At 35.3% G+C, this 72,089-nt stretch overlaps 1 protein-coding gene and 1 pseudogene across 1 annotated transcript; one reads left to right on the top strand and one right to left on the bottom strand.

Moving 5' to 3' along the window:
- Positions 1 to 8,135: 8,135 nt before the first annotated feature.
- LOC107810706 (uncharacterized) lies at positions 8,136 to 42,003 on the top strand. The gene is made up of 21 exons (XM_075222974.1): positions 8,136 to 8,337; positions 8,416 to 8,488; positions 8,765 to 8,887; positions 9,625 to 9,794; positions 13,009 to 13,158; positions 14,669 to 14,818; positions 15,871 to 15,928; positions 19,480 to 19,799; positions 24,355 to 24,486; positions 28,260 to 28,406; positions 28,716 to 28,802; positions 29,907 to 30,029; positions 30,163 to 30,280; positions 30,386 to 30,511; positions 36,301 to 36,435; positions 38,764 to 38,912; positions 39,018 to 39,158; positions 39,512 to 39,835; positions 40,582 to 40,699; positions 41,166 to 41,263; positions 41,498 to 42,003. The coding sequence occupies exons 1-19, from the start codon at positions 8,284 to 8,286 to the stop codon at positions 40,678 to 40,680; spliced, it is 2,679 nt and encodes an 892-aa protein (XP_075079075.1). The 5' UTR covers positions 8,136 to 8,283; the 3' UTR covers positions 40,681 to 40,699; positions 41,166 to 41,263; positions 41,498 to 42,003.
- LOC142164822 (ethylene-responsive transcription factor RAP2-7-like) lies at positions 31,100 to 31,947 on the bottom strand (annotated as a pseudogene).
- Positions 42,004 to 72,089: the final 30,086 nt, after the last annotated feature.

Here is a 72,089-nt window from a genome sequence, read left to right on the forward strand (position 1 = left end):
CCGCAGACCAAGGAGTCCCTTTCTATTCTTGCCTTTAGTATTTAGCCCTTCTGTACTATTCTGTTCTTTATTAGAAATTGCGGAGTTAGAGTTATGTAGTATTTCTTTTCTTAGCTTGTGATTCATGGGTTTCCGGGTCTTGGATTTATGTTTGGTATTGAGAGTTAAACATGGTGTATGCCGAGCGACATATTTAAACACTATTATTACTTTATTTCCATTTTAAATTGTGTATCTCCGTAAATTTTGGTTTTTCTTCCGCAAATTCGGCTTACCTAGTCGCCGTCACGATGGTTCACGGAGGGCGAACCGGGGTCGTGACAAAAGGCAAGAAATTTGAAGAGTTGGCTGACTTAGAAAATATGCCTCGATTTCCAATTCTGAGAGCACGAAGTTTGAACCAGTGGAAATGATTGAAGATATGAAGAGTTGATTTATTCTAGGATATGCCCCAGTTTCCAATTCCGAGGAGACAGTATTTTAAAACAACAGGATGACCGAGTCCTTAAGTAGGATTGCCTATGTATCTTGTTGGAACGAGAACCAGGTCAGACGTAGTTCGAAACTGAGACTGATAAAATTGTAAGAGTGTAGAGGTTTGTATGATTATTTTGATCTGATAGTTCTGTTGAAACTAAATAACTAGGCAAAAATATCAACATGAAATGAGGTTGAGTTTGTTATCCTATAAGGTGGGTGGGTGGAGACTGGTAGTATTTGATTAATTGATATGTAAAGTTTTGGATGAGATTGGTAGCGAAGCGCATGAATGTGTCTTAAATGTGTGTAGCAAGCTCTAACGGTGGAAAGTTGTGACTACATTTTGTGAAACATGAAGGTGATGGTTCTTACAAGTTAATCATTAGATTTGAAAAAAAAAATATTTGTTTTGTTAAGAAAAAGAGAAAACGAGTCAATATGAGATAATAACAAGATATAATAATGCAAAATTGGATAAGTAAACGTCAAACAAAATTATGTATAAATAAAGTCATGTAGCAAGTAAAGTCAACAAATTGCGCGTCCTAATATGCAAGTGACCTCTTTGTGCCAGAGGTAGGCCTAGCGTGTTTTTAAAGAGTAAATATGTCATAATATGTCATTCTATTGCTCTAGATTAATTGAAATAATCTTTTTCCCAAAAATAATGGTAGTGTAAAAATCATTACATGTCAAATGAAGAAAGTAAGATGCAATGTACTTCATAGTTTAAAATAATAATTTTTTTTCTTTTGTCGTTGATTTCTAGTAAATAGTTGATCCAAGATTGAAACTTTTATATTTGTCATAGTAAAAGATAGTCCTACCCTTTTTCCTAAAGTTTAATAAATTAGAGCGAATAATCCATATTTAAGCACAATTATCCTTCAAATATGCACATAGATCATGATAAAGTGTCAATTGGGGTTGTGGACCCACTTAGACATTAAGGTAAAGTCAACTAATTCACTTAATACACCAAGGGTATTAAGCCTTCTAAGTCAATGAAATGATGAATGTTCTTAAAAGAGGGTATTGGTTTCGCTCTATCTTAGGTAGACTAGAGTTGGCTTTCTAAGACATAAGGCTCCCTCAAGCGGACAACTTGAGAGTGGAAAGTCTGTGGCTGTCGACTGCACCGCTGATCGACTAAATCCACAAGATCATTCCGACTAAAGGGTGTTTTAGTAGTGCACCGCCACAAACCACGTAACCGCTTAAGTGTGTGAATTGTGTGAATTTTCCAGGAGTGGAAGAAGTGAAATGGAATGACAGTTTATATTAAAACAGTAACACATAGACAGTCTATATCAAGCAAAGCAATTATGGCATGTAAATAATTTAAAGTCAAATAAAGTAACCATACAAGCCTTAATTAATCTATGTCTGTTATGGTTGGAACCTAGTCCCAAGCAAAGTCGTCAAGCTGTTATACCCCATTTTAAACTGGTTAAAGTAAGGTACAACATATAGGCGGTTCCGAGTATGATTAAAGTTAAAGAATCGCCACCTAATTATTTCTAAGGTGAATTAGGACACCTAAATTGATTAAAGTAAATTAATAAAGTATAACTCTTTTAATGGTCTACTTAACCTAAAGGTTCTAGGTAAAGGCTCAATTAATCTAAAGGGAAGGTTTTTAAGGCACCCTTTAAGATCCATATTAAAATGGTTAACCGACCGAACTAAAGTAATTAAGGCTAAATGTTAAGTGTAGAAAGTTGTATAAAGGAGAAAAAAAAATAGATCAGCTAACTAAACTCCAAAAAAAATCATTGAGATTTGTTTGTGCACTTGAAAGAAAGATCAATTTGAACTTGTATTGTTTATTTGAAAATGCGGTTCGATCTAAATGGGCAAGACTCAAAAAGAAAAAAAACGTGACTTAGAAACTCGTTCGAATTCATATAGGTACCTGATAGAAAAACCCATTCGTGTTAGAAATTTTATAAAATAAAATGTGTAGCAAAAGATTGACTAATTTCAAAGGGAAGGTTTGACTCTAAGCCCTCTAAATAATATATTAGTTCTCTTTCTGTTCTGGAATTAATAATCTCTAAATCTATCCAAGATAATTAAATACCATAAGTGCTCTTAAATTAAATGCCCACACAAGACAAGCAAAAGAGTTAAAGTAATAGGTTAGTAGTTAAACACATAAGGTATAATACAAGGTTAATCAACAAGACATGGAGGGAAATATCCTCTATTCCCTCTCGGCATTCTTTGATTTCTTAGTTCGGTTGTGCTTCAGGAAGCGAGCAAAATGGATGAAGAGGAGATGCGATTTCTAATTCCAACGGCGATGTCAAGTCGCATTGAGTCCCTCATTTGGGACTCTTTGGCACTCCGTCGATCATGCAAAACAAGAGAAAGAGAAAAGGAATTAGAGAGTGAAACCCGATCTTGAATAAAAGAGGAAAGTTAGCAAAGAAGCTAGAGCAGAAAAATATTAGCTCGTAAAAAATTATACAAAAGAAAACGTCCTATTTTATTCAGCAAAGTCAGATGATATTTACACCTTAATATTACCATGCTTTATTGTTGTTTTATAGTCAAATTGATAACAAAATGCTCTAAATGGTGTTCTTTTGTTTCGCAGGGAATATTCTAAGTGAAGAAGCACTGCGGAGTATTTTGGAGTCAATAATATGAAGAAAACGTCCACTCAAGAAGTACCCGAGCACAAAGAAGCAAAAAGATGGACTGAGCAAGATCCACCGCGACCGCGGTGGAACCGCGGCAGATCAAGCGTCGAGGCAGAATGCTCAGCGTTCACCGCGGTCGAGCCGCGGTCTTGCCGCAACCGCGGTGCACTGTTCACGTGTCAGGAAAATTGGAGACCAAAGTGTAAATTCGGGAAACCTTGTTACAAACCCTTGTAAGCTGTAGAAACTCACCCAAGATTGGGTTAAGCTTGTTTTTAGACTACTTGGGAGGCAAGAACAAGTGTGAGAAGATCAACCAACCATTAGAGTTTTTCTATCTCCTTTTATTTTCTTGCAATTACCCATTATGAATAATTTCGTAGTTTTATCCTGTTTTGTCATGAGTAGCTATTTTCCTAGTCTAGGGTTTTGATGGAACCTATTGAAGGATGAATTTCTTGTTATGTTAATATAGTTTGCCCAGTTTAAATCTCTATTTGTTCAACTACGTTCTTGTTGTAGTTAATTGATAGGATCCTCAATTAGCTGTGCCTAGTGTGCATAACTCAGGAGAGGGTGCATATTTAGGTAATTGTGAACAACACCACTCCCAAAGTATAAGAGGGATCAATAACTGAGGGTTTAAAGGCAGGATTAGGGATAACGAAGCATTGGGTGTAGTCTAAAGTGAGCTATAATAAATATAGTCAGTTAGCGTATCTCGGGAGAGTGCGTCTAGTAAATTATCGTGATTACTCGGGAGAGATTTACGGTAATAAGAGTGCTTATGATTGATAGAGATTATTGGCTGAATCTAGGTGAAACATAACCCGAAGGGATTCCATCAATAGGGGAAATTAAAACCTTAGAATCTTCTCTTAGTTGTTTACAACTTAATCATAGTTAGTTTTCAGCTACTTATTTACATTCGTTCTTAGTTAGTAGAAATACCTCCAATTGTTATTTACAACGTTTGGGAAGTTGATTCTGTGGAATTTAGTAAGTCTAACAAAAGTAATTGATAGGTTAATTTCTTGTGGGTTCGACTCTGGGCCTTTTTACAAAGCATAGTTGGGCGTGATCATAAACTAATTCATGCGATCATTCTGGACGTAGTCATTTGTTTAATTCTCAAAGAGAGTGATTTGCAAGCTATAGTAGTATCCTAACAGCATGCAATATTCAACAGAGAAATAGAAGTCTTAGATCAAATCTCAATTCGTCAAATGACCACATATTAACAGAGATTAAAAGGACCTAAGTATCCTTGTAGCCATACCCTTTACAATACAAAGGAAATAAAGACATTGAAGCGATGTTTAAGACACGGGAAGGAAAGCTATAGTCAGATTCATGTATGCAGATGATTTTGAACCTCTAGTCATGGTATCTAGTTTTGTCAGTAACCTCGTTACATATCTACTTTACATTTTGAAAGTAAACGCAAATAGCAGATAACCTATGTTATTTTATTTTTTCTAGCTACCGGTTTACACATATACTCTTTAAAGTTCATAAATTATTCAGTCCAAAGCAAGAGCATGTACAAAAGAATGAAAGTCAGAAGACATCGGTGCGTCAATACGAACAAGAAAGACGCACATTCACATTAGCATTTCAGACAAATTCAGATCATGACCTTAAACAAATACATTACTAAAAAAGATTTCTAGCTTTTTATTAACATGGAGTATGCACTTCAAGTTTCGATGTCTGAAACATGAAAACAGATTAACAATGGGAACTACAGAAGCTTCTAGCATTAAAACTCTAAAAGATTTCATATTTCTTTAAAGAAATCTGTTCATAATTCTTAGACTCCATTTGTCATTTTATTAGCTATACTAAACATACAAAAACAGGAAACTTAAACATGAATTCCTAAACAGAACAAATTTTGAAAAGGTAATAGATGAAAATACAAGAAAGGAGTCGAATCTACCGTTTGTGGGGCAGTGAACTGGGGCGTCGAACCTCGAACCTACTCTATATTGACACGAACAGATCCGAACTTCGAGCCGAACGAGTTCGAGTATCTCTGTTATGGCCAAAGTAAGCCGAGACAGAAAGAATAAGTTCTAAAAGAAATTCTTAGAGTTTTTTAGAGGTGATATCAGCAGCGAGAGTAAAAAATGATAGTATTCGAGCGGAGCACAATTTGTGTGATGTAGGCTGTGCCTAAGATTGTTCTCTCTGAGATTGGCCAGGGAGCTAGAGATGTATTTATAGACGGAATTGAAATCGTAGAGTTTCATTTAGGCGGGCAAATCTCAAAATCGTTCAAGAGTCACGTGTAAGGGCTTGATTTCAAAATACAACCGTTGAATCAGAGAAGAAAACAAACATGTAATTGAAAAGAGCCGTTGATAGCTCAAAATAGGTGGATTCCTCAGTCATGTGTCTCTATACTCACTGGAATGATGAAAGAAAAAGAAGAGAGAGGGGAACGTCTGATAATTTAGAAGAGAGACAAGTCTTGCGTGAAAATGGAGGCAGCAATGTCTGGTTTGGAGATTATAGGAGCTTGGAAGTTTTTCTAGAAATGGCGAAGATGACAAGGAAATGGATAGAGGTACTGCTGTATTTTTACTAGGGTTAAAATTAGGGGAGTGAAATATTTTAAGGGGGAGTTGGGCCGATTGGGTTGGAGCTAACTGATTGAGAAGACAACATTTGGGCTTTTTGTTTGGACGAAAATGGAAAAATCCCTTCTTCTTCTTCTTCTTGTATTCTTTCAAGCTTCTAAGTTGGGTCATACTTAGTCTTTTAAACACATTGTACAATACTATTAAATGAACAATAGTAATAATAATATTAGTAATTAATAACAATAATAATAATAATATATTGTTTAGTATTAGTAGTAGTAGTAATAATAATAATAATAATAATAATAGTCTAATACTAATAATAATAATAATATAAATAGTAATACTTATACAAATATTAATACTAATGACAATGGTAACAAAAATAAGGTATTCGGTTTATTATAACTTAGAAGCTCAAGAAAATTAATTAGAAGAAAGGAGGGACAAAATTGGATGTCAACAAAAACCCTAGATAACAAATTAGCTATTCATAATAGTATGCATAACTGCAATACTAGAATTCATAACCAATAATGAAAATAGGAAAAAGGAAGGGAAAAACTCGTAGAAGAATTCTCCGCTTTGCTCCTAGTATATTCTTGCCTCCTTAGGTCGAATCCCCGATCTCCTTAGCCTCCTTAGGTCTAAATTATGTCAAAAGTATGCCCCCCCTCAAAATAGCGTTTTTACATGTATTTCTACCAAGCAAGGTCGGGCCCAGACAAAAATACCTTCTCCCACGCGAAATAGGACAATCACTCCATAAAATTTGCACTACCGTACCGCATGGGGTGACGTACTATGCGGGTGGCAGTGAGAAAGTTCAGATTGCTAATTCTGACAGGCTTCAGGAAATTTCCACAAGCGCGGCGCACCCCGCGCCGCTCCATGCGTTGTGATAGTGGGAATTCGTGAAAATACAAAACATTAAAGTTGTAGCCCTTTCAAATAGCTTTCCAATGATATATTGTGGAGCCCAAATGGAGTTTTGAACGACAAGTTATGTGCATTTTACTAGACAATACGTCGTATGCCCACTCGATTCTCCGTTTCGTTCTTAACTATCATCCGTTGATCCCCGAACACGATCTCAGCTTAATTCTTTGGGCTTTTACTCAGACTGCGAAGCTCCAAATCACTTGAATTCATTTCATAATATCTACATAGCTTGGAATCACTCCTACAAGGCATAAAATACACAATTAGTGCAAAACAATAGCGATTAAAGCTCACACTCAATTAAATTGCAGTACATTAGAGTGTAATAAGCGACTAAAATACACAATTATAGCCTATCATCAAATTACAAGATTGCTTTTTAATTTCTTTTATTTTTGTTTTTATTTTAATTTATTTTCTTTATAACTTTTTATTTCAACTATTTTAATTTCTTTTTATTTTTTTTTATTTTATTTAATTTATTTCTTATTTAATTTTAAAAAATATTTTCTTCCTACATTATTTATCTTTACTTCTCTACCTTTACTTCTTGTAATTCTATGTAATTACTTGTATATTTTATTTCTTATTTATTTTATTTTCTTCATTTAGTGTACGTGCGTTATTATTCTAGTTTTTGAAACTACACCCCATAATATTAGAAATAATGAGTCATTAACAAACTTGGCATATAATGAGTAATGTCATTAAAGTAGAATTTTATTATTGAATGAAGTTATAAACTTATTATGTTTTCTAATCTTAAGTTGTATTGGAACTTATTTTTTATTATGTTGGAATTTGACATAATTTTTTTTTGTTTTTGAATTTTGAAATTGTGTTATGTTTATGGTTCCAATTTACTTGTTTTAGTAGTATTGACTTGCTATTTCACATTACATATTGTTCATTTTTTAGTTAAAATGGATAGATTACTTTTGTCAATCATTTGAATAATGTCATGATATTATATTTATAAATGTTAATTTATTTTATCAAACATACATTTTGTTCTTACAAAAACGTATGTTTTTATTTTTTATAATTAATTAAAGCAAAACAATATTAGTTATAAATACATGACTACTAATTAATGTATATTCAAGAAATATGCATCTTAAATACCAATTCTACTATCATTTATACTTATATTTTTTTTAAATTTTTGATAATTACTTCATCTAAAATTTAATCTAACTGTGTAAGTTATCGTAATTACTATGTTTTATAATTATTAAGTTGTGTAATTATTATCATAATAATTATACCAATTCTAACTACCAAACAGAGCCTAGAGGATTTTACGGGCTAACACTGGAGTGAAAACACACGTTTGGCCGGTCAATGGGAGGTATTCACGAGACAATTTTGGCAAGAAAATGTCTATTTGATCATAGCAAAATTAAAGTGTCTATTTAACATTTGGTAGTATCAACTTGTATTCAAATTATGCCTATCAGTGATCTTTTAATAAAATTATAAAAGGGCTTTATATGCAATTAATATGCTCTCTTTTCTTCCTCCTTCCAAGGTCAGTACGCGCCACTGCAAAACCTTAGCTCAAAAACCCTACCTACTTCAAACTCCTGATAACACACCCACCACCTTCATCGTGCTTCCAAACAATGGTCAACAAGTCTAAAGCTCAGAAGAAGCAAAAGCGTGGTGTTGATTTCAAAGTAAAAATTCCATTCAATAATTTTTCAATCAATTTCTGTTTCTTTTTTCTTTTAACATGCTTAAGAATTGATCTGCAGAAAATAAAAAGGAAAATTGGAAGAAAATTGCCTCCGGCCCAGAATGCTACTAACACTGAAATCAAATCCAAAGGTAAAGAAAAATGGTGATCTTGGTTAGTTATATTTTGCCTATGTGTGTATATACGATTTCTATTCTTGTAACAAGGTAAAAAGTGGTAAATAGATGACTCCTTTTTTTTGGACCGTAACAGCCATTTTTTTGTATTAAGTTAATGCCTTGAACCATTTTGGTTTCCATTTAGTGATGTAAATTTTGATCAAAATGGTGTAATATAAAGGTGTCTATGCAGTTGAGGAAGATTGACGGATTAAAGTATGTTTTTATTAATGACTTAATCAACTGCAGCAATTATTCTACCTGAGCAAAGTGTAGCTTCAGAGAAGGCTGGTTTAGCTGTGAGCAAGAAAGGTTTAACGTTGAAAGAGCTTCTTCAGCAGACAGGTCATCACAATGCTAAAGTTCGTAAAGGTACTAACTTGTAAACATTATTGCGGTAAAGGGCAAAAAGTTTTTAAAAAATAAAAAATAAAACATAAACTGCATCATGTAATGTTATATCTATTTGCTACATATATGTTTTGTATACATTTGGCACTTGCATTCTCTATATTTTCTTCTTTTTGCTTTTTCTCTTTTCGTTTTTTTGGGGTTTCTATTAGAAAAGAAACTTTCAAGTGGCAGTGTTTTTTTTTTTTTTTTAATCAATAAAAGAGTAACATTTATATAAGAAACCAGCAACTGGAAGATGGTGGGAAAGTCAAGGTGCATATAAGCTAGCCTAGATACCATAGTAAAATAATTAAAATAAGAAGATGCCGGGAATTTACAGGTCATGTAATGAGCTAACAACATCCAACAAGGCGCTAGGGTAAGAAGTATTTACATCAGCCATGTTTCACCAAAAATGAAGCAAAAGAACACAAGTGACAGTGTTATGATTATAGAAGATGAAATTATGTCATTTGTTAGAGCTAGTGTTTCACTAGTTTAAGTTTACTTTGTGTTTCTTCTTTAATTCATTTTGTTCCTTTGATTAAAAAAAAGATTAGGTTTCTTACAAAACATCCTATATTGAGTAGGGCAAGTGTTTTGAGATTGCAAAGCATTTGCTATCCTATTCTATTGCGTTTCGGCCTTATTTCTCATCTTTATAGTCAATGGCATAATGTGGTAGTTAACCATGCTCAATTTCTTTTGACTTCCAGATGCTTTAATTGGAATTAGAGATGTTCTTCTTAAATTCCCTGCTGAATTGAAACTGCATAAGCTTGCTGTTATTGAGAAACTACGTGAACGTATCAGTGACGATGATAAATTGGTCCGTGAAACACTCTATCAGCTTCTCAAGTCAGTTATTTTTCCTGGCTGTAAAGAGGTAGTTTCTAAACCATTTTCTTCCAGTCCTCTCTTTAGCACCTGACATGGTTTCTATGGGTAAAAGTGCATTTGCTATCTATACTACAATACTTCCCAGAGCACGTATTCATCACCTGAAGTAGTTGCCAACTTGCCGTGCGCTATAATCGACTTAAGTGACTGCTGTTTTTCTTGCTGCACTTATTTTACTTATTTTAAGTGGTTTTTTTAGTGACACTAACAACTAGTTTCCCCAACCCCGAACCTTTTTAACTCTAAGTGGAAGAAACATGCTTCAATGATCTGGTCAGATCGTCAAATTGACAAATCATAGCTGGTGTACGTCAAATGGTCATCTATCGAGAACTCATGTACCCCATTTCTCAAGACTCAGGTTCTCATATACATCGAGTTTCCTCTAACTATTTTGTTCCTCTTATAAATTATCTATGTTGCGCGGACTCTCCAAAATGTAAACGCACCCGTGTCGGATCCTTCAAAAATGCACTACTTTTGGAGGATCCGACACATATCCGGCCACATTTTCGGAGAGTCCGAGCAACATAGTAAATCATAGGCATGCTTGTAGTGCTTAGCATTTCGTAACACAATTTTTGCTTGTTTCAAGAGCTATCCTTTACTGTAGTTCTCTATAATTTCGTCAATGGAATAAGGGCAACGAGTGTATGATGCTTTTTTCATACTACCTGGCCTTCACGTATAACTTCCTAGACAGTTTTCTTCTTATCTTAAATGGAAAAAGGAGAAGGGGGGTTGAGGCTTACCACATAAAGATTCAATATGTGAGAAGTCCCTACAGGAATTTGGTCATCTATGTACGAAGACCTTAGCAAAATGTCGTTCGTCTTTTTTTACCCTTTTAAAATAAAGTTCACACTAGACAAAATAGTCATTTGATTATTCTCCTAGATAATATTTAGGAGTCTGAAATTAAATTAGGTTTAATACTTATTAAATCTTTCCTTATTTGAATTAAGTAAGAAGTCCTTATATTTAGGACTTTAAAATTATTAAATTTTTCCTTATATAAATTTTACAATTGAAGTATGATTAAATAATATCAAATCCTTATGCGTATGAATTTTTACAGTTGAACCTTTTTTAGCTCAAAAGAGGTTATATAATTGTGCTAAATTTTAGGTGAACAATTATAATGTAAACAAAATAAAATAAAGAAAAGATTGAAGAAACTGGAAGCATTTTGCTTCGTTCTTTATGCAAGTCAGTAATTAACCTATAAATGTTGTGAGTAGTCTATGTGTGATTGGTCCACTGAGTATTAATTTTATTCTTTGATCAATAATTTGCTTAGATATGAATATTAATATAGATTTTAAAATACAATTAGAAAAAATAATTATGAAAATATTTAATAATAGCAAGAGAAAAAAAGCAAAAAGTAATTTACAAAAGTCATTTACTAACAGTACGACAAACATAAAATGCAAAAGTTCAATTTTATCATTTGATAAAAGAGTTTTTGTGGATCAAAATATAGTTATAATTAAATATTTAATATATGATATGAGCTAATATTAATAATTTGAATCATTAAAAAATAGATTATTTTCTTTAGTGATTAAAAAGATAATTAAGTATTTGAATTATTTTTTTCCCGGAGTTGAATTAACTAACTAGCGAAATAATTCAATTTTATTCCTTTCCAAATTTGTCGAATTGGTAAAATTATTTTTCAAGTTTACACAAATCTTAGAGTACATAATTTCTTTTTCATAAAAAGACCATCAGCGATAAAAGAAATATGAATATAAAACAAAATCAGTTATACTATTAAGAATTAAATTTGTTAAAATGCAAACTTTAAGAAAAAAAGGACAAAATAGTAGAAGACAAAATGTATTCATAAAGAGATTTCAAGTGAGACACAATTTAACATATTTGTATATCATATTATAAGATGTGTATAACTACGAAATAATGTATAACTAATTTAACTAAATTCATCATCTATGCATATTTAGAAGATATTTAATACAATTACTATTTTAGTGTGATAAAAAATATTTTTATCGTTTAAACAAATATTATTTTTTATTTTAACGCCAATATATATTTTTAATCGATAGACACTACATACACGTGCAACACACGTATCCTAAAACTAGTTGGAAGAATAATAGTTACGTTCTATTTGGTTGTTTGGGTACTCAGTACTCTTACAAAGTCTGATAAGGCGAGGTTACCTCTTGTTTGTTGTTTGGTCACTAGGTTACTTTCAATGAAGCAATGCAAAATGTATATTTCCTCTGCTGGTGATTTGTTATCCACGAGTGAACAACAACAACAACAACTATCCCAGAAGTGGGGTCTGGGGAGGGTAGTGTGTACGCAGACCTTACCCCTATCTATGAAGGTAGAGAGGCTATTTCCGAAAGACCCTCGGCTCAAGAACGTAAAAAGATGGAGCAATAGAGAAACAATAGCAACAATAATGTAATAAGACAGTGTAAGCAAATAATACAATGAATAATGACAGAGATCCATGGATATGAAACTACAAGAATAGTGCCAATCCTACTGCTAATATTGACATACCGTATAGAAACAAGGGACTAGGAATAGGAAGGTACCCGACTAGTACTAGTACTACTAGTAGTAAGACAAGGCAAAACTCTAGACTGTCTATCAACCCACCACCCTAATTTTTGACTTCCACACCTTTGTATTGAGGGTCATGTCCTCGGTAAGTTGGAGCAGAGCCATGTCCTGCCTAATCACCTCACCCCAGTTCTTCTTAGGCCTCCCTCTACCCCTCCTCTGACTCGCCATGGGCAATCTCTCACACCTCCTAACCGCGGCATTAGCGTCTCTCTTCTTCACATGACCAAACCATCTCAGCCTTGATTCCCTCAACTTCTCTTCCATAGGAGTCACACCCACTTTGTCCCTAATATATTCTTTCCTAAGAAAAGATAGAGTTTGTTTCAATTGCCTTCGGATTTTACTGTTAGTTCCGTTCCTGCTTGTTAGTCTTGCGTTGTCAGATCAAGTTAAACCTTCCTTTGCATGCCTTGTTCCTGCTTGTGATTTTGCTATATCGTCTTATATTCTCTTAATATTTGGGGAGCAGATGGCTTTATTCTTCTATTCTTCTGTCTGTGATTATAATGTTGGTTGTTCAAATTCTGCAGGACTTTGTACTATGTTTCACCTATAAAAGAGGGGGCTAACACTATTCGTTTGTGTTGCAGGATAATAAGGGACCAATTAATTCCTTGATGATGACATATATACTTAATGCAATGACAAACATGGCTATTGAAGTGCGGTTGATGGCTTTCAAATTTTTTGACCTCTTGATCCAGTATTTTCCATCATCCTTTTTATTGTACGCTGAAAAGGTAAATAAATAGATTTTTACATGTGGAAAGTTTTTACATTGCTGCAGGTTTTAACTTGATTTTTAATTTGGCATTGTTTTAAGTTGTTGACGGTAATTCTCTAACTATATTTTGATTTATCAGAAAGAACAATGTTGAATTGTGTGACTATCTCATCTAAAAGCTTAAGCTGTCAGAGAGAGCATACTTTTATTTACTTAATTATGTCTTCAACACGCCCCCTCACGTACGGGCTTGATTCTTTTTGATGAGCCAAGCATGTGGAAATTCTTTTTGATATTGGGTGGCGGTGAGACTCGAACCCAGGACCTCTGCTTGCTCTGATACCATGTTTAATTGTGCGACCATCTCATCTAAAAGTTTAAGCTATTAGAGAGAGCACACTTTTATTTACTTAATTATGTCTTCAACAAACAAAAAAAGAAACTTTATCTATATTTTCATTGACCGATACATTCTAGAAAATGCAAGTCCAGTATATTGCTCGGATTTGGGTGCTGGTATCCGATCCGGATGGGAATCTAGAGGTCAGATCCTTCATAATCTAAATTTTAAGATTCTGGGGTACAGATCCATGTACGGGTACGGGTGGGGATTCGGCTAAAAGTAATTCAGCAACAACAACAACAACAACAACAACCACCCAGTGTAATCCCACAAGGCTAAAAGTAATTCAAAATTCTAAAAATAGATCTATGCAAATATCCAAAGTTATGAGAGATATTATGTGGTAAACTTATAGGTAATGAAGTGCAACCAATAATTCAATCCTTTTTGAGAATTTCTCAAGCTATAGGCTCTAGTAGGCAGCAACTAAAATTCAATCTTTCGTTTTTTCATTTTTCGTCAAATTTTCCATGGATAGTGGTTAAAGTACTCGGTCTCGATTGACCACACCCTGTACGAATCCCATACCCTTACCCGTACCAGCATCGTGTCGACAAGGGTGCGGCAACTAAAATGAAGAGTCCGGACAACATAGTGTGGAATGTCAACTTTGAGAATGTGCTTAATAGAATTATACTTAGAATGTATCAGTCAAGGAAGATATTGTTAGAATGTATTTACATCACAAGCTGCACTATTACGAACCTTGGTACTGTGTTTTAACCCACATATTATAAGCTGTTCTCTTACTAGGGCTCGGTCATGGGCTCATTATCCACTGAGTTTAGACCGTGCACCATTGGCACTCGGCGATTCCTGGGTTATCAAAAAATAAATAAATTATATTTAGGTCACTTATCAGATTGATAATAAATGAATTATATTTAGGTTACTTATCAGAGAAGAAGAGTTTTCCTTGTGTTTTTCTCAACCCATTGCCTTCAAAATGATGAAATTGCTATTGCTGTGTAGTGCTGTTTTATTTTCTTCTTGCACCATTTTATCTGATGTAAGATTTTTATGTATCAGTGTATTGTATTTCATTTCTGTTCATTCTGTTATGGTTTATTGTCTTCGATGTCGTGATGGAGTTTTTTCTAAAAAAGCCTCTTGTTTTGTACAGATTCTCCAGAACTATGAGGACATTCTGCAGAAGAACAAATTTTACTTGCAAGACAAGGGCAGGCTAAAGAATGCTCTTGCTGGGTTGGTTCGCTGCTTGTCACTGTTACCGTGCAGTAATCAGAAAGAAGGCGACTCCTTAAGTGACAATGTACTATCTTGTTAATTATGCCATCAGCATGCTCGAGTGTATACTTTTCTGAAGTTTTATGGTTCTATGTTAATTGCAGGAAATTATTTTTTTGTATGTTAATCATAGGAAATAATTTGTTTTGGTAGTCAAGAATGTCTGCAATATATAAATTTGCAATAACTTAGCAGAATTGACATGTCTGTCTCTAATGGCGCTATAATACATACTTATGTCTTATATCCTATTCAGTTTCTGTTAGATTTTATTTTCTTTGATAAACAAATGCATGTTTTGTACTTTTCTAAGAACCCATGAGTAGGTTCTATGGAGGATTTAGCTAGCTGTCCAAGTCAGTAACTTGACCTTCCTTTAAATAATCACTGGGATGATGCTTGAAAACAGAGAAGAGGGAAGAACTTACCGTCTTTGTTCTGTTTTATAGGTGAAAATATGTAGTGGGCACCAAGGTGTTGCCTCCTTGTACAGTAATGTCCGAACACTTTGTGTACAGTATAACTCCTAACCGCCATAATCTCATTGAAAAGCTTAGCCAGTATAAGATGCTACAACATGACTTCTTGTTTAGCCTCCAAATTAAATTATACTAAAATGGGGGACCTGATGTAGAATAAATTGGAATACAGCTGTGCGATGACCCTAATAAATCGGAAAGAATACTGTAACATTTGGAATGGATGTTCTTACTTGCCATCATGGTATACAATATAAGATTGATGAGTGGCCTATCCTTGTATTTGTACTCCTGCAGATTCAGAAAAAACCCTCTGCCTATGGAGTAAGTTTTCCTGTTCCAAATATCATGCAAAAGTGGACCCTTGTAGTTACCTTCCTTTGGCGTGCATGTTACATTTTTCCTCGGTATTTCCTTCTTTATTTTTCGTCGGTATTTCCTTCTTTTTTAGGGGTGGGATGGCTAGATTGTTCTGTCAACTTGTTGTTGATATACTGCAATTTGCCCTTAATTACTGCTAAACTTGTTCTGTACTGTGCTTCCAGTTACTTTCCTTGTAAGCTTCTTCCATTCGGCGCTTACTCTTTCATTTGTATAGGATGCAGCTCGGGCTAGCTTGCATGCTTTTGACCTTGATGTCTCCAATAAATCTACTGGTAAGAATTTGCCTTGAATTGAACTTCCAGATCTGCTGCTTTCATTTCAAAGATCAGGGCTGCTTATGATAAATCCTTGCATTGGATATAAATATACTTCTTGTGTACTTAATTGCAACTTATACTTTGATGAACCTTTAAGTATTCCTACCAACCATTAGGCTATTGGTAACAACTTTATCTTCTAGATGCACAATCACATAATACCTGGTCCATGAAAGCTTCGATGATCTCCTCGATTGTGTTAAACATCTACTAAACATGGTATCAATTGTGGGGGTTATTGTTCCCCACATTTACCTAAACAAGCAAAGCATGCTCCAAATATTAACTCCATTCCCTAGTCCCAAGGGCTTTGGTCTAGTTGTAAGAGTGCAATGCCTGTTTTGTGAATTAGACACATGTCATGAGTTTGAATCCCGCAATAGACAAAAGCTTGATATTTAAGTCGAGAAGGGTAGAGTAGTAGATCCATATCCACTGAGTTTCGAACTTTGTGCTACCTGGTACTCGAAGATTTCTCAGTATCAAAAGAATAAAAATAAAAATATTAACTCTCCTCCCTATGGTATAAGCAAAAAATAACTCACCATGGAGATGTTGAAAAGCTTAACTTCCCCAAGATTAATGGACTTGGCAACTACATGTACAAATTTTTTCTGAAAAGCTGGAAATCCTTCTTAGGAGAAACATTAAAAAGGGAACTAATTTTTGTTAGGTCTCCCATGATTTAGCAATCCTAAGGAATTGATGATAGACAGTCATTTAAAGAAGTTCTAAATATTATTATAAGGCAATTGTTATCGTTTTAGTAATGCTTGGATGTTGTTCCTGAGTCCTGAGTTCTAGCGTTCTAGTTTAATGATTTTCTAGGCCCATAGACTCTTATATTAGAACGATCTTATTGGTATAGTAGCAATGTGTGATCAAAGCACTCAACATATGCTATGTTTTTGGATGTAATGAATATGGTAAAAACTAGTAGTGTCAGCTGGACCGTAGGTAACTGTGGTTGCTATTAAGATACTTTGCTTCTGGACAAGAGTCGTTTAAACTTTTTTTGCGGCACAGATTTTTGCAGCATAAATAAATCTGCAGATTTCCCTGGCAGTAACATCAGGAAAGGATTCCAGAATAGATCTGGTTCTGTAAATTTTTCTTTTTCTTTTAAATGTAAGCAAAAGGTTTCATTTGTACTTGAATCAACCAGTTGCTCTATTTACTGCATAAATTCCAGTCTCCCTTTTACGAGTCTGCAGGTAAAGGAGCTGATAAGTTCTTTAGTATCCTCTTCATCATTCAATAGATCCTATTTACGCAGAAAAGCTAAAATATTTCAAACAATTGGCTCTCAGAAAATGTAATGGAGTGGCCCTTCCTTCAAAGCGTCTCTGATCTTTCTCTCCCGATGCTCCAGCAAATGCACCATGGTGTAGTGATCCAAACTTTCTTGAACTTCTTTATCTTCACTGCTTTCCACCTCATTACTGCTTCCTTCATATTGCCTGGTACGATCCGCTAGACCCCCATAAGGGAATTTTTTTTTACAAACTCATGAGTCTTCCATATCTGCATAGTACACATAGCATATGCGACATATAGTAGTTCCTTTCCTGATCTTGCATCAGGCTTGATTATCATGTAGGGCTATGCAGCCAAAACAACATATTTTTATTGGTTATCTACAAGACAGTTTTATTGGTTAGTAACCTTTGCAAACAGATAAGCAAGGCTTTTCTGCTTTCAGTTTCTTGCTGGCTCCTTGTTCTGAAGAGATTGTATCCACTTGATGGACAACTTTCTGTGCAGTTGCTCCTCCAGATTAGTTAATCTTCCTTTGCTTCTTTCCACTCCACTCAATTCCAGCATTCCTAGCAGTTTGCCACATCATCTATCTCCCAGTCCCGACATTGGCCAAATTTGAGATTCAAATCAACTGTCTTCCTATACTGTGCAACAGTAACATCTTGTTGAGTAGCAATTCTGTTTAAGTTTAGAACTATTCTATTAAAGGCCATGCCCAACCATGAATTCTCCCAAAATATCAGCTTTTTCCCATCACCCAAGTCAAAGTTGAAATACTGCTTACCTTCTAACTGCCTTCCATACTCCTGTGCTAGTTGAACTAATTGCAACTACGAAGTCATAAGCTCTTTCTCAGTGCCTGACTTGTATAGGGAGAGCAAAGTGATAAAACCTTGAGCATAAGCTGGTATCGGCCTACTACCAACTTAAAGGACAATTGTTGGGAGCTCTGATGCTAGGTCAGGAACAGTTTGAAACTCTTAAGGGTCGTTTAGTTACGGGATTAGGTCCCGGTATTGAATTTCAGATTGCATCTACCCACCGTTTGGTTATTGGTATTAGTTAATACTGGTATAAACTTTATATCAAAATCATGGTATTATCTATCCTATATAGAAGGTGGGATTATAATCCTGGTTATAATCCCAGAATTATAATCCTGGGATAACCTTATTTCGAACAAAACGGCCCCTTACTTGACTAGATGCTACACATTGTATAAGTAGAATATTTTAACACAACTAAACCAACACACATTGCTTATCTTGTCTGAACTGCCTTTTTTAGCTACATCATGTACTTTGTGAATCAATTACCAGGGCTATTCTTTTGGGAGGTGGGAGGCAAAAGAATATGGAGTTAACTCTATGCTTTATATGATGGGGTATAGTAGTCACATGACTCGGCAGTCAGTCTGGTTAAGCATGTTTGTCCTTTTAAAAGCAATGGTAAGAGATTAAAGAGATTGACTTGTGAGTTCCAAATTTAGCAATGCCTTTCACCTTTGATAAACAGCTTGAGACAAGAAATGCAGTTAGGGAAAAGATTCAGTATATCTAAACCAGTGTTATTAAAAGCCATCGTTTCGTCGCTTGCACAGCGAGGGTTATTGCTTCATATATGAAGTCATGCACTATAGAGAAGTGTGCACTTTAAACAATGGCTGTAAAGTGATCCAAACAAAAAGTGATCAGCTCTTTGAATCTTAACTTCGAAGAGTTGGATTGACATTGGCATTATTGTATATTGGATGTCGCAATGAGTTACTTTAATTGCAATTTGATTATCATAGTAATAAATTCACATATGTTTGGTATTTTTTGATTTTCTGTAAATAGTGTGCTTCACATCTAGTCCTTCATTTCATGCCCCAAGGACCTTGTCCCTTTTTTGTGTATATCGCTATTAAACACACTGATCTGATCCCTGAGCATTGGAGGTCCAGAACGTATAGATTATAGAAGACCTTGGTTGAGAATTGGATTCTTAATGAATGATAATTTTGGTTCTCTCTTGCTTTCATTTCCCTTTCTCTTCTGTTAAGGGCTCACTTTCTGTTCCCTTTTCGCTTCTTTTTGGTGAAGTTACTCTTTTTCTTAGAAAAGATAAAAGATGACCGCTATTTCATCAAATTGTTCTGTGAGGATGAAGGAGGGCTGTTAACATCTGCATTCATTATGACTTTATTTGGCTTTGTTTTTGTCGAGAATTGCTAAATCTGAATCCTGATGTCATTTGTTTTGTAGGTCTTTCTGGTGTTGTCAACAAGTTGACAGATCTCTTACCCATTCTAGTTAGCTGCTTCCAGGACTTTAGTCCACTGATCCACTCCACAGCCCAGATAGATGCACAATCCTTCGATTGTATGTTGTCTTTACTTCAAAGCATTGATCTTGTGGTGAGGTTCTTTGTTCATGCGTCTGGCAAATATCAACAAGACTCCCAAAATCTGCCACCTCACCATAAAAACAACCTTAGCATATGTGACCAAAGTATTTCAGTAGTGAATTTAAAGAAGTTATGGGATGAGTTCCCCTTGAGTCCGGTTCATTGCTTGTCAGAGAAGGTACAGTTTCCTTCAATTATTTTTCTTCATCCATGCCGCTCTCTGTTTATTTTTTGTGTTTTTTATTTTATTAGCTTCTCCCCCCCCCCCCCCCGGAAATAAAAAAGAAAGATAATGGAAGGGAGATGTACACTTTCCTTCCCTTGTAAGTTTTCAAGAGAAAGAAGAAAAAGGAAGGGAAGAGCCTCTGTTATTGTGGGACCCACAAATTTTTTTCCCCTCTTTTTCTCTTCTATTTTCCTTGTACTTTTCCCTTACCTTCTCTAGTTGCCAATCGTAGGGTTCATTTTTACCCTTGAATTGTCACAGGCATTGGCTGGGCTGTGTTTGTATTTCTTTTCCTACTGCTTTTAGCTAGACTAATATTACAAGTGTCCAGGTAATAGCGGCTGACGGAAAATAAAGAGTGTAATAGTGGCTCTAGCCTGAACATTCATGTAGAAAGGCGAAGCATTGTGAATGCTTCTTTTCTGATTGAAAACATTATCTGACTCCGTACTTCATTAAAAAAACACTATCTGACTCCATTAGAAATTTTCAAATGTTATAATGCTCTGTTAGGTTAGCCAGAATGGTTACTCCTCCTATACTCTTTTCTTCAACACAAAATGAGAAAAATCACAAGTCTATTTGGAAATTAAAAACAGAGCAGAATGCTAATGATCTTACTCAACACATAAATTGAAGGGATGGTTATTGTTTGCAAAACAATGTCTATGCATCTCATTGTTCAGCGTTAGTTGCTAGTGGTATTGCTGTTTGTTATTAGAGTAGCAAGCTACAGTGGCACACACTGTATACAAAGAAATCACTTTTTTTGTTAAGTAAATAAGATTTGTATTGGTTAGTTGCACTAAGATGCTGCATAACAGGGTAAGTCAGTAGCCTTACAGCGACCAAGCCCCTTGCTGGTCTTATCAGTGAGCTGACGGAGGAATTCCAATAAACTATCTACATCATGTTCATTTTGAAACTTACACGAAAAGGCCAGAAAAAAAAGACTACTGTACTTTAGCTTGTCGATATTTTCCTTTCTGCCCTCAAACTTCTATGATATCTTCCTTCCAAATTGACCACCATATACATATAGGAATAGTTCTCCAAAACTTCTTCTTGCCTTCGCTAGTTCCTTTCCCAGTCCAGCAAAAAGGAGTTCTTTAGTTGTTCTTGGCATAACCAATTTGACTCCAAAAATAGTGAGGTGCATCTGCCATAGCTTTGTTGCAACTGCAACAGTGTAGAAATAGGTGATTCACATCTTCTGTGTCTCTTTCACACCCGAAGCATCTATTGCTCAGGGTTAAACCTCTGTGCTAGAGGTTTGATTGAGTGAATACAGCTTCATGTGCCATCGTGCAACCGACGTAAGAGACCTTGTAAGGTGCTTTACTTCCATATTTTCTTCATTCACCACCTCTAAAATTTTCTATTGAGCTGGGATAAAGTCTTGTAGCAGGTACTTGCTGTGAAGATGCCATCCTTCTGATGTGTTCAGTGCAAAAGATCCATCATGATGTATTGCATTTGATAGCTGTTCAGTGCTTGTAGGAGTTGAGTTAGTCTCTCTATTTCGATTCATCTAAAACAAAACTCATGCACCGAGCCACTGTGGTTAGTGGGTCTTGAGCAGAGCTCTACAGATCATAGAGTTCTTCCTCCAAAGGTGATTGTCCTATCCATGTATCCTGTCAGTGCCAGAAAGAAGTGTTCCTGCCATCTCCAACTGTTATCATGATGTTGTTGGCAAAAAGACTATAGATCTCTGATATGCCTCCTGGATCCATTGCCATGTGGTCTGCTCACTTCCTTAGTACACTAGTTCTGTTGCTGTCCATACTTTTCAGTAACAGTGTCTTCCAAAGAGCATCTCTGGGGAGGTTGTATCTCCAATGCAATTTGAGGAGCAAACTCTTGTTGTGTAGCTTTATATTTATGACTCCCATGCGTCTATTTACCTTGCTTTTAATAACTGTTTCCTATTTTTCGAAATGAAAAGCTTTCCTTTCCTGTTGCCTCCTTCCCTCAAAGAGAGTCCCTTTTGATTTTGTCTAGCTTCTACATCACTGGTGATGGAATTGTGAAGAGTCACGGTGTATGTTTGAAGGACATCTCGAATACTGTTGATTGACACCATTATTTCCTGAGAGATATGAACTGTTTCTTCCAATTTGACAACTTTCTTTCATGTGTGTCCAAAATGCCTTGCCATGTCTCTGTAGCTTCGAATCTGGTTTCAATAGGGCATCTAAGATACATGATCGGTAGAGTTCCTATCTTGCAACCAAGAGTGTCTGCTAATATTGTCAGAGAATGAATAGAATTTGCTCCAGTATGTTACTTTTCCCTAGGTTTATGTGTAAAAGCTTCAAAAGGTACTAATGAAAGCATTAACTACACCTGCCTTCCATAAGTTCACAGACAATTTTCTGAAACCATGTTGCTAGATAACCGCATATCCAAAATTATGACTAAGGTGGTGACAACTGATTTGCTTTTACAGAAAAGTAATGAAGCATTAACTATGTTACTGTTTGAACCAAAACAACTAAACTTTCTGCCTTCCCTAAGTTCAGAGACACTTACTATTACTATATATGCAAAATTATGACTAAGGTGGTAACAACTGATTTGCTTTTCCAAAAGCCGTATTCATTTGGCTCGGCACTTCCATAGGGACAAAGAAATGGACAACTGAATGTACTCGATCCTTATAATCTTTCTGATTCACTTAGGTGAATAACAAGTTATCTTCGAAAGAAGTTCTCTTATAAAATACTCCATAAATAGGGACTGATAAAGATAGAAAGGCACACAAACACTCATAGGCATATAAACCTCCAACAGAAAATTGGAAAGCTAAACAGAATATACCTGAAAATTGCGTTAATGTAACTTCTCTTTTTTACCTTCTGTTACATCGGTTCAAGTTCCTCAAATGGTCTCGTTTTCTTGATGTCAATGATTGAGGGAGTTGCCTGAGGCCTGATGACTGTTTAAAATCCACTAATCCAGTTCAAGTGTTTTGCCTTTAGCATTGCGCCTTATCCTTCCTTAAACAATAATGAATAAGAAAGGCGATCAAGGGTCCCCTTGCTCCAATCCTCCATGCATTGGAGAAAAAACCTTCTGGGGACCCTTTAATGATGACTGAGAACCCGACTGTTGTTGTATGAAACCCAATCCGACTTATCCATTTATCCTGTATCATCAGTTTCAACATTTTGAGGAGAAAACCCAATTTGCAGGGTCAAAAGCTTTTTCCAGGTCTATTTTGCGCAGGAGTACGTTGATTCTCTTTTTTATCTTAGTATCCAGTAGGTGATTTGCAATTAGGCTTGTGCCCGTTTTTGTCTGCCGTTGATGAATGCTATTTATGGCTCTGCCACCAGCTCCTTTATCACCTTTTTCAAAGAAACTCTCCAATATGCTGTTTGGTCTGACATATTTTAGTCCCTTAGCAAGCAATGTGTGGGGCTTTTAGGCTCCTCTGAAAAGATTCATGTTGATGAAAGTTGTTTATGGCACTCATGAGATCTCCATTGATTACTGTCTAGCACTTTGGTAGAATGTTAGAAAGAAATCATTATGGCTTAGGGCCTTGTCGCCAGCACATTCTTTTATTGTCTCTGCTACTTCTTTCTCCGCAAGGGCTTTGCATCCAATTGCTCTGCTATGCTATGATTTGTTGGATGCTATGATCCCAAGAAGGTCTCCGTATCTCGACTTCTTTGTGCAAATTTGTATAGAATTCCAGGATACATGACTTTATCTCATGCTGCTCCTCTGTGACTCCTGTTTCTTTGGTTTTTTTAATCGTGTCAATGTTATATCTCCTTTGGGTATTAGCGTTTCTGTCCCTTGCTTGAGCCACATGCACCTTGACTTTTGTCTCCAGGAGATTTCTTCACATCTAGCAATCTCTTGTAATTCCAGCTCAGCAAGTCTTTGCATGAGTTCTTCTTCAGTCATTTCTCTTTCCTCTGCTTCTCTGTTGACTTCTAAGATCTTCCGGAGTATCTTACCCTTTCAATTTTCAGATTCCCGTATTTCATTCTTTCATATCTCTCTTTAGAGATGCTGGTTTATTAGCAAATATGAAATCAGGTCTCCCATCGAACAGGTAAGAATCCATGGTTGATTTACCATCTCCATAAAGCCAGCTGCCTTGAGGCGCATATTTTCAAACTTGAAATATGAGCTTCTTGCCTTCTTCTCTCCCACTGTCCGCATTGTAGTAAGATAGAGCTGTGTGATTGAGGATTTCCTCCTGATAGGTAATGTCTATGTCTTTATAAACAGGTCTTGAATGCTTGAACTTATTCTAAACAAAACATCTTTTGAAGAGTAAAGGTAAAGGAGATTACGAGTTACCTTGTTGAAAGCCTTATTTATTGCTAAAATTTTCATACATCTGCATCCTTGGCAATCAACATCATTGTGTAATGGATGCAATAACTTTTCTTCTTTCTTTTTTTTCCTTTTGCTTTTCGTCCTTTTGTTCATTGAAAGTAATTTTTCTCTGATTGCTCTATCTTTTTCCTTTTGCACATTGCAGGACGGTGACCGATATTTCACACTGAATATTGCAATTACAGAAATATTTTTGCAACTAAGTTACGGGTCCAAATTATCTCCTGCATTGTTGGAAAGATTTCTGGAGTTCATCGAGAGTTCTCTATCTGAAAAGGTTTGTGATGTAAAATTTATAAAAATTCAGCACAAAAACATTAAGTTCAGCTGGTTGTAATATTTTGTGCCTATGACTGAGAAGCAAGCCCGTTATTTAGTTTAAAGAAATAGAAAACTTGGGTGTTAAATTAGAGAACTAAAGGACAATAGTGTTGATGTGGGGTTAATATAGGATATAATTTGAATGATAATGATGTTCCAGGTTCTGTTAGAGTTTGGACACCTCGTAGAACCCAGATATAGAGGGCAGATGAGCAGGGGATAAGAGAATCAAGACCGACAAAACACATGGCAAGAAGCAGAAGAAAAATACAGGAAACAGATCACGTAATATTTCTGAAATATTTTTTTGGCTCAGGTCGACTGCAAAACAAAGCATTATATGCTTCATAAAGGAAAATTGAGGGAATAATAGCTTGGAAATTAAAAGGGAATGAGGTAGATCTAAACTCACATGGAAGGGGGTTATCTCAAAGGACCTATAATAAAAGACCTACAATCTTAGCTTAAAAAAAGAAAGAAATATCAGGAAAAAAAAAGGGAAGCAAAGAATCCATAAGAATGTCATGAACTAGTAGGGATTATGGCTTAGTTGTTGTTGCATTGAAATTAGGTTCAGGTGGGTATAAGTGTGGATTAGAGTTTTTAGATGATTTATAAATTGCTTTAAAGACAATTACTTTATCAATATTGGAATTAGTGGGCCTGAGTAGAGTGGAATATATAAAGGATTCATATTGGCTACCTCAATTAGTTTGGAATTGAGGCCTAGTGGATTGACTCACTGATTGATTGATAGCTTGGTAATTAAAAGCTGTGAACCTGTAAAAGATTAAGAATTTGGACAGTGAAAGGTGCAAAAGTAACAGAGGAATGAGAGTGCGTTTAGTGAAGTTACTTCATAACTATATCATCTCGAGGAATATAGACTCGTCCATAATTGTAATTGAGTAAAATAAACAGAATGTTTAATGACGAGATACTGAGTGCAGTTCATAAAATAAAATCGTGAAGCATCACTTAACCAATCGAACCTGTAAAATCATAATATCTGTGTTGGAGTACTTTATGGCTTCACAGCGATTTATTTGCAGTCAGAAACAGCTCTTTGCAATATGTAAACTAAGTTATGTACTAATATGACCAGATGTCAGTTTGCCAGTAGTTGTATTTAAATCCATCCCACCCTGTGAGTTTGCCAGTACATAACTTTGCCAGTAGTTGTATTTAAATCCATCCCACCCTATGTCTTAAACTTGGCTGAGAGCAGAGTACAAGAACGGTTTTTCACTTCCTAAAATTACAAATTTTTCCTTCTATCAGAAAGGGCATTTTCAATTTAATATTATTAAGAAGATGGTAGAAGAAGATCTTCTTTTATATGCTCAGATTATATTAGATAATCTTCTTACTTTTGAACACATGCACATTTGAGTAAGAAAAATTGTAGGAGTTTTTTATCTTGCTGAGTGTGGTGGATCCCTTTAATGCTCAATCAAGATCTGGGTGGTTTGGTTTCTAGAGACTAATAGGAGTGTTTACATACGTATAAGTAAGCCCTTTACTCTGTATGCAGAGAACCATAGATAGATATCTTGCTTCAAGGTTAACAGGTGTAATTTTAGGTTTTTCAGGAAAAACTCAACAAGCTTAGAAGCAATTTCTGTTTTTTTTTATTAAGGTAAGTTGTATTAATCAAAAGGGAGAGAACTCCCGTATACAGGAAGTATACCAAAAAGTAGAGAATTTACATCAGAACATGATTCTCTACAAAATACGCCCAATCTTCTATACAAATAGGGGCTATATGAGTGCACCAAAAAGCGATCAAAGATAAAAGATTATTCTTAAGATGTGAAAAAGGAGACTCAATCCCCTTAAAAGCTCTCCTATTTTTCTCTTCCCAAACTATCCGCATGAGAGCTAACGGGGCGAACTTTCACGCCTTTTGCTTTCTTCTTCTACGGAAACCGGCCCAGCTATATAACATTTCCTTTACAAAAGCAATTTCTGTAAGAGCATGTTAGATGGAACTAATTAAGAAAAATTGTTCCTGACATTGTTCAATCATTGTCAGTGTTTCTTCAATGTTTGCTAGGTTTGCAGCTTACCTGCCTGACTGTGGTGAAAAGTGGTCTGCACTCTGTTCTCCTTCGTTGCTGAATTCAGTGAGCTTGTTTTACTTGCCCCTGTCTATCAAAAAGAAAGAATAAAATGTTTACATGAATTAATGATACTTAAGTCACATTTTTCTAACACTTTAATAATGTAATGCAGGTAAATCCACTGACAATAGCTCTTCACAACAGGAAAGAATAAATAAACTAGCTTTGGCCATAAAATTAATGCACAATGGGTAGAGCTTGAGATAAAAATCTGAACTTTAATCATTACTGCTTACTTATTAGAGAAAAGGCATAAGTTGCCCCTTAAACTTGTCCGGCAAAGTCATTTACTCACTTTAACTTTACGGGCGACCCATCACCCCACTATTCTTGTTTGAAGCGAATTTATTTACCCCCTAATATGTCACAACCATATCCGATCAAAACTGTATTTTACACGCACTGACACGTGTCGTTACCATATTTTTTCCTTTTTAATTTTTTCTTCACTAGAATAAACCCTTTCCCTCACTCCACCCCATTTTTTTCCTCTTTTCTTCCTCCCGGCGTTTGTTCCCCCCTTGAGTAGACTACTCGAAATAATATAAAAAATAATTGAAGAATTTGGAAATTAGCTACATCTAATTAGGAACCCGTAAACTATTTGTCAAGCCCATTGAATTTTATAAGAAAAGTTCATATGCTGGTGATTAGAATGGAAAATGCCATGTTATTGTTCTTTATAGCTTCTCATGTTCTATGCCATGATTAATCTTTGGAGATTGTCTTTGGAATTAAATGTCAGATCTGAAGGGCATATTTTAGCTAAGTCTTTTTAGGTTGAATGTAGCAGTAATTTTTGGAATTTGGGTATGGAGGGAAATGAGGGATACTGGCAGCGAAAGGGCCAATCATGGAAATGAGAATGTAGGTTGTTGGTGGAGTTTGGAATTTTAGTTGATGGAGAGGTTTATGTGAGGTGATGGAGATGATGAAAATGGGAGCGAAAGAGGTCGGGTGGTGACAATAATTTTCCGGCCAAAAACCGGCCAAATCTTGGTCGGACAGTTATGGTGGTTTCACCATTGAAGACCAGAGACCTTAAGATTAAGGAGAACAGAAAAGAAGAAAAGGACAAAAAGAAAAAAGAGAGTAAAGAATAAGAAAAAATAAAATATGCAAAATTATTAAGAATCAATAATTAAGTATAATTAGCTAACAACACTCAATTGAAGTAGGACACGTGTACATATTAGTTAGTTTTTCACAGTTTCTTGCTTTCACGCGCTTATGGGAATGTGAAGACACATTCTTTGCCAAGTCACCTTTTAGGTGGTAAATAAATTCGCTTCAGACAAGGATAGTGGGGTGATGGGTCGCCCGTAAAGTTAAAGTGTGTAAATGACTTTGCCGGACAAGTTTAAGGGGCAACTTATGCCATTTCTCTACTTATTAAGCTCAAAGCTAAATTCTTAGAAAGCTCAAAGCTAGATTTTAAGAGTTAAGTGGTTTTACCCCAAAAAGCTTCGAATCTTTGAAAATTTATGCTTTGCTTTCTTCCAGTTTTCTCTCTCCTGTTTATTCAAGTTGTCTCTTTAGATGAGTATGTGTGTCTTAGCCCTAAATCCTGATGGTGTGCTGTAATAGAATGCCTACCATGCTGCAGATTTGCAATGGCAGAGAGGCCGGTAAAGTTCATCATGAGAAGCATTTAGTTCCACTGGTTGCTTTTACCCCAAAACTTATTATGCAAGTGTCTGGTACTTGGAAGTCTTTGATCAATGATGGTGCTTGGAAGTCTCGTATCCTTCAGGTTTGCGCAATAAACTGAAAACCTATACTTCAACTCACGTGTCTCTGTAGTAACTTCTTCAAATTGTTTTTCTTGATTTATGGTTCAGTCTTGTCAAATTTCGAACAACTGTAATTTTCAGTTTTAGTATCACATATTAGAGATATTGAAAAAAATATTATGATGTGGAATATCTCTATATTCTGTAGGCATGTCCTCTATTATTATCTGTATTTAGACCCTAGAATTATGATCCCCTTTTGATTTGTTTTTCATGTGTTAAATGCTGCCAGTTTTTGTAGTTGTATTAAAATTTTCACTTGTTTGCAGGCTTTCACGACAGTTTTGCAGAAATGCAGTCCAGAGTCCTCAATGAAATTGGTTTGCCTTTCTGCTATTGAGGAAATGTTACTTCCTGTAAGATTCCTATCAAATGAATGCACATTTTCATATTCCTAGCATGCCTTTGGAGTGTTCCCATTTTTATTCATGATAACTCCTTGCAGAGGCGTATCCAGAATTTTAAGATCATGGGTGCACCTATGATTTTGACATAAAATTAATACTTGTCATAATGTGAGTAATGTAATTTTTTTTTGGATATTTTATGACTTATTTTTAGTTTTAGAAAACATTATTCAAAGAGATAATTAACTATAATCTTAGTAAACTAAATTTATTTTTCATTAATATTATCAATTATAATTTGTACAAATATTAATGCCGTTACCTATGCAAGTTTTAGGATAAAAAGAAGCACGAAAAAATCAAAACGCTTTGGAGCATATGATTACTTCTTTTATGTGAATTGCTTACCAAAAAAGAAAACTGCATTTTGTTCTAAGAGAAATTGGAATAAAAATAATTAAGCAAGTTTCTTTGTATAACTTATAATAGATCTTACACTCACATAAATTATTTATTTTGGTAATTAATTAATAGTTTAACAAAATTTATGTAGTAGTTTAAAATAAAAATAAATCTTAATTAGAAGTAATCAATAGCTAATCTCTAAATTCTTAAGTTATTGTATACCATAAAGCCTTGAAGAATTAATCAGCTTGGATGCAATCAAGGAGAGAATCAGTAAGGAAAAAAATAATAAGAAAAGGCAAAAGAAAAAAAAAATAGAAGAAAAACCGAACAAAAACCTTAATAGCACATGTGACCATAGGTCTCAAACTGAGGCACCAAATGCCAAATTTGACCATGGGTGCCTTCTGCCCTATATAGCAAAATATGGAAAATTTTACTCTAAAATATATTTTTATTTGTAAGTAGGATGGGTTCACAGGCCCCAAAATTCTTAATGTGTATACGCCCTGACTCCTTGTTTTTAATTGAAGGGCGAACTCCTTTTGTCTGGTTGCCATTATTTGTTTAATTGAAGGAAAAGCCATGTATTAGCAGTCATCAGAATGAGCAACTGGATTAGCTTTTGTTGCTAGGCAATTAGCACAATGTTGATGTGCCTATATGCTTTCTTCGTTGAATCTAATGTCAAATTTCATGTGATTGTAGGAGCAGGATTGGCTTTATCTGGATCCTAAGGATCTTGAAATATTTAATCATCAAATTGCGTGGATAAGGGAGCTTCCAAAGCTGTTAGTCCTCTTAGGTGATAAACACCCATTACATGCAAAGGTACCTACTTAGCTACCACCATACTGTTCTTACTCTAGATGAAATTTATGGCATATGCATATCCATTTGCTCTACAAGTTTTCATATTTAGCTGAACCATCATCTTTGTCTCCCCCATAATTGCCTCTTGTAGGCTGTGTTGCGTCTTCAACTTCGTCTTGGACAAGCTGCTAGTTTGAATGGTCCACTGGCAAAAGAATATGACAATATGCAGCACATAATACGAGATTTTTACTGCACCTGCCTCAATGGTACTTAAGATTCATTCTGATCTAATTCCATATTTTATTTCTTTCATATTTCTTAATCTCACATTATTAATTCCTCACAGGCTAACCCTTTTTCTTGCACTGTAGGAACTGTAAGCTATGGTCCGTTCATGAGGCTTCCTAGAGATATTCAGGAGCTCTCAATATGCTGCCTATATTACTTTTCTTTCTTGGACACTGTGCTACTTCAACCTTTAGTCTCATGTTGCATATGTAAGTTTAACTCCTCGACATCACTGATTTTATCTTCCTAACTAGATGAAAATACCAAGGTCTTTTACAGAACTAACTGGCGCTCAAATTGTGAATTGTTTGAAGTGTGTGACCATCTAATCTAAGTATATGTTTAAGCTGTTAGAGAGAGCACAATATACATAATTATCTCTTCAACACGCCCCCTCACTTGCGAGCCTGATTCTTTTTCGTGGGTCAAGCACGTGGAAAATCTTTTTGATAATGGGTGGCGGTGGGACTTGAATCCATGAATTTTGCCTACTCTGGTACCATGTTAAAATAGAAAAAAATAACTTCTCATTGACTTTGTATGGTTAGGTATACCATTTGAGCCATGCTGGCACTGGGATTTTCCCATTTGGCTAGTGTTTCCATGTTGATTGTCAGCCCAATTTCAGATCAAGATTATGACCCGTGCTCCCATATCAGCAACACAACTTAATATCCCTTCCTATGTTCTTAGCTCAAAATTGGTGACTGCGTCCCTCCCCTTGCATTTTATAGCAGCCTTATCGTATGCCTTGCAGCTTCTATCTTACTCTCAAGCTCAAGTTAGTCCAAGATAGATTACTTCTTCCCAAGAAGCTGCCCCATCCATGCGTCCCATCATCCACATTTATGCAGTGTGACTCCCCTGTATTCGAACTTCCTCTGGAGAAATCAATGCTCTATCGACGAAGTCTGTGCACAAACTCTTTTTTGGTGAAGTTCTTTATCTGCTGCAGATCTTCATAATCACTGATGTAAAATTGATATCTACATCAAATCCTTGGAATTTAATTGCAGCACGGTCAGATGCGCTAGCTGCAGCATATGCAATGTCAAAATCCTCCAAGTAAACTTGTTTTCCACAATCCTAGATGTGGAATTTCTATTTTCCAGTCCTTCGATAGAATGAAAAACTCCGAGATATTGAGAACTTCTTTCAACTGTAATCTCTGCTGAGGAGATATAGTGCTCACTGCTCGTAGGAAGCATCGTAATTAGCTGAGAGATCCAACCACTGCTGCTGCAGAAACTCAGTCTCTCCACCCACCAATGGAAACAACTCCTTTGTAACAAACCACCACGATTCTCAGTCCCTTCACTCCCTTGCCTATCGGCTTTCAGTATATCAAATGCATAGCCATCGCAACAATGATCCGGGCATGAATATTCATCGTCACCAGCAGTACTGGTCGTTTCAATGTTAATAATGGAGGAATTGGAGGTCCTAGAATTCTCCATTTGGGTGAGTGATAGTTCGTTGAGCTTCTTTGACGCCATTCCTCCTGTAAGGGAGATGAATTTTACTGGAACATCTTGAAAACTAAGATTAAGGTCAAACATCTCAAATATCCACTAAAGTATGTCCAAATGGGCAACACAAAATGATGGAATTATAGAATAAGAAAATCAAGAATGCAAAAGAGCAATCAAAGTATGGGGAATTTGAGTTGAGTATCAGGGGTATAGAAAAATGGCAAGTGGGTTGGGGGTGGGAGAAACAAGGAGGGTATCAAGAAAAAAGGAACGTTGTCATACGCGCTACACAAACACATTCCTTGTGTATGTCCACATCCAAATATATATAGTGAGAGGACAATGATGAAATAAGAATTACATTTGTTTTTGGACAAAGAAGGATGAACGGAAAGGGGGTAGCCGGCTATGGTGGGAGGCAGTCACCAAAAAGAAGAATAAAAAAAGAACACATTGGGCTTGCAGGCGGCACACATTGGCAGGTACTGCCCGCCAGTCGTGGAAGCTACTTGAGTCTCTGCCAAGATGATAGAGGCTTCAATGGTATATTGAATTGTTTGAAGTATGTGAGCATCTCATCTAAAAGTTTAAGTTGTTAACAAAAGCATACTTTAATATACTTAAATATGTCTGTAGACAATAAATTGCGTCGAGAAAATAAAATCAAGACCGAAAATATCGCAACAATCGTAGTATTTTATTTCGAATATTTGAGTGTTACAATCTCTATGATTCCTCTGATTCTACTTTTCTAGTATAAATTCAAGGGCCTTTGAGCTTGATCTTGAATTGTAATTTGATTTATCCATCGCGAACACTTTGATTGTTGCCACGAATTTTATCACAAACAAGTAGCCTTGATCTTGGATGTCTTGTATTTGATTTGACTTCGTTCTTGATCTTGAATACTTGAATTGTTCTTCGTTCTTGAGCTTGAGCTTGAGCTTGATTTGTTCTTCGTTCTTGAGCTTGAACTTGATTTCTTGAACTTGAACTTGATTGCTTGAAGCTTGAAACTTGTAGAGAAATTTGCGGCGTTTGATCCACGAGCTCTCTCTTGCTTCTTGTTATAACTTCTGGTGTCTTTTCTGAGTTATGAAGACCCTTATTTATAGTTGTGGAAGGGAAGAATTGTGATAAGAACAAACTCTTTCCGACCAATCAAATTGAAGTGTGACATGGCTGCATTTGATTGGCCAGAACATGTCACTTGCACACGTGGCGCGATTTCATTGGCCTTTTAGCGTGACTGGACATGCCTTGTCATTTTGACACGTGGCATGGTCCTATTGGCTCTTCCGCTTGACTTGGCGCGCCACGTCATTTGACACGTGGCACCAAACTGGGCCTCTAGGAAGATGACATCTTGGGCTTAATGAGGTGGGCTCATCACTTTAGCCCAATTAAATGGGCTAGCCCAATTTGGACTTATACAATTAATCCAATTATATTAGCCCAAAATATTTATTCGGACTAATATATTTAAAATATAATCCAAATTATTTATTGAATTTGAATTCAATAAATTTTTACATGTCTACAATGTCCTAAACAAAAAATATTGCATTGTTTTGCTTAGTTAAACACTACCCTGGAAACTTATTTGGAGAATTGATGTACCTACTAATGTAGCTTGTTTCAGTTGGCTGGCAGCTTTAAGAGCTTGCTTGACACAAGAAAATTTAATGAGAAGAGGAGTATCTTTGTGCAATAGATGTTATCTATGTAAAAATGAATGTGAGAGTACAGATCATCTATTTTTGCATTTTACAGTGGTTAAAGATATATGGGATATGTTCTACAATCTTGTTGGTATAATTTGGGTTATGCCAAGGACCTTGAAAGAAACATTTTGTCATTTGGAACCGTGCAAGAGTTGGGAATCTATCAAGAAGTTCTGGAAAATGATCCACCAATGTATCATTTGAAGTGTTTGGAAGGACAGGACTCAGAGATGTTTTGATGGAAAAACAACTCCCCTACAAATCCCGAAATTTAGATGTTTGCTTAATCTTTTTGCTGGGTGGAACCATTTTGATGTAGATTATCCTATTTTATTTCTTGATTTTGTAAGCTCCCTGAGTAGTTAGGTGGATTTGATTGTATGTTCTGCAGGGAGATTTATCTCTTTTATGATCAGTTTTTACATCCTCTAGATGCTTCTATTAATGAAATATTACTTTACCTGATTAAAAAAAAGAGAGCATGGAGGTGGGAACTAGAAACTAGAAAATAGAAAAAAAGGCCCATTAAAGGCGAATGCTTGAAGCAGCACACGCAGATGAAATGGTGATAGAGGAAGGGATGGATAGTTGGTTGAGATGAAGTTAAAGTGTTGGCTAATGCATAGACAACCCCTTAAAGTTGGCGCCAATTTTCATTTTGACACCTCAACTGACCCTTGTACCTATTAGACAATCCAACACTCGATCAGATTGTGCCTATTGAACAGTTAGTCTCAATCTCTCTTCAAAATGAAGCTCGTGATTCCAAGCACACTGACATGGAAATGCACAAATTGATGGGTGATACGTGTAAATTAACACAACAAAAAAATTTTAACGGAGAGACAAAAGGGAAGAAAAACAAAGAAAGACAAGCCTTTTTTAATAAAGACAAAGAAAAGGCTTTTAAGCTAAAAAAGAACATTATTATCTGATAGTCCCTTCCGACCTTCCCTCCGTCTGTCGTCCTTTCCCCCTCCCTTCTATTTGTCGGCCCTTCATATTCTTTTTTCTCTCTTTCTTTTTTCCTTTTTTTTCTTTTTCTTCTATCTTCCCTACAGAGGCCTCTACCGCCACCTTGCACCGATTGCATGTTGGTTACCATTGATGAGTTACCCCTCCATTTTTATCTCCCACAAGCTCCAAAAGAAAAATTCCGCTCAGCCAAATCCATTAACACCGAAAAACAGAGAGTTGTAACTTGCTTCTCAATAAAAAATGCGCAACTGGATCACTCCATGCCTCCATTGTTGGCATCTTACTTACCACCACTGCACAGTATGCATACATAAACTCCCTTAACATTATTTCTTTTCACTGTCAAATCTAGGAGTGTTGATTTCTTTCTTATCATTGTTGTCAAGTTTGTTAATTTCCACTTTGAATTAGGCTCCTACGATAGCTGAAACGAAGAACTTGAGATATGGAAAAGATATAATTGAAGGATCTGAGAATGAATTAGTTGCTCACTGGGTTGGGTTTAGATCTAAATATGAAGATGACACTCCTTTAGTGGCTGGTGATGGGATGTCAGCTCTGCGCCTGATTTTTCAATGGCAGTTAGCTATGGTGTTTGAAATTTTGTGGTACTTTGTAGATGATTCATAGATGAAGAAGAAATGGGTTATTGTGTGGAGAGAAACGGCACAAATGGAATTTTTCACTAACTTAAATGGGTGGAGCAAAAGAGGTTTAATGGGTGGCAAGTTGGCGGTGGCGGGAGAAAGTAGGAGGAAGGGGAAGGTGGAGGTGGTGGCCGGGAGAGGGAAAGAGGCAGAAGAAAGAAAATTAAAAAGATAATTTTTTTTGGCTTTTCACGCTCTCAAAGGTGTGTTACATTCATTGTGCCATCTCAATAGTTTGTGTCTAATAGGTACAATTAAGTTTAGATCAAGTATGCAATAGGAGACGGTCTCAGTTGAGGTGTCAAAATGAAAACTAGGGCAAACTTTGAAGAGCCGTCTATGTATTTGGCCAAAAAATATGTGTGATTCTACTTGAATATTTTGATCTAAGTTGCTTGGACACGGGTGCGGATCTAGAGGTCGGATCCTTCAAGATGTAAATTCTAAGATTCAGGGATATGAATCCTAGTATGGATACGGGTGCAGGGAACCGGCTAAACATAATTAAAAATAACAAAAATATAAATTCTTCACGACTATTTCCATCTCTTATCTTCAAATGGAAGCTCAAGCATTCCTTTTCAGTCAACCTAATCCGTCTATTTCCTACCGACTGTTGTCTCCAATCCACGTTCTCATCACAAGTGTTGATAATATTGTATTATGTCATCGTGTGTTTCATCTTCTTCCCCCAGAATATGGCCATCGATTTGTAGCCTTTTTATGGAGTATGTTAGTGCATATAACCAGAAGATTTTCTTTTTTTTTAAGGTTTTCGTTGATCTCCTCGTAATCTTATATTGGATTTTCATGAGTGTTACCAATGCGTTAGTGTGTCAGTATGTACTGTAAATTTGGACCTGAGTTTATAAGAGTTTGGTCCATGTTCTTTCAGGCCGTGGTGGTTCTAAACTACGTCTAATGAAAGGCCTTATGGTTTGATTTGGTTCAAACAAATCTTAAATAAACGTTCTCTTGTATCAGGAGAAAATGATATAACTTTAATAAATAAATGGAGTTTCTCTTTAGTACTTATCTAAAAGCATAGTTACAAAAGATGTTCTGTCAAAGATATAATCGAGGAAGCACAAATAGATATCATTTTGGTTTTTCTCTCTTGTATGAGTACTAGCAGTCATCCTCATGATATTATTTCGTCTATGTGCTTTTAATGCAGGTCACGAGTTGGAACCATTTATCCTTTTCCGAATCATAGAAGTTCTGCACTCATCCTACAAAGCTGGCCATATCCAGATTGCAGATTATATTAGCTTCTTCATCACTTTGCTTTCACGCTTTCAAGTTTATCCTGGTTTTTCTCTATTCTAGTACTTTAAGACTTAAATACATACATATACCAGCCACCCCCCCCCCATCCGTTTCAAATTCGGAATCATGTTAGGTGTATCTCTGATTGTTTTATATATATATATGTGTGTGTGTGTGTGTGTGTGTGTGTGTGTTTGTCTTTGTCTTTTTTCTTTTAGTGTAAATCTTGTGGAGCCAAAAATAAAGTCCGATGTGCTGTTTGATCTAACTGGTTTTCCTTACTATGCATGGAAGCACAAAGTTCTTAAAGGAATCAAGGTTTTCCGGAATGATTTATTCTGTTGGACCAATTGAACATGTGATTTCTCTGTTGTAGGAAAAGAAGCATTCTCTTTCTTGCTTGCAACCAAACTAAAGTGTAGAGGCCTTTCCTGTTTTAGTACATCTCCTCTAGTTTAATATAACAATAGAAGTGACAAGCCTAGCTTCCTTTGTTAAATAGTTTTACAGTAAATAGTGTTTCTATAAGTACCATGTTATATTTCCCCCTAATGTTTGACATTATATGTGATCTGCATAATAACTAAGGTTTTGACAAAAATTGCTAAATTAACTATTCCCTCTTTGATATTATAAAATGTACATATATCTTTAACACAGTATCTTTGAATTTGCTATTGAAGATGATTGTAAGAATGAAAAGGGGTATATTCCTCCACGATCAATACTTTTATTTTGCGATATGTAGTTGACGCTTATGGTGTTTATAGCTAATGGTTAATTTAAATTATTAACAACTGAATCATATATAAACAAAATTTATCGGAAAAGGGTCTGATTGCCCCTCTACTTTCATTTATTGTTCAATCCTATCCCCCATTATACTTTCGGTTCAGATATACCCTTGTTCTATATTTGGCCTTATTTTAACGGCAAAGACACGTGGCGTCTTCTGAGAAATTGAACCAACCCAACATTTAAAAAAAAAAACCAACTCGACTCGTTACCCATAGTCTGTGCGACCCTATTCCCCTCTTACTCTTCTTAAACCCCTATGGCATACCCCAATGCTTCCAGACCATATCAGTTTTTCCCCTTGGTGAGAAGGCTTCAATAATAGACCCTTTTTCACATTCCATGAACCAAGCAACGCATCTGAACCGCATATCAGAAGGTGTTGGCCCCACTGAGTATAATATGGGATTCAAAACTCACTTTCCTTGACTTCAAAGGCTTGTTCCCAGAAAACAACCCCAAATTCACCATCTTAAATTGAAGTGGAACTCCTCAAAATCTAGCAAAACCAATTAATTAGCATGTGAAAATTCTACATATAATTCAAGAACAATGTTAACAGCTCTCAGAGTAGAGATTCAAATTTGCATAAATGATAACCATATAGTGCTTTTCCAATCATATCTCCCCTGTTTTCACCTCAGCAAAAACAGAGCTTTCTATTTCCAATCATTCACTCTCAGATTCTCCCACGTCGTACAAACCAATTTCCCATGACTTCAGCGATTCCCAGATTCAAAACAAACTCAGACACTAATCTCAGCCCAACTTCCGACAGCTCTGTTAGTTCCACTCAACTATTTCAACAGATACAACGAGTAGTAATAATTACGAACAACAATAACAACAAACCCAGTATGTTCCCACTAGTAGTAATAATTACAAAAATAAGAAGAATTACAAAGGAGTAAGGAGAAGGCCATGGGGTAAATTTGCAGCAGAGATAAGAGATCCTAATAAAAAAGGGTCGAGGATTTGGTTAGGAACTTTTGATGCTGATGTGGATGTTGCTAGGGCTTATGATTGTGCAGCGTTTAATAGAAACAGGGGAATAGGGTTGGGCGGGTTCTGGGTAACGAGTCGGATTGTTTTTTTTTTTTAATTTAATGTTGGGTTGGTTCAATCTCTCAGAAGGCGCTATGTGTATTGCCGTTAAAATAGGGGCAAATATAGAACTTTGATGGACGGCATGGGTATATGTGAACGGAAAGTTTTAACGGGGGACAAGATTGAACAATAAATGAAAGTAGAGGGGCAAATCAGGCCCTTTTTAGAGAAATAGAGCAAATGTTATGGTCAGTATGTTACATTGCATATAATGATAATGATATTGGACTAATAGACAGAATGATTCCCTAGTTTATTGATTAGCAATTTAACAGTCAATAAGAAGAGAAACTGATAGAAGGATTACTGCAAAGAAATTGGCAGGTATTGAGATTTGAGTATAACTAAGAAGCCCTTTCACTTTTTTGATGCGAAAGTACTTTCTCTTTCAGACATCACATTACTTGTTCTTTTGCTATGACCGATAGTTTATAAAAATTAAATCAGGAACCTGGATGCTTTTCTGCAGAGAAAATCTATCCTACTAAGAAGCATGAAGGGAAGTCAAATCGTGGAACCTTCAAATCAGTTGTTAGGGCTGTTTGTTCTTGTTTGTCGCAGATTGGAGATGATGTGCTCGTTCTGCAGTTGCTGGAAAAAGTTGTTCTTGATGAGATAGTGAGTTAAACAGCAAGAGTTACTGTATTGATAGTGCTTCATTTTGTGATAATTGAACGTAATATTTCTCCAGCCACTGAGCTCTTGGTTTTATTTGTTCTGCAGTCTCACAAACGACCAGTAGATAACATATATGGTTTTATAAGATTGCTTATCACACTGGATTCAAAACCTACAAGACTTTCCGAGCAGACAATAAATAGATTAAGCGATGTCCTTCCGGAGTACTTCTTAGACGTTATGACTGTAAGTATTTTTTGCTGGTTAGTTTCCTGCAACTTTATAAACTGTTTGTTATAGATCAGCTGATTACTACTTGCTTCATCTTTCATGGTGCTTAGATAATTCTCTACCATTGAATTGTGGTTTACAAGAATGACAACTTCTAACTCGACTTTATTGAGATTGGCCCCCGCTCCCCCCCCCCCCCCAAAAAAAAAAAAAACAAAAATGAAAGAAAACCCATGCTAGCTGTGATTTGTGTTGTTGGTAGGGACTTGTTCTTAATTTGCATTCTTGCTGGGATTTCGCTCTTAATTTCATTTGCTTGTAGTACCTTCAACTCATGGCTTTCTGTTTGTTTTTTAACTTTGATGTAGCACATTCCAGAGGAAGATAATGAGTCTTCTAAGATATTGATTCGACAGACGAGGCATTATTACCTCCTTCCTGGTTTTTTCCTACTTGATAGGAGTAACATACTGTTAAATCAGATATTGAAAGTGATGGAATCATTCATCAGTGCCAATGTTTCAACGCTTTTGCCTCATCAGGATGGTGCTTTGGTGAAGGATCATTCAAGCAGAATTCTTTCTATAGCCTCTGTTCTCTTGCTTATGCATGGGGATGTTAAGATGCAGAAACTTCTTCTGGCATGCAAGACACAGATTACGAATATATTACAAAGCATGCTAACGCTAAAGGTATGACTTCAAACTCTGAGCTGAAAGCTTTCTAATTTTCAACCGAGCTAGCATATAGTACGACTCATTTGTAATTTATACTATGAAGGTTACTGGTCCCTATGTTTTACTTTGCCAGAGTCGTGGTTATATTTTTTTTTTTTTTTGGATGCATAATAATTTCAAAAGCTGCAAGTGTTGCTAGCTCTTGTCCTTGTTAAACCGTATAAATTGATAAACCGAAACTTTTAAAAAGAGAGGCCTTTAGTGCTGCTTCAAGCTTTCATGAGTGTTAAATAGTGCGTGACCATCTCATCTAAAAACTTGAGAGTACAGTTTTATCTGCTTAATTATGTATCAGCACGCCCCTTCACATGCGAGCCTGATTCTTATTCATGGGCCAAGCACATGGAAATTCTTTTTGATAATATGTGACGGTAAGACTCGAATCCAGGACATCTGCCTGCTCTATTCAATGAATAATGTGTGACCATCTCATCTAAATGCTTAAGCTGTTAGAGGGAGTACATATTTACCCGGGGGGGGGGGGAGAGGGAAGGGAAGAAAGGATCATTTACTTTATGTATTTGTGCAATGGTGCTTACTATATGTTATGCTAAGAACTAATTTCCAAAAGATTGATGAACAGAACTCTGTGTATTGGTTTTGGTAAGGAAAAAAGAGAGGCAATCTGTTTCTATGTTAATTCGACCAGCATTAGGCTTCATTTTGATGTTCGTTGCATGTAATCAATTTTGTGTTTGCAGTCTTCTGGGGATATTACCATATCAATTGAAGAAAGACATAAAATTCGAAGTGCTTATGATAGACTGGTTGCAGCCATTAGCACATTGGAATACGACTAACCTGGATAGCATGTTCGAGGTAAGTCTGCTTTTCTGCTACCTAGAGTGTGTGCTTGTACAACCCATTTTGTTCTTGAGAAGGCCCTTAAGAGCATCAATTATGAGAGTAGAAAATTTGACTTGCACGAATCAAGAGTCTTAAGCATGTTTAGTAAAACCTTTGTGATGTTTTTCCACAAATAAGGCTCATAGTTTAAGGTATGCTTTTCTGCTTTATGAATTATTGATCAGTACCAACCTCGCTGTTACATGCACTTGTTAGAGGATAGAAGTTGAAGATGACAAAAGTTTGAATATTCTGCAATTGGATGGGGAATATGGATGCAGCATAGCGTGGTTCTATTTTACAGATAGTTTATTTACCCTCTGAGGATCCATGGGCATTTACTAAAAACCAGTCAAAAGTCTCTTTTTAAATAAAGTAATACAATCTGCAGTACAGGACATAATGTTTTCACTTTCTCGATGATCATTACTTTCTGCAGACTCAATGGAGTTCATGGTTAAGAAAGAGTTCAGCAACACAATAGTCATTCAATTTTCTTTGATGACATCTAAAAGCTAACGTCTGCCAATAGAGTGGGTAAGTTGGATATTTTTAAGACATTTCTCAATCCAACAATGGACGTGAATCATATGTAATCCATATCAATTTTCATACAAATGCCTAAATTTGCCTAGGCAATGGTATGCTGTACACTACGTCATGCATTTTCATGTCATATTAAGACTATTTGTCTGCTGATTAAGCAGTATTATATGCATTTGTCGCTTGAGTTTTATTTCGTTCTGATATATCTTGGATTTGAGAATGCAGAGAAATTATGGGACACATTTGGCAGAAGATAAACGGCATTCAGTAAGTTGTGAGAAACGGAAGTGTCAAGTCTGTTCTGTTGCAAGAACTCAAGAGACATCTCTGTCAACGGTGAACATCATAAGCCTTGTTAAGTCAACAGTGTAAGCTATGTTGTCAGTGACTCAATCTGATGTCAACTCAAGTAATGATTCGGATGCTATTTGGCAATTTGATTTTCCCATCTGCAGGTTTAGGATAAGTTACAATTACAATCGAGTCTCATTTCGTAGGGTAGTCCATAATAGTCACCACCCTACATTTTATAGTCACATTTGTAATTTTGTGTTCTTGCCATAATGAGAAAAGGCAGAGAGAGAATGAAGGCATATAGGTATAGGATCCAACAGCATATGTCAGGGCTCTAGCATTTCCTTCAAGCTGAGTTTTGCAATGAATTCTAATAACAAGTTATTTTCGAATGTAAAGCAACTCGAAGGCCGATTTAAGTAGTAGTATTTGCATTATGTTCGTTAGTTGTTTTTCCATTTTCTTTCTCACTTCATTTACCTCACCTTAACTTCACAGGGTTTTCATTAGGTTCTCTACGTTTTATCTCCACTTCTGTGATTTTGTACATTTTTAGTTATGGAAAGGGCCGAAAAGACAGCGATATGAAGCCACAAAGGTAATTGATCCTACAAAATATCTAATTGCTCTGGAACATATTTCTTCAAGCTGTACTACTATAATGAGCTCTACTATATTTATAATTACTAGTTTCTGACACGTGTAACCTTTATCAATTGTTACAAACTTTTGAAAATTGAAAATATCCAAAAATATCTAAATGATTTGTTAAAAGTTCTATAAAATGGATGTATATCAAATGTATTCACATACTTAATTTTTTTTTTCCACCGAAACTAATTTCGATATGTAATAATTATAGTGTCCTAAATCCTACCGAATGATAGTTGGTTTATAAGGGATTTGAATTATGTTCTTCTACTTGTCTTATATTCTTTTACTTATATATCGTTGAAACTTAGATTCAAATGATAACAATTGACTTATGAAATAATTTAACACTAACCGTGCATTGTAGGTACTATTGTTCACCCTCTTTACTTAGATTATTTGTTTCTATAATCTAAGATTTCTCTTTATGAAATAAGTTAATAATAATATATTTGATTTACGTAGTAGCCCTTTCACATAACCCATGACTTCTTAATGGTAAAAGTAAATAGAAGAGGGAGTAAAGAAGTTAAGTCTACTAATGGGCTTGGTAATTAGTCTAACACTTGAATAATACAACAAAAGGAAAATAACAAACTTAACGTTATTTTTCACTGATAATCAATAAGGATAGTATAGTAGCCAAACTTTTCATAACAAAAGATAGTCATTTTCATGATAAAGACTATGGAAATATTGTATAAAAAATATGAACAATTGTAAAATTTGCGCGAGACTCGTAAAACTAATAGGAAAAGAAAATATTACCTCATTTGAAAATTATAGATTGGTATTATGTGTTATAGACAGTTAGCAGGTATGCCAAATGAAAAGAACAAACGGTTAATGACCATTTCTCCAATTGACAAATGGTCTCACATTAAGAAGAATTGCTTAATTGATTTGATTGTCCAATTTTGTAAAGTGAATGAAAGAAGGAGAGAAGGCTGAAATACATGAATCTATAATAATTGTTGGAAGCTCAAAGGAGTAAACATTAAATGGGCATTCTAAAGGTTGAGATAGTATGTACATTTGCAATAAAGTATGGGAAGATGAAAGGAATACTTAGGAGTTGGATAGGCTGCATTAAGTACAAATTTATTATTTATTGGAAGGTGATTGTAGTACTTTACCTTTTTGTACAAGAATATTATTGAAGTAGTATTTATATAGTTAATGGGTAAAATAGTCCTTCAATTTTATGAACTTTTTGGTAATTCAACTTTGATATTTAGAACTCCCTACTTTTAGTATAATACGATAAAGCAACAATTTGACAAACCTTTTTTAGTGAGTGTAATTTATGTGCTTCAGTGTGCTTAGGGATTATAAAGTACACAACTAATATGTTGGATCAGTAAGCAAAAAAAATTATTAATGCATAAAAGGGCAAGCACTATGGAAGTGCTGCACACTCCAAAAACCATCCTTTTACATACAGAGATCCTCCTGCATTGAGCTACTGAAGTCTTACAAAATTGTGGACTCAACCAGAGAAATAAATTTCTTATATTGAGATGGAGTTCGAATCATCTTGTGCGAGCTATGGCTATCCGTTGACGGGACGGGACAGGACGGGACGATATTTAAGCGGGACGGTGGCGGGACGAGACGAAACGGCACGGGACAAACAGGACGAAACCTTCGTCCCATCCCGTCCCGCTAACAAACGGGATGAGACGGGACGGAACGGGACAGGACGGGTTCGTGGGCCTTAAGTGTATTTTTTTTTGTTTAAAAAAAACGTCTAGTTTTTTGAAAATTATTATGTTTTTAAAGTTTGCAACGGCTAGATTTTTGACTTATTTAATAAACTTAAATGTTACTATGTTAAAATGAAAATTAGAAAAATAAGTAAAGAATTATAAAATATTAAAACAAAAGACTTGTAATGAAACATTCTAATAATTATAAATTTATAATAGAGCTATAATTTATTTAATATAATTTCAAAGTATTAACTATTAAGTAACTAAGACAATTCATAAATAAAATTCAACGGTTAGAACCTTTTATTTTATTAATAGAACTTTCAAATCTCAAATACAAATATAATTCTTTTGAAGAGCACCTAATCTTCAGCCACCTTTTAGGAAGAGTTCTGTTTGAACTAGGCCTCTTAGTAGCCAATTATAAATTATCATACTAATATTTGTAAGCTCCTATATAGCTTCTTTGTAACTTATCAATAATATCTCTCTGACATTCTGCTGGAATTGGCAATATTGATTGATGTTCCACGAGCTCCATGCCGTCATCGCTCCCAGTGGTTAGTATCTCATTGTATTCTTCTTCTTCCCTAGTGGTCAATCTTTCAAAACCAAGATTTCTTCTTTCTGAATTAATCCAATCTCTGAATAATACGGAAATCTCTAGACTGTCCTCCGCTAATGAATGTCTATGATCTCCAATTTGAAATCTTGCTGCGCTAAAAGCACTCTCTGACGCTACTGATGATGCTTGAATAGCCAGGATATCTCGGGCCATAATTGAAAGTGTTGGAAAAGCTTTGCCACGCTCCCTCCACCATGACAAAAGTTGTTCCTTGCCTTCTTCGTCTTTAATATTTTCCAATCCTTGATTAAGATAAGAATCAAGTTCATCATCAATAGAGGAATCAAAACCTGTTATATCATCCATATCTTCCCATAAAACTTCTGCTCTAGACTTAGAAGTAGAAGGAGCAGTTTCACAACCAGTTGTATCCATAGATTTATATTTATCAAATATTGATCTAGCATAAGAATATATGCTAGCTTGGCAGTTTTCGAGAGATGGTTGTTTATTTTCTTGAATTTCTAAATCTCATAAATTTTACGAACAAGTCTCTTTGCACCTCTTAGTTTTAAAGATGGGTTAAGCAGAATAGAAATTAAATAAACTTCGGGAATAGGGAAAAATACTTTTTAAATTTTAAAATTATTTCTTTAATGGCCGGTGCATAAGTTGGATTTATTTTATACTTACCAAATACAACAGAAATTCCACAAATATACCATAATATTTGTGTAACAGTAGGATAATATATACCAAAAAATTATTTTGTAGCATAATAAAATTTTTCTAAAAATTTAGTGAGCTCTCTAATCTCATCCCAATCAAAATCAACAATTTGATCAACAGGGTGAGCATTATACATATTAAATACCTTTTGGATAGGCACCCGATAATCATAAGCAACTTTAAGCATTTCATAAGTAGAATTCCACCTAGTACAAATATCTTTTGGAACTTTTCTAAATGGAAGGTTAGCACTAGCACATTGTTGAGCAAATTCACGAATTCTACTTTGTTTATGAGCACGAAAAATATAGCCACAAGCGTGTTGTATTTTACTACAAGCATCAGAAAATAAATTAAAAAATACTAAATACATTTTTAGGTGCCATAATTTTAATACGAAATTAAATTTAAAAAACTAACACAAATATTAAACACACAAATAAAATACGAAAATATAACACGTAAAGTAAACACAAAATTAAGCACTAAAATGATACGCAAAAATTATACTCCTATATTAAAATTAGGAGATGGAACAAGTGCACCGTGATTAAATATTGAAATTTGAAGAAATTACCCAAAATATTGCTCCAAATACTTGACGAATTAATTTGAAGCTTGAAAGTTGCTCCAAAAGATTTGCCCAAATACTTGAAAGTTGAAACTTGAAAGTTATCACTTGATACTCGATAGTTGATATTTGATAGTAACAAAATTGAGAGAATAATATAGAATATAGATAGAATATTAGAATGTAAGAGATTTGAGAGAGAAGATTGATTTTTTGTGGGAAAAAATGAAGAAGAATGGAAGGTATTTATATAGAAAATAGGTCCAAAGTGTAATTTAATAAACTTAGGGGTTATATTAAAAGTTTGGGAGGGGGTAAGGGCTGTTTGGACCATTGACAACGACTATTTTTGCAATTTAAGTTGTTGCCCAACGGCTAATTTTTAAAAAAAAAAAAAAAAAAAATCTGGCAGGACGGGACGCGGGACGGGACGGGACGAAACGGGACGGGACGAAATAGCGTCTCGTCCCATCCCATGTCCCGTTTAATATTGACTCATCCCATTTAACTTGAAGCAGGACGGGACCGGAACGGGACGCGGGCGGGCCCGGCCCGTTGGACAGCCATAGTGCGAGCTGCGACTATTTTACCACTGTTACTTATGTCTCACCAAATGCATATATTCGATGAAATCATCTAACTCTAAAATATCTGCTGAAAATTGAACTGTGTGTACCAAAGAAATAAATTATTACAATAAATATAAAGACTATGCCTAGCTACATTCCTTCCCTCATAGCATCTACGGTTCCCACTCTTGTAAACAAAAGTTGACAACTTTACTGGTACGATATCCAAATATATTTGTGTTGGGAAGATGCGCAAGCGAATAGGAGACGGCTCAGACGAGGCATGAGTCGTTCTCCAGAGTTTGAGGCAAGTAGTTGCCTAGTTTTCATTAATTACATTTAAAAGGGAAGAAAAGGAAAGGCTAAAATGACAAACAAAAAAAAATTAGTTTGAGAGGCAGAGCTAAAGCCCCTTTAAAGGTGAGAGGCCTTCTCTGCACTTTATATTGTTTGTCACTAACAGAAAAACTTTACTTTTATGTCTCACACAACTGGTACTAGTTGTGTGAAGAGAAACTTTCAAAAATTACTATATTTTAGTCGGAAAAGGCATAAAAATGTCACTCAACTTTAAGAAATGGTCTATCTATGTCATCCGTTAAAAAAATGCTCATTTCATGCCACTGCCATTACACATTTGGCCCATCCATACCACTGCGCCGTTAGTCAATAATGGCATAGATGGGCCAAATGTGTAACGGCAGTGGCATGAAATGAGCATTTTTTTAACGGATGACATAGATAGACCATTTCTGAAAGTTGAATGACATTTTTAGGCCTTCTCCATATTTTAGTGGTTATGTAACGACCCGGTCGTTCGTTCTGAGAGTTATATCCCCATTTCCCCATCTATGCTTATTTATGTATTGTTCAGTTGTGTTGAGTTGTATCGAGTTGGTAGGTTTGGGTTCGGAGTAGTTTTGGAGTGAAATGAACACTTAGTCTCTTAGTTAGAAAGCTAAGTTAGAAAAGTCAACCGAAAATTGACTTATATGTAAACTAATTCGGATTTGAATTTTTATGATTCGATTAGCTTCGTTGGGTGATTTTAGACTTAGGAGTGTGTCCGGAATATAATTTGGAGGTCCGTGGTAGAATTAGGCTTGAATTGGCGATAGTTGAAAGTTTGAAAGTTCTTAGGCTTGAATTCGAGGTTGATTTGGTGTTTTGGTGTTGTTTTGGGTGTTCCGGAGGTTCGACTAAGTTCGGGTAGTGATAGATGACTTGTTGGAATTATTGGTTGAGGTCCCGAGGGCCTCGGACGAGTTTCGGATAGGTTTGGGTTGTGTTGCGCTCATTTTTTGTTATGTTTCGACGTCATTTCTTCAAGCATAAATGATATCATATTGAACAAATGAGCTCCGATTTTTTTTGATTGCAGCATTAGATATGTATCGTAATCACGGACCCGTAGCAAAAAGAATCGTCGAATTTAGACATCGTATGAGGATTTTATGAACATTTTACTAAGAATTAGGTTGCCAGATTTTTCAGATTATTTACGAAATTGCCACTGACGACGTATTTAAAAATCTGCATTATTTGCAAATATTAAAACTTTAATATCTCATTCATTATAAGGCCAAATTGAGTGATTCAAAAGCTTAACTTGACTAGAATTTCACAAGAAATCCATTAGAGGCATAAAATACGAGTTTTGAGATTGTTTGGCATGAGAAACGAAGCAAAATAACTAGCAGAAAAATATATAAAACTAAGGTTTGTTCATTCGGTCATATTTTGAGTTGGGGAGCTCGGATTTGGGTGATTTTGGAGGTGATTTTTACCATAGGGATTGGGGTAAATGTACTCTACTTGATTTTGGTTATATTTCATAATTCATCTTCGTTTTGGGATTTGATTGATGATTTTCAAAGTGAAATTGAGGGAGTTAGGGTTTGAGTTTTGGAGAGTTTTAAGTGAGAATTTGAGGGACCAAACGGAGTCCAATTTTGATAAATTTTATATGGTTAGACTCGGGAGAGAACAAGGTTTATTATTCTGCCATTTTTTTGCTGATTCCGAGATGTGGACCCGAGGGCCGAATTTTGGCCGATTTCGAATTTTGGCATATTTTGTAGTTTTTATTGTGGAATTCGATTCTTTAGCACATGGTGATGGTATTAATCTGATTATGGTTAGATTCAGAGCTTTTGGAGACTGAGTCCAGAGATTAGGGCATCCCGGAGTAGGATTTTACGTTGTTGAGGTAAGTAACAGTTTTAACTCTGGCTTTGAGGGTATAAACCTGGAGAATTTAACATCGTGCGACTATTTGGAAGTGATACCCATGCTAGGCGACATGTGTGTGGGTGTATACCTCGAGGGATGGAGACTTGGTCCGTTCCGTGAGGCCTCATGGACATCATCTGTGTTTACGTAGTTACTTGTTGTTGAACTTGTCTGCCTTCATGTTAGAGATCATGCTTAGGCTTTATTTATGCTCACATTATTTGTACTCAGTTATAGAAATTATTGTACAAGTTTACCTCAGTCTCTATCAATTGCTAATATGCTGTGATACGTGATGTGGGTTGTGTCCCCTTATTTGTTGATGATGGTAAGGCTAGTGAGGTACATGATTGAGTAAGGCCGAGGACCTGCAGGTTGTGAGGATATTAACACCATAGCGCGTGAGTTGTCCACGTAGCACGTGAGTTGACCGTGGGGGTCCAGGTATTGATACCATAGCGCGTGAATTGTCCGCGTAGCATGTGAGTTGATCGTGCGGATCTAGGTATTGATATGATGGCACGTGACTTGTCCGTGCTTAGCGCTTGGGCTTTAGGAGCCCCTCCGGAGTCTGTACACACCCCCAGTGAGCGCAGAGTGTTGAGCGTTGAGTGTTGAGTGTTGAGTGTGGAGTGCTGAGTGCGAGTGCTGAGTGATAGAGTGGCATTGTTGTGAGGTTGCATTTACTTTTGTTGTTGCTGCATTTACCTGTTAACTTCTTTGTGGTATTTGTTGGTTTTATGGAATTTACTTGTTTATTCATGTTTATTGTAAATTATGAAAATAAATAATTGGACTGTTTTACTTAACTCGTCACTACTGCTCAGTTCCTTAGTTATTTCTGTTACTACTAAGGTGGTTGTACTCATACTACACCCTGCTCTTTATGTGCAGATCCAGGTGAGTTAGAGCGTGGCGATCATTGAGTTCAGGCCAGCTATCTGTGGAGATTGCAAGGTAGCTGTTAATTCCACAGGACCTTGTTACTCCTTTTGTTATTTCTTCTTTAGACTGTATTGATAGTTAGACAACTATATTTCTTAGTTCATAGTTTTAGACGCTCATGACTTAGTGACACCCCGATGTTTGGGGCTAGCTTCCGTATTTTTATATTAAGTATATTTAGAGTTGATTTAGTTTATGAGAAATTTGAATGTTAGTATTATTTTATTAAATCCTTAAAATTAATTAGTAGTAATATTTTGGGAAATAGGTTTGCCTTGTAATACGATAGGCGCCATCATGACCATGGTTAGATTTTGGGTCGTGACAGGTTATTAGCTAGTTGTAGCTACCATTTACTACATTACTTCCTACAGCTATATTTTCAGGTTTTTTAGAGTGTATTCGATGTATTTAAGCTACTGTATTCATGATTACAGTAGCATTTCTAGGCGTGAAAACGGAGAATTACAATTAGACGGATTTTTGTATTCGAGTGTATTCGACTGTATTCATGGCGTGAAACATGAGATTACAGCTGGATAGATTATTGTATTCGACTGTATTCACGGCGTGAAATATGGGATTGCACTATTTTTAAACGAAAAGTGAATCAATCAACATAATAGACTCCTAATATAACTCAACAAACTCAATTATAGCACACAAAGTTTGTATTTTCAGTTATAAAAAAGATTCTCAACCGAAAAATACCCCAAAAATATAGCAATCTTCAGAGAAATTATATAATACATCTGAATATATAAATTATCTATATTATATTAAAAGTACGAAGGCCCTTAGCGAAATGTCGTTCGCCTTTCTTACCCTTTAAAAATAGATTTCATACTGGACAAAATAGTCATTTTATTAGTTTTCAAATATTTAGAAAAAATCATTTAATTAATCTCCTACTATTTAGGAATAGCCATTTAATTAATTTCTTACTATATAAGAATAGTCAATTAATTATTCTCCTAATTTATATAAACTAAGAAAGTTTTTCATTCAACTCCATTTATATTTAGGAGTACTAAATTTCTTCCTTTAGCTTTCGGAGGAGGTTTCTTTAGTTAAAATATTTTTTTTCTCCTTTTAGGTTTAGGAGGGGTTTTTCTTTAGTTAATAAAAATTTTGGTTTTTCTTTAGTTAATAAAGTTTTGATGTAGGAAAGTTAGAAAAGTTATACTAACTTTTTAGGACTACTTTTTTATAAACTATATTAGGTGAAAATGAGCCTTTTGAACTAATTTATGGATTAGGAGTCTTTATTTTTTAATAATATTTTTATCTATTTGAACTAATATACAATTTTACCTACCCATAATTTCAAAAGTGTATTGTGTTAAGTAGTAAAAACTTAGAGAATATACCCAACAAATTAAAATTCGTTCTAATTTAGTTTTTATGGATCCGCCTATGACAATATGCTTTGACAAGGTTCTTCTAATCCAAGTTTACTGACAATTCCAATAATAAGGCACCAAAGGACTATAGTACGACAACATTTCTTTATTTACTAAGTTAGCTAAATAGAACATGTTAATATATATAATTTTTATGCACTTGCACTTTTATCTTTAGTATTTCTTTTTAGTTTATAGAGAATATTTTGTAATGTTAACGTTGTTTCTTAAAGTTTTGTATGCAATGATACCGGATATACGCGCAACACGCGTACCCTAAGACTAGTACTATATTAAAAGTACGAAGGCTCTTAGCGAAATATCGTTCGCCTTTTTACCCTCTAAAATAAAGTTAATACTAGACAAAATAATCATTTAATTATTTCCCTAAAAATTTGGACTTTGAGATCAACTAAATATTTATTTATTAAATACTTCCTTATTTTAACTATGTACAAGATCCTAAATATTAGGACTCTTCTAAAATCCTTCAAAGTTTCCAAGTTTTTCTTCTTAACCATGTTAGGAACCCTTAGGCAATCTTTTTCCAAGTCTTTGGCCTTTTTATTTTGATAAAAAATAATTTAATCATATTTAGTATCAAACTTTGATAGTTAAACATAATAAAATTCTATCTTTGTTCAAATCCCGTCAGGCATATTTATTGTTCAAGTCTTTGTCCTTTTTATTTTTTTTATAAATAATATAAATTGTGCTTGAACTTAAATAATTAAATATAATAAAGTTTTATCTTTGGCCAAATCCAAATTATACGTAAGTTTTACACAATTTTAGTCTATTTCTGTTACCTATCGGCTAAGTTGGTAACCAAAAGCGAAAAAACATGCAAAATAATTTTTGTTAACAAATTGTTCTTGTCAATTTTGGTTTCTTCTCTCTCCGTTTATTGAAATGTTATATTAATATTTTGACAGATGTAATTAGAGTCGTCCCAAATATCATAACTATTTGGTGTAGTTGGAGCAATTGTACATCTCATTAGAGCATTAAAATCTTTATCTACCTATCTATCTATTTATACTATATTAAAAGCATAAAAATTTCTAGCGAAATATCATTCGCCAATTTTTCCCTTTAATGATAGATTTTATACTAGATAAAATAGTCTTTTAATTATTTTTTTAATTTTAGGACTTAAAAATCAACTAAAATTTTATTATTAAAAATTTCCTTATAGAAAGCCCATTAATATTAGAGTTGTATTGAACTATTCCTATAAGATTCTTTATTATGCAAAACGTGAGTTAGCAAAATTCTGTAGGAGTCAAGCACGCGACGAATTCTGAAAACATAAAGATTCAAAACATATGATTTTTCTTACTATTTGTAAATGTCACGATCCGGATTTTCCACTCTCGGGAGTCGTGATAGCGCCTACTCGTAGAAGCTAGGCAAGCCGCAAATTATAGAAATTCTAACTCTTTCATTTTAATCCTTTTTAACAACTTGAATTAACAGGAAATCAACACTTTAAAAATTAATGATAAACAAAATGAGCGAAAGACTTAAACAGCAAAAAAATAACAAAGCCAGTGCTACAATGCCAATATACTCCTCTACCTGGAACCGGTGTCACAATCAGTACATATGCCAAAATCAGTACGGAAATGCCAACATGCGTCTCTACCCAGAAACCGATGTCACAATATCAACGGACTGTCTATGAATACTACATACAAATGTCTGAACAAGGAAATACAGTCTGTCTCGAAAACAAGTGAAAACAGAACATATAAATAGATAAAAGAGAACGACGGGTCTGCGGACGCCTGCAGGACTACTTCAGGATCTCTGAGTGGACTGAAGGCTGGCTCCCCAAGTGCTACTTTCCAAATGTTGCTCAGGTATTTGTACATAGTGCAGAGTGTAGCATCTGCACAACCTTCCCCATGTGCTGGTAAGTGTCTGGCATAACATCGGCGAGGTAGTGACGAGGCTAGGACCAGACTCCAGATAAATCTGTGCAGTTATATAATATACAGCAAAAAAATAAACAGGAATAAACAATATAAATGGGAGGGGGTACATGCTACGGGGAACATATCAAATCCAACAGAAGCTAAAGAGTGATAAGAGAGCAATTCAAGTTCTACAACAAACAATAATAACATTGTTGAGGCGCGCAACCCGATCCCTTATCATTTAACACTGTTGCGGCGTGCAACCCGATCCATTTATATTATTGTTGCGGTATGCAACCCGATCCAATATAACATTGTTGCGGCATACAACCCGATCCAATATATAATAATGTTGCAGCGTGCAACCCGATCCAATATATAATAATGTTGCGGCGTGCAACCCGTTCCAATATATAATAATGTTGTGGCGTGCAACCCGATCCAATATATTTATATACCTTAAACTCAACCATACCATGGGTCCCGGCAAGGGATCAAGTCCCGGTAAGGGATCAACAATAAACTATACTATCTGTGAGCACGTGATTTTTGTCTCACATGAATTACTCCCACAAAATCAAAACAAAATTTGTTTGTTTTATTGTTTGCACTTTTGTGAATTTTCGTGGTATTTTCTGTCATTACTTGCATGAGTTTGTGCATGTTTATATGTTTAAATAAATGAAAAAATAGATTGCATTCGCATTTAGGATTTAATTTTATAATTTTTTAGTTGAGTAGTAAATTAATTATTTTTACAAAAATGAAAGAATAAAAAAATAACGTATTTTGTATTTTTAAAGTGTTTAATGTCAAACTGTGTGATTATTTTATTTTTAGTATGTAATTACTTGTGATAAATATTATTTAAAGTGGTATTTTAAGTCAATTTTGGTTTTATAATTTGAGTTAGGATTTTTGGTTATTAATTTTGAAAATAATTTAGGAAGAAAGAGAACTAATAAAAGAGAAGAAAATCAAATTGGGCCAAACTCAATTTAACCACCAAAGCCCAAATCAAATACACCCAAACCCGCCCCAAATCAGCCCAAAACCCGTCCCAACCGGTTCGGCCCTATACTGAACCAATCGACGTCATTTGGACTCGCCTCAATCCGAGCCGTTAAAGAATTGTTCATCCAACGGTCTAGAACACACCCCATCGCCCGTATTCGACCCCGATCCGTTTTTTAGAGACCGATCCGGTCTCAAAGGAGTCTAATACAGTGTCGTTCCATTTAGTCAGATGATCCAGGCCGTTGATCTCATTTGATCGAACGGTCTGGATCCAATTCCACCCCCAGTATATATGTGTCCAACCAAACCCGCCCCCTTCAGAACCCTTCAACCCTTTCGTCTCTAACCAAGCCCTAGAGACGTCGCCACCGTACCCTCACCGCCTCAGGGTGGCGGCGCCGGCTCCGTTCACCCTCATCTTTACACCATAGAACCACCCCGAACCCCTTTTACTAAATCTATCATTAGTTTCCTTCGAATCTAACCAAGACTCGTCGAATTTTAAATCCAAGTTTTAACCCTAAAAATTCAAAATCAATTTCCATTGAACCTGATGACATGCATCAAGTCAAGCCTCTAGTTTTCTATGATTAGAAGGTCGATTCACTACAAAACCGATGTTACTCATTTGTTCTTGACAAAGAACAAATGAGTAACATCAGTTTCGGGTGAATCGGGGTATCAAGGGTAATTTCATGTTTAGCCGGTGAGTTCCCTTTATTGTTTTTTTTTCTTCTTTAAATTCATTTCACCTCTGCCTCTTCTCCTTCTCTTCTACATGTGTTTTTGATTGGTCAATTTTTTCTGAGTGAAGTTACAACTAGCTTCAAACCCGATTTCTTTGCTTTAGGTTAGTTTATTTATCCATATTTATTTCTGTTAATTTCAATTTTCCTTTTAAATTTATTTGGTCCTGTTTGTTTTGATTTCTGATTGTAGGTTTGTTCTACAGATTCTGTGAATAATTGTTTAAGTTCATGGATTTGCCTTTGAATCGATAGGTTGTCAATTTTCAATTTAGGTTTATATTATTCTAATAGGCAGCATATTAGTATCCTCGTGATGTTTTGATTCCTTGTTAAGATGATTATGTTAAATGTGTCAAAGGTCGAATCTCAAATAGGCTCTTCAATGTTCGTTTCTTGCTAATATCAGTTCAGATTGTTCATATGAAGGATTATTTTTGACTCTATTTCAATGCTAAACCTATTTAGGTTTCAGAAACTGATGCCCTTTGGTTTTGTTGCCTAGCAGTTCTGTAAATGTTTATAACTTTCAGAGATTCTAATTGAATAATTATAAACTTAAAGGGTTAGTCTGGGAATTATTCAATAAAAGGAGATTGTTTACCTAACTTAGGAAGTAGTGGTAGGGTAGAAATTGCATTAATGAATTAATTAAAAGCACTAGGTTAGTGGAATGAATTAAAAAATAGAAAAAGGTATTGATAGTGGAAACTACACTTGTTTAAGGACCCTTTTAAGAGCTGGAAATCAAAAAGAACAGGGGTGTGTGATTAAAAGGCTAAGGGATACACATGGTAAGGGAATATACAAGCTGGAAAAAGAAAAGATTTGAATAAAAAGAGAGTTGGTCCTAGTCTTTAAATAGACACACACGGATAGAGTACGGATGAACAGAGAGATATAGACATTGAGTGGATATATACGGAGGGATAGGGACTGAGTTGGAAAAAAAAGGTGCTCGGAAATACAAAGAAATAACTCTAAAGAGAATGGAAATTGGAAATTACTGTTTGATTGATTTCTGTTTTCTGGTTTTCAATCTCAAATTGGCTGAAACCATCTTTGATGTATTGAGGGTTGAAATGGTTTGAATTGCTTTTTCTTGTTGAATCTGGGTTGAACTCTGCAATAGAGTTACTGTTTCATTGAGTATTATAGTGGATTTCTGAATTTTCTCCTACACTTGAACTTATTTCTGGTTAGCTGACAGTGGAAATGATTTAAGATCAAGTTGGGTTAAGGTCTTATGGTTCACTTGTTTGGATTGAAGCTGTTTTTCTGGGTTGTTATTTCACTTTTCTGGGCTGGAAACTGGTCAAAAAAAATTGCTGTTGATTGCCCGCTACTATCGCTGCTGATTCTTCCTTTTCTTATTTCATTGATCTCCAGGTACCTACTCCTGAACCTTTATCATGATGTTTGGCTTGAAATTGAAAAAATGAAAACTGGAGTCTGATAACTTCAACGTGCTCGGATTGGTTTAGTTTCATTTTGTGTAAACCTCATGGTTTTGACATTATTAATGTATTGTAGATTCATTGCAAAGAGTTGTCATTAGCTTGTTTTGGCATAAAAATACTTTTTCTTGTTGTTATAGCTACTTTGGACTGTTGGAAAGAAACTCGATGGAAACCCATCAAGCGGACCCTTACATATTAGCTTAGAGTGTGTTATACTTGATTTCTTGTTGCTTTGCTAGGTAGCTACTAATTTCAGGTCATTAATAATGGAATTTAAGGTGAGGAAATGGGGCGCAGGAAAACATATGTCAATATATGTAAGCTGAATGCAAAGATTGTGCTAGTGGGCAGATTAATAATTTGATTGTGCATAGGGAATTGTAAATACAGCCTGAACAATTCAATTGACTTAATGAAAATGTTTGTTGTTTAAACAACCAATGATGCATCGACTTTAATGCCAAAGATCCGTAGTTTCATTTGTGATCTGATTCCATGATGGCCATTTGGGGCTTAATCCTCATAGTTGGATCGATTTGGGATCACAAGGATTCGATTAGGGTCAAATATTAATGCCCCCTCCCCCTTTGTTAGACTTGGACTCAATTTGGGCCTAAATTTATTCACTGGTTGGCCCAATTCATGTCCTTATGTAATCAGGTTAGTTTGAACTTTAACATTTAGGTAATTACAATTCTAATAGCATAGGAGGTGTGCCGTAATAAATAATTACGTGATAGTTTACGGTTCTTTCGAGATGATTTCGAAACTTAGTTAGAATAATCGAGGTGCGCTATGCCCAATAAAATCTAAAAACTCATGGCTCTCGCAAACTTAAAGGTGCGTAGTTGTTTTAGGCGCGTTAATTATATAATTATCATGGCTACTAAAATTCGGGAGTACATTTCAAGTGGTCGGATTCTAATTTCCAACAATGTTAAATAAAATGTGTCATGGACTGCAGGTGCATTTATGTAGTATGGCTTACGATGTGTTTTAAATAGCTTTGAATTTTTCCGGAAATATTAAAAGCGGCTAAAATATTTTATTTTATTTTTTGCTTTTTGCTTCTTTTTTTTTTGCTTTTTTGGCTTTTTGCTCTTTGCATTTTGCTTTCTGCTTTTAGTACCAATTATGGGTCTGTATGATCCATTTTCACGTTAGGATCATTTTGAAAGATCACTAAATAAAAAAAAATGTTAGAATAAGATTTTAATTTAATCCCAACAATTCATCTCATATTTTTGTTTTAGTAGCCTCTTTGTTAATTAATTCCACATTGAGACTTTGGTACAAAAGCATCTGCACTATGTTGATCCGTACTTGTTCATTATATTGTAGTAATTCATATGTGGGGATGTATATTTGTATGATCTCAAGAAAAAGAAAAGGAAAATAGTCATACTTAATTACTTACCTAATTGATACCACTATTTATGTTGCTTATAATTCAAAATAAGAAAAAGAAGATTAACGCAATAGATGGTTGATTAGTTATGAAGATCGTTGGTTGATTTGTCCATGTGATTATCTAATTTAGGAATAATAATAGTTCAAGAACATCGTAGTTTGCTTTAGGCTCGATTTAGACTAGTATTGTGATTATGTATACGTTTGCGTAACATAATTGCGAATTTAATTTCAAAAAAAGTAACTCAAGGGATGCGTTCGCGCAACTTCAACCAAACCTTTCTTAATATAAATAAACCAAGCATTATTAATTGTGGACACGTTTGCGTGACATGATTTTTTGACGCGCCAAAAGAAAAGAGTATAAGTACGCGTAACTCAATTCTTTAATTACAAACAAATCAAGTGGTTAAAAGCGGTAAAAAGTAAAGGCACATAGGTTTTTAAATAAGTAATTAGACAATTTTAGCCAAGTATAAATCACTAAGCGACCGTGCTAGAACCACGGAACTCGGGAATGCCTAACACCTTCTCCCGGGTTAACAAAATTCCTTACTCGGATTTCTGATTCGCGGACTGTTAAATAGAGTCAAACTTTTCCTCGATTCGGGATTGAATCGGTGGCTTGGGACACCATAAACTATCCCAAGTGGCGACTCTGAAATAATTAAATAATCTCATTTCGAATAATGTCACTTTAATTGGAAAAACTCCCTTATACTCTTCCGGGTGTAAAAGGGAGGTGTGATACTATCCCGTCAAAAGTATTCAACAGTAAAAGTATATACGTCCCGGCAAGGAAGAATCAGCTATAACCAATCTTAACTCAATCCCTACTCATCTCAGCTAACACCAATACTCAATCATAATTACTTTCCACAAAAATAAACTAAATCCTTGCTCAATATCGAGAATTACCAATTAAAGCATCCGTAGTATCATTTAAGAACACAACAAATATCAATTTAAGACTCACGGTCATGCTCGACACCAACATATAGATACTCGTCACCATGCCTATACGTCGTACTCAACAAGAAGCAAATAGCAAATAGGACACAACTCCTAATCTCTCAAGCTAAAGTTAGACCTAACACTTACCTCGAACTTCCACGGACAGCTCAAGCCTCAAACACCACCTTCCCTTTCGAATTCGGCTCCAAATCAATTGTATCTATACATAATCAACTTCATAACATCAATAAACGCTAAACAATCCAATTTCAGTGCTTAATTATAGCTTTCTAATCATTCTTCCCAAAAAGTCAAAAATTGACCCTGGGCCCGCTTGATCAAAATACGAGGTTCGGACCAAAACCCGATCACACATTTACTTACGAGCCCGAATATATAATTTATTTTCAAATCCGACCCCAAAACGAGGTCAAATTCCCAAATAATCAAAAAGCCCTAACTCTACCCAAATCCCTAATTTCTACCCTTAATCACATGTTTTAGGCCTAAAAATCTAGTGGGTGTTGATAAAAATGGAAGAAAACAAGTTAAAGATTACTTACCCAAGAGGTTATGGTGAAGAAATTCTTCAAAAATCGCCCAAGAGGTGTGGAGAAGATGAAGTTTGTGAAAAATAATGAAAATCCCGTCATGTGTTCAGTTTTTGGAACTTAAAATAACTAGGCGAAATTACTCATCGCGTTCGCGATGGGTTAGGCCTGCTAGTCCTTCGCGCTTGCGGAATATGGCTCCTGTTCGCGGAGAAATGACCCCTCAAGCCTTCGCGTTCGCATCCATGTGGTCGCGTTCGCGTAGGTTTAATGCCCCACCCCCTGCCCAGGCTCAATTAGCCTTCACGTTCGCGAAGGGAAAACCCCACAACGCCTCGCGTTCGCGACCTGGGTTATGCGTTTGCATAGAAGGAATTTCCTTCAGCATAATTAATACATCGCGTTCGCGAGGGTCCTCCCGCGAACGCGAAGAAGGAAATATCATAATACCAACAGCTGAAAACCTGTAACTTTTTAAGAGTTTAAAACCTTCCGAAACACATCCGAAACTCACCCGAGCCCTCGGGGCTCCAAACCAAATATACGTACTAACTTGAAAACACCATATATACTTATCCGTGCGATGAAATCGCCAAATTAACATCATTAACATCGAATTAAACCTCAAAATCAATGAATTATTTCAAACTTCTTAAAACATCAAATTTTGCAATTTAGGTCCGAATCACGTCAAATGACATCCATTTCTTACCAAACTTCACAGAGTTATCTTAAATAACATATAAGACTTGTACCGGGCACCGGAACCAAAATACGGGTCCGATACCAACATGTTCTAATCAAAATTCATTTCAAATTCTTTTAAACAATTTCAGAAAACAATTTTCTTTAAAAATTCATTTCTCGGGCTTGGGACCTCGGAATTTGATTTCGGGCATACACCCAGGTCCCATATTTTCCTACAGACCCTCTGGGACCGTCACATCATAGGTCCAGGTCCGTTTACCCAAAAAATTGACCGAAGTCAAATTAACTCATTTTATAGTCAAAACTTATCATTTTTCATAGATTTTCATATTTAGGCTTTCCGGCTACGCGTCCGGATTGCGCACGCAAATCGAGGTGATGCTAAATGAGGTTTTCAAGGCTTCGGAACACAGAATTCAATTTAAAAGTAAGTGATGACCTTTTGGGTCATCACAGTAAATCGAATTCTTATTGGAAAGATTATAATTATTCTCAAATATTTAGAATGAGCAAATATTCAAAATTTGAATTAATAAAAATTGAATTATTTATTTTAATGTTGAGAACAAATAATTAAGTCGTTGAATTTATTAATTAGTAAACGAATCCAATTCAATTATTTTACAAATTCATCATATAAGATTTTTTTTGTTGTTAAATTGACAAAACACTTAAAGTACATAAATTTTATTTTTGTAAGAAGAATATCGACTGTAAAATAAATCATAAAATATAGCAAAATTAATTATAGTAAAAAATAAATATTCAAATCGGTGAAAAAAGAAATTTTAGGCAATAAGGTAAAATTGTAGAAGGCAAGCAGATTATAAATAAGTTGTCATTTGTTTCTTTTTTGCATTCAGTCTAACAAAGGAAAATGTCTCGCTACAATTTTATACTAAGTTTTTGCTTGTAAAATATTAGTTCAATATTACTCATTCTTTAAACTTTACATTGTAACTATCAAATTCTTAGAAAGTATAATGCTAACTTTTTTCATTCGCAAAAGTTTTAAGAGACCAAGAGATTTAATTTTTAATTTGTGTTATTTGATAAATCTTTAAAGAATTGTAAATATTAACAATTTTCATAAGTTTCGACATGAGTCCGGACAAAATAACAATAAGGCATCTAAATAAAATTCCTTCATTTGTTAAGCTAATTAAATGGGAATAATATTTATTATTTTAAAAAAAATCTTAAATTATATTTCATAACTCAAACAAATTATCTAATAACATGTATGTAATTTTTAAGTGTATTTATTAATATAGGTACACGCATAAAGCGCGTACGCTAAAACTAGTATTAATTAAAAAAACATATAAATATATTCATGGAATATAGAGAGACAGTGAATACAATGAAATACATAGAATACAGCGGGATACATTGAAATACAATGAAAAAAAAGCCAATGAATACAATGAAATACATAGAATACAGCGAGATACATTGAAATACAATGGAAAAAAAAGATATTGAATACAATGAAATACAACGAGATACATTAAAATATATTAACATAAAATACAAGTTCCATTACAGCGAGAAAATATCTTTCCATTATTTTTTCAAGAGCAATTGTGTGTAAATGACTACAATTTTATTGTCTTTTGTTTGGCTGTGTCGATTTTGTGTACTCTTTTAGCAAATAAGAATATTAGACCTAAGAGAGAAATTTCACGACTTCTTCTCCTTCTTCAGCTAGATTGAAATTCGACTGTGAATGAGATTGGGAGGTTGAGGACGGCGGTATTAATGAATAACGGCCACGGTCGTCCAGGTCCCCTTTCCGCTGATGAAAAAGATGCATCTGGTGACTGTCATATGGAAATAGCACCTGTGATTGTTGATCAGAACATTTCTATTCAGGGTAATCCTGACACAGCAAGCCACGTTGAGCAAGCAGCAATTGCTGAAGCAAATAGCGAGTGCTGTAGGCATGTGGAAACAGTGGAATTGGGAAAAGTTGGAATAGGAGAAATTTGAGGGGACATGCGAGAGAAAAATAATACAAAGCTTATTTTATGACTTAAGAGTAGGAGGTGATCATAAATAGATATTTGGCTATAAAAAATTAAAAAGTAGCTATGGAATATAATTTTTTAAAAAGGTATTTATTTAAAATAAATAAGATATCAACCTTTGTTATAAGAAGTAACTAATCCTTGCGTGAAATCTTGCTTTGTAGCACAACAAAGTGGACCTAATTCTTATACATTTATGTCCACAAAAATATTGGATCCATTTTGTTGCGAGACAAAATAATGGCTCACACAACTAGTGTCAGCTGTGTAAGGCACAAAATAAAGCTTTTTGTCTCGTTCCAGCCCCAACTTCAACTAAGGCAAACCTGCTCGGGTAAGAGTTTGTTTGGTCCAACTTCTAAAAATTACTCCCTCTGTTTTTAATTTATGTGGTACATTTCGCTTTTCGAGAGTCAAATTATATGAACTTTGATCGATATTTTAAAATATATTTTTCGTCATATCACGAGAAAAATTGAAATGTATAGTACTTTTCGTATAGTTTTTGAGTATTTAATTTTAATTTTAAAAAATATTATTTGATCTTATCCAATTCAACTTCAAAAATTAGTCAAATTAGCTCTAGAGAAGCAAAAAGTGTTGCATAAATTGAGACGGAAGGATTACTTGTTTTCGAGAAATATTTTTGTCAAACTATTTTTTTCAGAGAAGTACTTTTAGAGAATACTGTATTTGAGAAATATTTTTATAATATTTGAGAAATAAATTATGCTTGACCTATATTTTCAAAAAGTGCCTTTAAATGTTTTCAAATTACGATGAGAACAATATTAAAATTTGTTTTTCAAATATATTATTTAAATCAAGAAATTCGTTAAACATTTTTATGCATGATTTTTAATTAAGTTTTAATTTTTATTTAGTTAAAATTAAAATATTGAACAAAAATGGATAATTAAGGTATTCAATATAAATATAATTAAACCACAAAAGAGAAGATTAGGAAAGGCAGTATTTATATTTGAGAAATATATGAATTAAATTAATGAGAGATAATTTAGTAAATATAAGTTTTTGTAAGAATATTTTTGTTTGAAAAAATTAATTTTCTACCTTTGCCAAGAAGTAGAAATTTGTAAAATCTCTCAACAATGAAAAAATTAATTCTTCTACTGCTTAAAAACACTTCACTTATTGGCCAAATACATATAAATCTCCTAAAAATATTTGTTGTCGAACAAAAGTGCTTTTCTTTTTTTGGTTTCTCACTCGGTATCCGGTACCCGTATTGGAGCCCGACTATATCCGGACTTGAACCGCGTAGGGCCCCATTCGGGGGAAAATGCTCCCTACCAAGAATTTTTTCATACCCAGGGCTTTAACTCGAGACCTCTAATTAAGGGAGGAGCAGTCCCATTTACTGCGTCATATCCTTTGGTGGTAAGAAAAGTGCTTTTCACTTCCTAAAAGCTTGGCAAAATGTGCTATAAGTTAGCATGATTTGAGCTTGATATCATTTAATTATTAAATTTTTGTACACACCCATATACATGTACAATCTTTAATATTTCAAATTCAACCACCTAATTGATTTGACACAAAAATAACTTCAACGGCAAAACTGAACTTAGATAAATCCTTCATTCTTTTAACCTAAATCTGTATTGCTTTCGCATAGCCGCCAACCCTTTCACACACTTGGCTTATTGATGCTAAGTTATTCTAGAGTACTTTTCATTATATGGGTACTGAGCTTTCAAATTTACGTTATGTGGAATTGGCAACTAATTAAGATTTATTATAGGAGTTTTTATTTGGTGTTATTTGCAGTTGTGTTGACAAGTAGGCGTTTGGACATAAGATTGTAAAATTCTAAAAAATGGTGAAAAAAAATTTCAAGTGAAAATGGTATTTGAAATTTAGAGTTGTGTTTGAACATAAATTTCAGTTTGGGTTGTGTTTGGACCTCAAAATGCATAAATAAATATACTATTGATCGAAGATACTGTTGGGATATACTATTAATCATGCGGTTTAGACATAGTATTTTATTTTATTCTTTATGGAACAATTATTTATTTAATTTATTCAATTCAATAAAGTACTATTTAATAGATCATTTGTTACATATGTGTCCTTTTAGTTATGTAGTAGACAATTTAGTGTATGAAGTCTTAGCTCATGCACAGAAGATTAAATTGTCGGTTCTCATAATTAATAAACTATATTCACAATCAAAGATATTATTGGACAAAATATCTTGATGATTGTAGCACAAGATTATAGTATAATTTGTCTTGATTATGGGAGTGATTTTTCTCCGACTTTTTGTGCTAGTATACTTAGTGTATATTGAACGGACCAAGTAGAGAAAAGATATTTTTGTACTAAATATATATAAAATATTTTCTCTAATTCATTAAATGAACTTATACTCCTAATCTTGATATAATTATTATGATCAATGTAATTTATTTATTGTTTTGATTTATCAAAAGGTACGACTCTATTCAGAGTTAGTGTATGCCTAATAGATTAGACAATAATGAATAACATTTGTGAAATAATAATTAGTTGATAGAATCCATGACTCGGTTTTGAGTTTGATGATACCCCTTTATGTAAGCTTATAAGTTTTCATGTGATACCCGACCAGTGAATTTTGTATCCGTCACATGAAATTGTTTAAGCGGAATTATAAAAGATTTAATTAGTTGATTAAATTAAATTTTCAGTGATTTAATTTAATTGAATGGTATTTGAGATCTTAACATGGGGAGTTAAAATAAGTGTTATTGAATTTTCGAAATTCATATTGAGGAGTTCAATTGCAGTTTTTTAGTGGAATAAACTACAATTAATTATAGTAAATTAATTCATGCTAATTGCGAATTAATGTTATAATTGGTAGCATCTTATTATTTCTGTGGTCCCTGCTATACCTAGTAAAAACCTGGACTTAACTTGGATAAAAAGTGACTTGGGAGAAAAGTCATCCGGTAGAGTTGGAGTAGGATTCTACTTGTGAAAGCAGAATCCTACACGTTTTTGGAGTAGAATTTCGGCCAAAACTAGTCTACTTAATTAATGAAGACTAATTTCACCCACTTTTTAGAGTTGTATTGTTCTTGCCCACCCAAAAGCAAAAATCGTCCAAGGTTTTACTAGGCATATAGCAGAAGACTGCAGCCCTGGATTCTTGCTGTGTGGAGGATTTGTGCAACGATTTCAAGAAGTTAGTGCTTCTAATCTAGTGATTATAGCATTGTCTAGTTTACATGTATTTGATGCATGGTTGTATGCTTGCTTCCGCTGCGCATGTTCTAACATGTACATGTATAAAATCAAATTAGTGTAACGTTCTTTTTATTTGTTTTGCAAACATAAGCGTGGTTGTGGGTATATAGTAGAAGGATTTATATACTATGTGATGTGAAACAGTAAGGTGAATATAATTAAGGTGCATTTGTTTATGTGGGAGTTCGAATATGCTAGCCCTTTATGTTGTTTCACACAAATCCTTCGGCTGGTTATAAATGTTTGCAATTAAGATGAAGAAAGCATGGTTTCGAAATGATTGATATATAGCTTAATTAATCGGAGTATGTTTTGTTGAATGACTTTGTATCAAACCACATCGATCGATCTCACTCTTTTTTGTTGTTGTTCTATGCATGTTGCTGTTGATGCATAGAACAAATGTATGTATTAAGTATTTGACAACTAATTTGCTACTATCTATTTGTGTTCGTCGAATTAATGTGAAACATGCAAACGAACAAGGAATACATGCATGTGTTTGAAGCGTACGTCATGATCATGATTTTTGGAATTATATATAGTCGTTTATGTTTCACAGAAATCCCTCAACCATGTAAATGCATGTCTTACGTTCAAATTAGTTCCCTTTTTCATTTTATCTTTCTCTTAAAAGCACAGGTAACTTAACAAGAGGGTTTATTTTTCACATGCTTCTTCTTTCGACAATGCTTTATGTTTTACATAAATCCCTTAGCATTATTACACAGCCATGTCAATGTGGATCTGAAATTTCTTTTGTCCCCTTTTTGTGCTTTAAAATAGAGAAATTAATGATTTCAAGTGATTGCTAAATTCTATCCTTATGTCCACACTCTTCTATGCATGTCTAATCTTAAACATATCCTACTTGTTTATCGTTTTTTTTATAATTGCTTGATCCTACTGTGCTCTTGACATATTTTTACTCTCAAACTTCTTTTATAGCATTTCCCAACACTCATCTCCATAAGCATTTAAGCTTAAAATTTGAGTTGGCAGTAAAACATTATATCGATCTGCTTCATTCGTTCCATGAACAAATGTTTCCAGAAGATGATCAAACATTGTAGTAATAAGATTTCTATATAGTTTTCTGAGTTTATGCTATAGGTGGATTTATCTCTAGATTTTATCAAGTATTTCAATTTAGGAGTTTCTACTCATGCATAAGAGCTATCATTGCACATTTCTAGCTTGTCTTGCCTTGCCCAGTTCATATCGGCCTTTTGCTGAATCTTCTAATATATGTTTATGCTTCAAATTTGAAGCCAACTCAATCAGATTTTGGAGTCTTCAACTGCCTGGCAATGGTAAAAGAGTAAGATTTGGGCTCCTTCTGGTGGATTATCAAATCTCAGAATTAGCTTGCTTTGAGTGTGGTGATACCCGCCACACGGCCAGAGACTGTCCCAGACTCAGGAAGGGTGCATCTTCTCAGACTACTTAAGCTCCACGGATTCAGTAAGGTCCGCAAACTTCTCAGGCCATGATTGCTGCCCCAGTTGCCGCTCCACCAGCACAGTCAGCTAGAAGTGCGGACGGGCAGGTGGAGGTCGCCCTAGAAGGGAAGGCCAGGCCAGATTCTATGCTTTTCCGGGTGCGATAGAGGCAGTTGCTTCGGACTTAGTCATTATAGGTATGGTTCCGGTTCGCCATAGAGATGCATCAGTCTTATTTGATTCGGGATCCACTTATTCATATGTGTCATCTTACTTTGCTTCGTATTTGGATGTATTTCGTGATTCTTTGAGTTCTCCTGTTTATGTGTACACACCTGTGGGGGATTCTATTATTGTGGATCGCATGGTGGTCGTGTTTAGTTGTTATTGGTGGTTTTAAGACCAGAGTTGATCTATTGTTAATTAGTATGGTAAACTTTGATATTATCTTGGGCATGGACTAGTTGTCGCCCTATCATGTTATTCTAGATTGTCACGCCAAGACTATGGCGCTGGCTATGCCAGGTTTACCACGGCTAGAGTGGAGGGGTGCATTAGATTATGTTCCTAGCAGGGTTATTTCATTTCTAAACGCTCAGCGGATGATTGAGAAAGGGTGTGATGCTTATCTAGCCTTTGTGAGGAATGTCAGTGCTGATACTCTTGCCGTTGAGTCGGTTCCGGTAGTGAGGGACTTCCATATGTATTTGTTATTGTGATATGATATTGACGTGCATGCAGCGGTATAAGGCTTGGGGTTGATGTACATGCCGCAGTATAAGGTGGGACTTATGTGCGTGTTAATTATAGGGGAACTACGTGTAGCCACGCGACGTCATAAGGTGGGTTAAATGGCATGTAGCTTTTTTGGGAAAACTGTTTTCAAAACCTATTTTCAAATGTAAGGCTCACACAGCGATACAAAAAAAGATTGCGATTGAAATTGAGAAAGGTGAATACGAGGCGGTACCTCGGTTGTGATTCTTGATTAGACGAGGTAGTACCTCAGTTTTGGTTTCATTATACACGAGGCGGTACCTCGTTGTAATTCTTACTATTCGTTTCATGTTGCAAGGTATTTTTGGTGGAAAATATAGCTTGTTGTGTCATTCTTTATTATTCTAGCAGTTGTTGTTCGTGCATGATCATTAGCACTTTAGTTGCTTATTTTATGCCATTTCTATTGTTGATTTTCGGTACTAGTTCTTGCTACTATCATGTTCAGTATCAGTTGTTTCTTCACTTTCCATTACATATCCGTATTACATTTTCATACTGTCTATTTTATATCCTAGTAGGTGTCTTGACTTGGTTGTATCACTACTCTACTGAGGTTAGGCTTGATACTTATTGGGTACTGTTGTGGTGTACTCATACTACGCTTCTGCATATTTTTTGTGTAGATCCAGGTATGTCTGCTCGTGCCAGTCATTAGAGGTTATTATAGCAGGAAGATTTTAAGGTACACCTGCTCCACATCCGCAGGCCTCGGAGTGACCTTCCCTATTTGATTTCATGTTGTATTTCTTTCAGATAGTGATGTATTAGATATTCTAGAATTAGTCAGAGCTTATGACTCAGTTCCATCGATTTTGGGGTGTGTATTGTGAGATTATGCTTTCAGAAGGTTTTTATCTATTATTCAGTAACTTGTTGATTATATCTATTCAGTTACTATTGTTTGTTAGATTTACCTAGTCATAGATGTTGAAATCCACTACAAACACAGAGCCAACGCAGCGAAAATTAAACAAGGAACGTACCTTCCACCATAGTTGTTCAAATGTTGTAGAATCGCCTTGTAAAAGCTTTGACAGAAAACCTAGGAGTCTTGTAGCATGTGCCTATCGTTGGATGCTAGACTGATGGAGTCACAAGCGTATTTATAGGTAGTCTAGGGACTCTTAGGCAAATACTTTAGCCCTAGGGACTTCTCCATAAATTATAATTACCCTAGGGACTCCTAATATATGGTAATTTCTTTCCATCAAAGAAACTACCATATATGCATAACTACAGAATATTATCTGATATATTATTTCCTTTGGGAGACAAGGTAAATAATTTATTACCTTATTGGTCCGAGTACTAAACTTCTGTTATTCCATTCTCTCACAGATGGTGAGGACGCGAGTTACCGGACGGGGTGGACGACCACTAGTGCCATCACTTTTAGACTAAATCAAATAGCAACCAATTTAATGCAAATAAGTGAAGTATACTACATATATAATTAGTTGGATTGTCTGTAATTAAAAATATTCTTTGAAGTCGTTGTCTTAATCTAATTAAACCTTTTATTGTTCGAGTAATTTCATGCACTAGCGAAATATTTAGTAAAATCTGGCATAGTTTCCTAATGTAACAAACGTAGATTTGGTTTAAACTACTTTCACTAAAAGAGAATTTATAGATATATCAATGCATTTCATTGTAATTTCTCAATCCATAGTTAAAAAAGGTCTGTCAATTATCTCAAGTATATGCTTTGAATATTAGTTGTATTATTTTTAAACATATATTTTTTATCGAAAATGGTACACGCGCATACTATATAGACCAACAATTGCTTTGCGCGTGAGGGAAAGCACACCCCTATACTATTGAAAATAAATTTTATATTAGACAAAATAGTCATTTAATTATTTTTTTTAAGATTTAGGACTTTAAGTTCAATTAAAACTTTGCTTATTAAAACTTGCCTATGTGAAATATTATATAGTAAGTCCTAATATTTAGGATATTATAATTTAAACTATATGAATTAGACAATTTACTTATAATAATTTTCTTTTTATTGAAGGGACATTACCAGTTATGTCAGCTCATAAGTAAGTTAGTACAAAAATTAGCCAATCCAAAAATATTAGCCAATTAGTTATTCGTATCCAAAAGAATGTCAAATTTTTGCTTTCTTTTGAGTGGGTGTTGTTGGAATTAATTGGATACATCTTAAGGAGTTTAAATCTCAGTTTTGAGAAGATTTGTTAGAGTTTTGAGGTGATTTGAATTGAAAATTCGAAGTAAAAGATGAACAAGGAAAAATATGATATGTGTATCACACCGTGTATCACATCAACAACAACAACCCAGTGGAATCCCATAAGTGGGGTATGGGGAGGGTAGTGTTTACGCAGATCTTACCCCTATTCCAGAGGAGTAGAGAGGTTGTTTCCGATAGACCCCCGTCTCACGAAGATGGAAAGAGACAGTTGAGCAGTAACAACAAAGGAATCCAGAAAGATAACACCAGCAACGTAATAACCAGAAAATAAAAAGAAAAGCAATAACAATAAGCAGTAACAATGACACAATACTACAGACACAATGGAGCAATTTGGACACAATAAGGACCACTACCATCACAAAACACTATTAGACTAGCCTCTTACAACCTAACCTACAACCCTAATAAAGTAATATAAACGCACTGGAGCCACTAGCAGCCTAAGATATGACACTATTAGACTAGCCTCCTACCTCCTAAACTACAACATTAATGCTCGACCTTCACAACTTCCTATTAACGGCCATATCCTCATAAATCTGAAGCTGCACCATATCCTGCCCGATCATGTCTCCCCAATATTTCTTAGGCCACCCTCTACCTTTTCTCATACCTGTCAAGGCCAGTCGTTCACACCTCTTTACTGGGGCATCCAGGCTTCTCCTCTGTACGTGTCCGAACCATCTAAACCTAGCTTCCCGCATTTTGTCTTCCATGGGATTCACGCCCATCTTCCCTCGGATATCTTCATTCTTAATCTTATCCAGCCTAATGTGCTCGCACATCCATCTCAACATCCTCATTTCTACCATTTTCATCTTCTAGATATGAGAATTCTTGACCGGCCAGCACTCTGCACCATACAACATGGCTGGTCTAACCATCGCTCTGTACAACTTACCTTTAAGTTTCGAGGCACCTTCCTGTTAAACAAAATGCCAGACGCTAGCCTCCATTTCATCCATCCCACCCCTATACGGTGTGTGATATCCTTATCAATCTCCTCATCCCCTGGATAACCGACCCAAGGTACTTGAAGCTCCTTTTCTTAGGGATGACTTGAGAGGCAAGCCTCACGTCCATGTCTGATTCTCCTAAGACGCTACTGAACTTACACTCCACGTATTCTGCCTTAGTCATGCTCAACTTGAAACCTTTAGACTCGAGGATTTCCAAACCTCCAACCTCTCGTTAACACCGCCTCACATCTCATCGATCAAAATTATATCATTAGAAAATAACATACATCATGGCACCTCCCCTTGAATATGATGCGCCAGTGCGTCCATTGGCAAAGCAAATAAGAACGGGTTAAGCACAGATCCTTGGTGTAATCCCATAAAAATCGAAAAATGCTTTGAGTCACCCCCACAGTTCTAACACTAGTATTAGCTCTATCATACATGTCTTTAATCACCCCAATATAAGCTACTGGAACACCTTTCACCTCCAGGAATCTCCAAAGAACTTCCCTAAGGACTTTGTCATATGTTTTTTCTAGGTCAATAAACACTATGTGCAAATCCTTCTTCCTATCTTTATACAGTTCAACCAACCTCCTAATAGAATGGATAGCTTCTATATTAGAATGACTAGGCATGAACCTAAAATGGTTATCGGATATCGACACCGACCTCCTCACCCTCACATTCACTACCCTCTCCCCAACTTTCATGGTATGACTTAGTAACTTGATACCCATATAGTTGTTACAACTCTGGATATCACCTTTATTTTTGTACTATGATATCATCGTACTCCACTTCTAGTCTTTTGGCATCTTTTTCGTCTTGAAAATAATATTAAACATCTCAGTTAGCTACCTAATCCTGCTCTACCCACAAACCTCTAAAATTCTACCAAAATTTCGTCTGACCCGATCGCTCTGCCCCTTCTTAAGCATCGTCCCATGACCTCCTCGACCTTAGTGCGCTTACAGTAGCTAAAATATCATGGACTCTCGGAGTGCTCCAATTCACCTAGCACAACGTCCCTATCCCCTTAATCATTCAGCAGTTTATGAAAGTAAGTCTGTCATCTCCACTTAATCTGAGCGTCTTCCATCAACACTCTTCCTTCCTCGTCCTTGATGCACCTCACTTGGTCTAGATCACGAGCTGTCCTCTCTCTCGCCTTGGCCAGCCGGAATAACTTCTTGTCCCCGTCTTTGTCCCCCAGTTCTTCGTACAAGCGACTAAACGCTGCAGTCTTAGCCTCCATGACCGTGTCTTATATCTTTCTCTGTTCATCCTCTTCTCCTCCTCGTTTGTACTCTCCACTAACCTCCGTGTATGCCGCTTTCTTTTCTTCCACATTTCCCTAGACCTCGGCATCCACCACTAGTTGTCCATGTGACCGCCCAAGTAACTCTTCGAGACCCCTAACACTTCTCTCACAACCTCCCTTATACAGTTCGACGTCATTGTCCACATACCGCTTGTGTCCCCACTAGTCCTCCAGGCCCTAATATACAATAACCTTCCATCCAACTCCTGAGCTTTATCCTTCATCAAGGCACCCCACCTAATCCTTGTACGACCCCGAACCACGTTCTTCGTCCTCTTTATCATGATGTCGACATCCATCACTAAGAGCCTATGTTGAGTCGCGAGTGCCTCACTCGGGATGGAAGCCTCGACCC

This window comes from Nicotiana tabacum, chromosome 10, assembly GCF_000715075.1.
Source record: "Nicotiana tabacum cultivar K326 chromosome 10, ASM71507v2, whole genome shotgun sequence".
NCBI classification, from domain to species: Eukaryota; Viridiplantae; Streptophyta; class Magnoliopsida; order Solanales; family Solanaceae; genus Nicotiana; species Nicotiana tabacum.

Excerpts from the sequence above, each read along its gene's own strand:
- LOC107810706 (XM_075222974.1), top strand. The coding sequence starts at position 8,284 with ATGGTCAACAAGTCTAAAGCTCAGAAGAAGCAAAAGCGTGGTGTTGAT. Across the intron at positions 8,489-8,764 it reads CACTGAAATCAAATCCAAAG|CAATTATTCTACCTGAGCAA; the intron begins GTAAAGAAAAAT and ends AATCAACTGCAG. Across the intron at positions 38,913-39,017 it reads AAGTTGTTCTTGATGAGATA|TCTCACAAACGACCAGTAGA; the intron begins GTGAGTTAAACA and ends TTTGTTCTGCAG.